Source organism: Neomonachus schauinslandi, chromosome 6, assembly GCF_002201575.2.
Source record: "Neomonachus schauinslandi chromosome 6, ASM220157v2, whole genome shotgun sequence".
NCBI lineage: Eukaryota > Metazoa > Chordata > Mammalia > Carnivora > Phocidae > Neomonachus > Neomonachus schauinslandi.
In genome coordinates, this window is record NC_058408.1 from 90,076,361 (window position 1) to 90,148,449 (window position 72,089).

The window sequence follows — 72,089 nt, forward strand, 5'->3', positions numbered from 1 at the left end:
CAGTGGGGTATCTGCTTCTCCCTCTCCCTCTGCCTGCCACTCTGCCTACTTGTGCTCTCTCTCTCTCTGGCAAATAAATAAATAAAATCTTTAAAAAAATGTTTAAAAGAAAATAGATGAGAAAGGAATCCATATATTATTAAAGAGACTTAATGAAATCACACAATTTACGAATATTATTTGAATCCAGATTCAAGACAAAAACTATAAAAGAAAAAGCAATCATGAAGCAATCGACAATCTGAACACTAGTTGACATCTGAAGATATTAATTACTGTTATTTTTAAATGTGGTAACAGTATTGGGGCACCTGGGTGGCTCAGTCATTAAGCGTCTGCCTTCGGCTCAGGTCATGATCCCAGGTCCTGGGATCGAGCCCCACATCGGGCTCCCTGCTCAGCGGGAAGCCTGCTTCTCCCTCTCCCACTCCCCCTGCTTGTGTTCCCTCTCTTGCTATCTCTCTCTCTCTGTCAAATAAATAAATAAAAATCTTAAAAAAAAAAAGAGTATACAAGCAAAGCTCTGTACAATAAGGAAGGACTTAAACATTCAAAATCTCTGTGGAATATTAACAAACATTTCTGTGTTCACTCATATTTTTTTATTAAATAATATACTTTTACCTTTACTTGTGAATGTTCATCCTAATTTCAACACAATATATAGATACTTGTAAGAGCCTGTAACTTTGATTTTCAAAATTTATTTTCAATTATGTGACTCTATCACAGCTGACATTTGTAATATTAAGAAGCAATATAGTCTATTTATTGTACAATGGAGTTATTGGCATGTGGCCTGTAAATCAAATCACATGTTGAATAATGTACATGAACTCACTGTGTGAATGAATATTTGTGGGCTAAAACAAGAACAAAATAAAGCCGAAAGAAATCTGTAATGTGATTCACCTTCCATCTTGTGTTTTATTTTATTTTATTTTATTTTTAGATTTTTTATTTATTTATTTGCGAGAGAGAATGAGAGACAGAGAGCACGAGAGGGAGGAGGGTCAGAGGGAGAAGCAGACTCCCCGCTGAGCAGGGAGCCCGATGCGGGACTCGATCCCGGGACTCCAGGATCATGACCTGAGCCGAAGGCAGTCGCTTAACCGACTGAGCCACCCAGGCGCCCTATTTTATTTTAAAAATGTAATCCGGTGTAACATTAACTACTAGTTCAGAAAACAGTCTTTTGTAGGTAGGAAGCCTTAAATTCTTCAGCAGGGCCAATTTATGTACCAGAATGTTCAGTCCAAATGGACTTTCTAACAGTATATGGCTTCCCTGCACTGCCACCTCGTGGAAGATTCAGAGAAGACACTCAGACAAAAAAAAAAAAAAGCATAACTTGATAGGAACGCCAGCACCACCCGCCCCAGAATACTCGATTTTGCATTATTTAGTACAGTGCATGCATTTTCAGAAGCTCAAATCAATGGTTTCATAATGTACGTATCTGCAATGACTTTGCACTTTGGAATTTTTCACTGAACACTCTCTGAATAAGGGAAAACTGATGTTCCATTTTTGATTGATGTAAAAAAAAATTCAGCTTCATGTGAACTTGGGTTCCTTTGCAACATGTGCACTGTTTTTCCAAATCAGAATTTATGTAAGCTCTGTACAGATGTAAGAAGTAGCTGAGGGAGTGCAGGAGGCAATGAACTAGTGTTACACTGTATCTGAAAGGAGGCTGAGGTCAGAGGTCACCCGAACACTCACCTATTCCCATGGTCCAACCTCAATCCTGAGAACTATGATTATTTTTATACAAGTGATAACTGAAATAGCACAAGAAACAAGGGGCTTTTCACAAAAGATCATAATACTTTGCTCAAGGTTTTTAAAAATATATAGTGTTTTCTGGTGTTACAAGACATTAGAGGATTATGGGTTGAATTTTTTTGTGCTGGTTGTTGGAATGTTTACCTTTAAGAGTTTGTAAATAAATTTTATTTTCCTGCTGGTTTGATATAAATGATGTTTTACATCGGAAATAATGATCCATCTATAAAAAATACATAATTGGTGCTTTGAGAAATAAGTGTAGTTGTGTCTCCCTATTCATTGCTCTTATTTCAAGTACATCTCCTTTCCTTGTAAGATCTTTTCTCTAGATGAGCTCTAATCACCAAAACTCTTTGCCTTTCTCAAAAATCTTCCTCAGTTAAAAATTCTAAAATATGTGGAAAAAATCCTTACAATTCAATAATAAAAAGAAAAAAAACCCAATTAAAAAAGAGCAAAGGATCTAAATAGCTCTCCAAAGAATGTATCAAATAGCCAACAAACACGTGAAAGAGGGTCCACATCATTAGCTATGAAGGAAAATAATCAAAGCCACAATGAGATACCACTTCGCACCCACTGGGCTAGCTATAATCAAACAGATATACAACAAAACAAGCATTGGGAAGGATACGGAGAAACTGGAGCCCCCACACATTGCACACATGGTGGAAATGTAAAATGGTACAGCCATTCTGGAAAGCAGTTTTGCAGTTCCTCAAAAACTGGGACAGTTAGCATTTGACCCAGCAATGCCATGCCTACATATATTCCCAAGAGAATTAAAAACCTATTTCCACATGAAAAGTTGTCCACAAATGTTTACAGCAGCATTAGTCATGAAAGCCAAAAAGTAGGAACAATCCATCAACTGATAAGCGGAGAACCAGAACGTAGTTTGTCCATATAATGGAATATTATTCAGCCCTCGAAAGGAACAGAATGCTGAGACATGCTACAGCGTGGATGTACCTCGGAACACTATGCTCAGCGAAAGAAGCCAGACACAGAAGGACAAATATTACCGGTTCCCTTTACAGCAAATGTCCAGGATAGGTCAATCCTGAGACAGAAAGTAGATTAGTGATTGACAAGGGCTGGTAGGGGGAGAAATGGGAGCAACTGCTGCCAGGAGGCACGGCACGTTTCTTTGGAGTGACGGAGTGTTCTGGAACTGGATGATGGTGGTGACTGCACAGCTTTGTAAATATATCCGATTGGCTCTTTGTCAACTGATTTGCAAACCTGTTTCTCCCTCTGTGGACTGTATTTTCACGTTCTTGATGGTGTCTCTTGAGGCACAAAGTTATTTTGATAAGTCCAATCTATCTAGTTTTACTTTGGTTACTTATGTTTTTGGTGTCATATCAATATAACCCATCTTGGTTCACAAATATTGTCTTGGACTTAGAACAACAATAGACATAAGCACAGTATTGCAGAGAATCTGTATCACGGTATCGAGTCTGTATTCAGTCAGACGTAGACTGGGGTCAGAGCGCACCAGTCCTCATCACAACCGTATTCTCAGAGGCTCCTTCCTTAGCACATGCTGTTCCTTCCCTGCACCTGGAACACTGTTCCTTCTAACAGAGTGACCGTCTGTTTCCCAGAGCTACAACTGACTCCCCAGCGCATTGAGACATTTGTTTAGGCATCAACAATTCACAATTACCACCTAAAAGCAGCTGAAAGCAAATGCAGTCTTCAAATGCATCATGCCCGGCAGATAGTCCTAATCAGCGGAAGTAAAAGCCTTACTTGCATGAGCCAAACAGCAGGTGGGGTAGGATTCCTGGGTGCCATATTTTAAGGAAAATAAAAAATGGAAATGTAACCAGGTGCTGGGTAGATAGGACAGTGAGGAGGCTAGAGACCACAGAAGACATTTCTTAGAAGAAAAGAGGCACGGAAGACATAAGGATTGTCCTTACCCAGCCAAAGGGCTTGCATGTGGGAAACTGGCATTATCGCCGGGATGAGAAGAGGGGGTCCCAGTGCAGAATTTATAGGGATATTGACTCTGAATTTGATATAAAGAGCAGTGCCCAGCTCAAGGAGGGGCTCAACAACTATGACTGAATACAAGAATGAATGAACACACGCAAGCTCCCAAAACAGTAAATGCTGTCCAAAGAATTAATGAGTTCCTTGTTTCTGGAAATAAGCAGAACATGGTGGAAAGAATTCCTAGAGAAGGCATAATAAAGGCAGGAGGGCAGAAATGTGAATGTATTTATCTCTTGACCCAGAACAAGTACTCACAACAAGCTTACTCATTAGATGTCTTCATCCTGACTGCTCTGTCAGATGAAGAAACAGACTTAAAAGGATTGTGTATCTTATCTGGGACTACACAGCAAGTCAGATTTGATTTGAAGTTTGCCCCCAGAATGCATATCTTTCCATTTCATCACACTGTCGCGAGTTAGCTCTGAAGGTCTTACGAACTCCAAGATTCTGTACTTCTATAACATTTCTGACAATTATTAAATAACAAAGCACTATTTCCTACTTTTTCTAGATGGAAAACCTGAGTTGTCTACCAAAGCTGAAAGGAGACAGAAACATCTTCTCCAGAAATTCACAATGAACCCTATGTGTGGTTACTGCATGGACTTCTCCACTCGATTTCCCATATTAACTAGTGCTTTATCATTGTATCTAATGAAAAATAACTTTTGAAATACCAGGTTTTTCTCCTCCAAAGTTACATACATGCACCTGTGAGCTGAGAGGGTGAGGCAGGGTGAGGCTGGGATGGGCAGACATGGAGAAAAAAAAAAAACCCCGAACTCTACTCTCTGAAAAAATGGGGTCCCAACTCTGCCATCCATGACAAGATATGAGGCTCCTACTGCAATTTATTCTCCCAACTTCCTCCTCCTCAACTGTATCCCTTTAAGGACCTACCCTAGTTCCTGACGTTCCAGCATCTGGTGCTCTATTTCTTCCGTTAAAGCAATAAAAAGCCTAGTCTAAAATGCAAGGTAGGGGGAGGAAGATGGCAAACGTGAATGCAGGAGCCATCTGCAGCCATTAATGACCTCACAGTGATCGGTGGGGGGGGGGGGGGGGGGGGGGGGGCAGGGGGAGTACATTTTAAGAGAAGAAGACCAAATAAGTCCCTAGAACCACACCTCCACAGTCTTGAGCAGCCAGCAGTAACCTACTCAGGGAAGGAACTGGTAAAGAATAACCATGTGCTCTCCATAATTCACCATGAGGAAAACTGTAGCAGAGCTGTGGGATCTTTCCCTGATAACACTTCGCTTGTCATTCCCCTCAAGAGCAAACGACTTGGTCTCTTGCTGCTGGGCGTGAGTGAGAGAGACACAAGTATAAAAGCGAGGAAAATTCCTTTGGCCATGCCACAGAATGAGCATGTTTCCCAAGTCCCCCCAAATCAAGTGAGCAGAGTCTATCATGCCCTCAGAAAGCCTCAGGATCTTGAGGATGTGGGAACCCCTGTGATTCTAGGGTTAGAAATAGTATTTTATTTCTTTTTAAAGATTTTATTTATTTATTCATGAGAGACAGAGAGAAAGAGAGAGAGGCAGAGGGAGAAGCAGGCTCCCAAGGAGCAGGGAACCCGATGCGGAACTCGATCCCAGGACCCTGGGATCATGACCTGAGCTGAAGGCAGACGCTTAACCATCTGAGCCACCCAGGCGCCCAGAAATAGTATTTTATTTCTTATAACATCATTCTCAAACACAAATCAACTAATTCCATGGAAGAAACAAAGATCTATTCCAAAGCTGGAGGGGAAATCGGTATTGTTGAAACTGAGAGATGATACGTTACCTAAGCGCTTTTCAAGGTTCATTTTGATATGCCTTGACTTTTGGATCTTAGCCACTGAGTGGGATGTGATGTTCTAGTAAATAGGATTCAATGTGCTACAAGTTGTTGTTCCAAATTCCCCTTAAAAAACACACACACACACATAATAGAGCTGGTCTGAGAACTTAGAGTTGGAGTTGTGAAACCCTGAAACCAGGTACCCTGGGGGTTAAATGTTAACCCCTATAAGCCTCGGGGGGCCATCTAATCTGGGATAAGAACACACGCTAGACAGAGGTGGTACTCTGGAGTGAAGATTTCAGTTCTAGATCTGACTCTGACCATAACTTGCTGAGTGGCTTGGACTGGATACTACAGTCTCTGGGCTTTAGTTCCCTTTTCCATGAAATAAGAACATTGGTTCCAATGATCTCTGAAGTTCTCACAGCTCTGACACTTCATGATTATACTTCAATTTTGTCCTAAATTCCCACCTTAGCTGGACATCCCTCCTTCCAGGAGCTGAATAAACTGTGTGAAAACCTAATCAAATTGTAGCAAATTTCACCTCACTGAAAAAAATTCAGTTAATTAACACATTCCACACACGGAGTTTTTCAATCTGTACACACATTTCCGTATGCCCTTCCCTGCTGAGCGCCCCCAGGAACCTTCCACGATTCAAAGACGACTCAACCTGCCAGCAGGTGGGTATTCACAAGCTTGGGGGCTCCAACAATGTATGCCAGAAAACAAAATAGAAACAAAACAAATTTCAGGGTAAGTGGGAGGAAGACAAAGAGAGTAACAATTTCATCAACATTCACCTGCTTGTCCTTGACTTTGTGTGGAGTTTCACCAACTTGGAGCTCAGGACCAGCTGTACCAAATTACTTGTGGTGGCGGTGGGCTGGAACCAATGCAGATTCCCAAGCTGCTCACCCAAATATCCACTGACTCCGGCTTTCCAAAAGCAGAGAACAGAAATTTGCATTTCATCTTGCTCCCTGGGGATTTGATCGGAGAGGTCCCAGTGCTTGAGAGACTATGTGGCAAAAAGGAACCTGAATTTATTCCAGTAGCCTCAATGAATGTAGGACATACATTGTAGGAGTCTGGCAGATTGCCTCAACAATTGGAACTAATATTAGAGACTGTGTACATGAAAAAATTAAAAAGAAGTCGTTCTCTATAAACTGGTTTTAAAATAGTATTGAGTTTGAGGAGCGCGTGGGACATTCGCGTGGCACTCAGGAGACATATTTGAGCTGGTAATGTGGATTTAGGGTTTATTGCTTGTAGGCAGGAGGGTGGGGAAGAGGGATGGGGAAGCAGCAGAAGACAGGAAAAAATTTAGAAAGATATTCACCAAAACATTCATAGTAGTCATGTCTGGGTAGCAAAAGGGATTGTGGACAATTTCTACTCTCTTTATAATATGATTCCTCTTACGTTGTTTGAAATTGCTTTTCAATAACCATTACTATTTTTATAATCGTTAATCAAAATATTATCCCATGCCTGATATTACAGAGATCAGAAAAATTGCTACAAATAGCTGAAAACAAATAACTTCTTGAGAACTTAAAATCCAGGATTGTAATCCGAATATACTTAAAAAAATCTTTCTAAGTCAAAGCATGAGTTTTATTAAGGTATCATGAATTAATACACAGTGAAATCTCCAATTCATGTTACCAAAAGATTTTTTTTCCTCTGTATCTTTTGCTAATAAGTGATGTTTCTACAGCTGAATCTCTACTTCCTAAATTTAGCATTTTTCTTTCAGAAATGCTATATGTAGGTCCCTTACACATATGACAGCAATTACGTGAGCAGAATTCCTATAAAAATCTGTTTAGTACTTAAACAACTTACTCAGGTTTAGAAAATGATTATATCTAACATAAGGAAATAAAATATTTTTTAAGTACAATAAAATCTCCATTATACATTCCTTTCTGTGTTCTTTTGCTATTCGCAACACTCCCCCCTAGTGTGGTACAGGAGGAAAGGCATAGAGGTGGGGAAACAAAGGAGGCAGGTTAGACTCAAGCATTTTTCATGTGCGTGTGCGCGTTGGACTAGGGGAGGAAGCAGGGTGAGGATGGATCCTTGCTGTCTGATGGCCTAGATGAAATGCTTAGCTTTTTTCTGCCCTGCCTCTGATTCCTCACTAGGACCCTGAGACAATGATGAAAGTGAAAAAAGAGATTGTGCACAAGCCTTTCAAAAATAACAAACCACAAATTTCCAAAATTGCCCAATCACATCGTTCAATGCCCACTTCCAAGCTAAACTCCTTCATTTCAGCATCCCCAACGTTAAAAATATAAGCCTTTGAAATTTCAAGGAGAGTGCCCCAGTGTGATCCCGACAGACATTGGGGGATTGGAAAAGAGATGTCCATCTTGGGTTAATATATCACAAAAGCTCTAATCTACAAAATTCTGATTTAATAGTGAGTCTACCTCCTTCATTCAGCAAACAGTTACTAACTCCCTGATGGGTGTCCTGCAAGGTGGCAGATATTGTTTACCTGGGGCCCACATTCATCTCAGCTGCACATACATCAGAATAAGCTCAACCCAACATTTTACCAACACATCTTAAGCCCTTGAACTCACCTTCAGTCCACCGGGGAGCCACCCCAATGCTGCTGCTGAGCTGACATTTGGCATGAGAATGGCAGTAGTTTTCATTAAAAAAATGATAAAAGATACATCTCTATGTCAAATATTAACACTAATACTTCTGAGTAGTGGGATTATAAGTGTTCATTTTCTTTTGGTAGTATTTTTTTTCTACTTTTACCTTATATCCATTTACTGTGCACCCCTAGTACTGAAATTCTAGCCAGTGATTACAGTACCAGAACTAAAATACGTAATCCTAACTAAAGAGCAAAGTGGAGTATTACTGAAGTTGAAAATGGTGAAATAACTCCAAAATCAATCTGCAAGCTTGTACATTTGAACCCCTTCACATGATCTAATACTTCTCAAAAAACCCAAAAAACAAAAAAGAAGGTATAAACTAAATAAAAGGAGAGACGGACTGGACTATTAACACTTAAAAACACAAAGTGTGTCCTACTTACCCTTTTTTTTTTTAAGTTTTTTTTTTTTTTTAATTTATTTATTTGACACACAGAGAGAGAGAGAGAGAGGGAGAGAGCAAGCACAAGCAGGGGGAATAGCAGGCAGGGGAGAAGCAGGCTCCCCGCCCAGCAAGGAGCCCGATGCGGGGCTCCATCCCATCCAACTGACTGAGCCACCCAGGTTTACCCCTCACGCTCTTTTTTTTTTTTTTCACATTTCAATCTACTGATTTTAGTCCTAACTCAGGTTTCTGCTGAAACACAGGGCTTTCCTCCCAAGGGGTTTGGAATATTAACCAAATGGCATTTGATTGCTAATTTATGATTTGTCACTAGAGGGCGCAGTGGTTCTTTTTTCATTTTAAATAAGTTTTTAAGTTGCTAAGAAAAACATTATTTTTTCTTTAATGTGTTTAACATATTTAAGTTTTGAAATGTGAATCTGTCATAAAGGTCATGTGGTATCTGGAGGACCTTCTAATTTTCTGTGTTGATTTGGTTGCAATTTTGTAGTTACATCAACTGAACCCAACAGTGTTGATAAATTAAATCTCATCATATATAAGGTCTCCTAGCATGTACACTGTTTTGAAAATGAATCCCTCCTGTGAGCATCACAATGATATAGCTTGAAAGTGAGAGTAAAGTAAGAGAAAATCTGTTTTGAGAGCTAGTTTTACTCTTTAATAAACTTGATCTTAAAGTAATTTTGAAATAAAATACAATGGTCCAGATTATAAGAAAAAATTCATTTGAAGTTCTGTGTTTAGGAAAAAGATAACATTTGGTGCTTGGCACAAACTAGGATTACAATAACTAAATTAATAATTCAGCTGAAATCACAGATTTAAAGAAAATTCAGCAGTCTGTCCCCTCCACCTTATTGCAAAATGAGAATTGAAATTCAGATGTAACCACCATTCCTGCTTTTACAAGTCTCACTATCAAATAGCAGGTTTCACACATCATCAAACACAATTTCATAAGTTACTGCAATAAGAGCCTCAAACAAGAATTTCTGGGTAACGTCCAATCAGAACAGTAACCTAAATAATGCACCATAGTTCTCAAGCCTTGTGGCCCACCAGGTTATCAGGGAAATTTCTAAGGGGCTGATTCAAGGTTAGTTACATCTTGTTTACCAGTCTTGTCAGCAGTAGATTCATCAGTGACAAAAATACAGACACTGGAAGTGGGGGGAACACAAATCCAGAAAGCTAATGTGTTTTCTAACTGCCCGAGGCAAACGTGGACATTTATCATCAACATTTTTATCTATTAGTGCTGCTCTTGAAATTACAACCTGTTTGTTCAGAGGAACGAGGAGGAAGGGAAGGCGGGGGCAATGAGGACCTGCTATAAATACCCAACTTGACAGCACAGCAAGACCGGTGCCTGGATGCTTTCATGTCTTGGTACTTTTGACAACAGCTAGCCATTTGGAATTTTAAACCATGGAGGGTTTTGTATTTCTCAACCATGAAGAGGTATATTTTAAGGAGCAATTTTTCTTGCCTGCAGTGAAGGAAAACACTCCCAGGAAGCAAATATCTCAACCATCAGAATGGAATGCATCCACCCAGGGCCAACTGAATTTGAGAAAATTGCATCTCACAGTGTACTCCATTATGCCCCCAGGAACTCCTTCATCTCCAAAGCTTAAGCAGCTTGAGCTGGAATCAATTAGTATTAATTCTGGGTAGCACCTGATATGCTCCGTGCGCTCCTCTATCCTCTCCATCTCTTCACTCCTACGATTAGCATAAATTAATAGGAGTTCCCGGTTTGTAGATGAATTCAAGGTTTAGAGAATTTGGGGGGACTTCTTTGGGTTTGGAATGACATTTAGTGACAGCTTTATCAAAACAAAATATTTTATTCTCCTTTATCTCTCTCATTTGTTCTTTGGAGCTTTTCTATCCAGCCAAGGTAACATGTGCAGGCTATCAAGTTTGATACTGCTTTTTCAAATAGCAATGGCAAGGTTGTTTTAAAAGCATCTTCAACTTCAAAGGGTAATTTGGGGGCTTGTCTATGGGAACGAGACTAGGCTACAGTAAGGTACTTTTATTTTAATTAAGACAGATGAAGCCTTGCTCAAAACTACCCTAACTAATGACAACGCCTCTGAAAAAAGTCATAAGATGGAACCCAAGAGGTGTCTGGAGGTAAAGTGCCACTTAAGATGAACGTACTTAGCCATTTAGTCATTCTGTTTGATCCTCGGGTTACTGTGGATCTTGTATGTGAGAAGTGCTGCGGAAGCAGGAAGTCTGCTTAAAATACAAACCCACACGGGTTAGCAAAGGTGACAGGCAACAAATTCCACAAGTACAGGAAATGCCAGGGGAGTGTGAGCCCGGGCACTGTCCCAGGGCCCACCGCGCTGCCAAAATGCCATCCAGCTGCATCATGCATCACGGGTGGCCGTGAGCCCTGTTTCCTCCTAGAGGGAAAAGGGAGAGGTGTGTGTTCAAAGCCTAGAGGGCTTCCCCCAGGTAGAAGAGACCAGGAAGAAAATGAGGTGTTTTACTTTAAAGCATTCTAAAAACATCCCCACCTGTGACCCAGGGGGGATCAGGACAGAGGGAGAGCAGAGATGAAGTCCCAGCATGAGGGTGGGGGAAGGGGACGGTGCCAGTGCAGGAAAGGCAAAAATAGAAGCGTTCCTACCGCTGCTGGAGAAGCTAATTCTCCCTGAGGAAACTTCATACTTTTTTGAAGGATACTCAAGTTCCCTTTTTTTTTTTTTCCTGTTTAACAAACAGGAGAAGAGCCTGCGCCGTGCTCCAGGAGGAGCAGGAGCTCAGTTCCCGTCATCTGCACGAATAGAAACAAATGAGCTCTGCCCAGGAAACCCAGGAAACCGACGCAGCTGGAAATTCCAAAATCACGGTGAGACAAGATGCTCCCAGGGCCAAAGACATCATGCACGCATTTTTGCATCTTATGCCAAAAAGGGGCAATCACTTATTTCTGACCTTGATTTAAAAGTAGGATCCCGCCATCCTAGTTTATTCCTGTGGCTGCAATGAGGACGTGCTGGCACGGTGGGGAGGGGGCTAGGCTAGCGGCACCAAGACCTATGGACATGACCCTGCTTGAGGACTTAACCGCGCTGGCTCATTCACTTTAAAAATTAGGGAGCGACGAGATGACTTTAAAAATCTTTACCATCTCTGAAGCTGTTACGGTTTTGTTCTCCTTAGAGGAATGGTATTAACCGATACGGAGACCGTGACCCCTGAAATTCACACGGGGCTCCATGAATGAAGGAGCAGGTGGGTCCTCGCCCTGCCAGGGGAGACCCTCCCTGCCACCCTCCACAAAGCCCCGCGCATTCCCAGCAGAGGAGTGTAGACAGGACCCGTTCCGTGCACCGGGGGAATCTGGAGAAGACAGGAGGGAAGGGCCTCCTGCAGCATTCTGCAACCGCTCGTCAGAGACCGCATCAAGCTCGCCGCAGCTCAGGCACAAATAGCCAGGCTCCGTGCCTGCAACATCAGTGAGATTCACAACGCTTCCAGGGCTTCACAGAGAAGCTTAGACCACCACAGAAAATCCAAAATAATTACATGAAACTACAGCACTCTGGAGAAACATAACATGTCATCATAACATTTTCGGAATTTATTTCTTCGTTAGAAAGGCAGGAAAATTAGGGCTCCAACATCTTCTCTTTCCTCTGACTCAGAGCGTGTGAGAACTCCCCTGGCAGAGAAACAGAAACGCGAGGAGGCCTGTGGATTCCTTTGACTGACACCTACTGGTGTTTCATTTTCTCTTTTCCAAAGGATTTGACCTATTTACACAAATCATACAACTTCCTTCCTTACTATTTGCCTCCTGCGATAACCTGGTGGGGAAAGAACAGCTAAGTCCTAGCTACCTGCTTTGTCTCTCTTCTCTGCTCCTCTGTTTGGAAGTGACTGCCCATCCCCATGACCTCAACCTGCTAGTTGGGGAGAGCTGTGGGATTCTAGCATGGCTGATTCTGTGTTTACTGGAAGCAGTTTCCTGCCCTTTAAAGGAAGAGAGGAATCGATTACTAATTCCTTTGAAATATCTTCTTTTGAGCTGAGGTTTCCCTCCAACTGAGCAGACATAAGATTTATTGTAACCGATATTCACAGATTATTTGGAGATAATACTTTGGCCAACGGCTCCAACCTTGTTCCCTGACTCCCTGGATGCCAGTGTGAGTAAGGCATTGGCCTCTATCCCTTGATCCCTGGCAAATGCTCGTCTCAGAGGGTCAGGGCAATGACCGAAAGCAAATTCCGGAGGAAGTTAAGGGCATGTGGAATAGTGTCTGAATGATCAGGTCTGGCCCTACACAGACAGAGATCTCTGGGTATACAAACGCTGTATAGCAACTCAGCAGCTACTGTTCCCAGATCCCGGGAAACAGTTGTGTCTATTTCTACAGAAATATAATGACGCCACATGTGTTGTTAAAATTTCCTAGCAGCCATATTAAAGAGGTAAAAATTATTTGACTTGACCCCATATACCTTACTCTGAAATATTACTATTTTAAACATTTCAGTAGTTGACATTCACTTTTTCCATACTAAGTCTTTGAAACCTGGTGTTTGTACTTCAAAATTCAGACCAGCCACATTCTCAACTGTTCAATAGCCACACACAGCTAGTGGCTACCCTCTGGATGGTATAGGTCTGGGATAGGAAATTCATCTGATTCAAGAAAACATGTAGGGGCGCCTGGGTGGCTCAGTCGGTTAAGCGTCTGCCTTCGGCTCAGGTCATGATCCCGGGGTCCTGGCATCGGGCTCCCTGCTCGGCGGGAAGCCCGCTTCTCCCTCTCCCACTCCCCCTGCTTATGCTTCCTCTCTCGCTGTGTCTCTCTCTGTCAAATAAATAAATAAAATCTTAAAAAAAAAATGTAATATAGTGTTTAAGAATTAGGCTATATAATCAGATTTTGGGCAAACTACTCACTTTTCTAAGCCTCAGTTACCATCTATAAAATGGGTCTAATAATAGTACTTGCTTTACAGAGTTCCTGGCACGGAGGGAGGGCTCAATAAACATTGGTTGTCCTTACTCTTTTTGTTCCTTTATCTGACTCAATTTAACAAATGTTTGCTGAGCATCACCTATGTACTAGGCGCTGTATTAGTCTGCTCATCTGCTTTAACAACATCCCACAGACTGAGTGGCTCAAATGACAGACTTCTATTTCTCAAAGTTCTGAAGGCAGAAAAGTCCGAGATCAAGGTGTCAGCCAACTAGGTTTCTGGTGAGAGCTCTCTCCCTGGCTTGTGGATGGCTGCCTTCTCACTGTGTGCTCGTAGAACAGAGAGAAAGAACAAACTCACTTTCTAGTGTCTCTTCTCATAAGGACACTAATATTGTTGGATCAGGACCCCACCCTTAGGATGATATTGAACCTTAACGACCTCGTTATAGGCCCTGTCTCCTCCAGATATAGTCACATTGGGGGTTAAGGCTTCAACACGTTCACCCTGGGAAACACCAGTCCATAGCACGTGTGCTGTGAGATATAAGACAACTCTACAGAATACAGCCTATTTCTTTGGTGTCAAAGAACTCAAAATCTACCAAGCTCATGGCTATTTCAATAATTAAGAACAGATAGATAATGTTTATGATGCTAAAAGAGAGGCAAAAACAATGTGCTACAGAGGTGCAGAGAAAGGGAAGACGCAGTGGTGTGCTAGGAAAAAGAAAGAAAATGCTCTCCTTTGAGGCACTTGCCAATTTCCATGATGGAAACACTCCCACGGTGGCTAAATTCAAGCTGCCAGAGCATTACTGAATATTTAACCCTCAGCATTCGGCTCTCTTGGCAGTGTGAGCTAGCTTCAGTACATTCCTGGAGGAATTTCAACTTAGGGGAAGAACAGTTAGCCAAGGAAGTGGGCTATCAGCCCAGTCGTGGAAGATAAGTAGGAGAGAAAAGTGAGTGCAAAGTGAGGGGGCAGGAAAAGCGGGGGAAATTAAGAGGGTGTGGTGCATGAGGATTCAAAAAATAAGTAATCTTCTGGGGCCAGAGTGTAAGATGCTGTAGGGAATGTGATAGGAAACAAATCTCTAGATACAGCTCAGGATCAGATCATAATGGAAACAGCATACAAAAAGAGGAGAGCGGCTTCCACAAATGGGGGGGGGTGTTCACAAAGGCCTCTGAGCTGGACGGTGACAAGAATAAAACACAGCCCTTGCCCTCTCACAAAACACATGTGGGTTATCTCACGGCTCCCTAACACACACCTGTGCAGCAGGGAAAGCAGATACTGCCACCCCGGTAGTGGGTTGAATACAAAACAAGATATGTCCACTCGGACCTTTGGAATGGGACCTTCCCAGGAATAAGGGTCTTTGCAAATGTAATTAAGGTAAGGATCCTGAGATGAGACCGCCCTGGATTAGGGTGGGCTCTGCATCCAGTGAATAGCATCCTTCTAAGGGACAGAAAAGGAGACATACGGAGACACACAGAGGGAAAGACCACATAAAGACGGGCACAGAGATCGGAATGATGGGACAACCATCCAAGGCAGGCCGAGGATCGCCAACAACCACCTAGGAGCCGGCACAAGGAGCCAACCTTGCCAACGCCATGATTTCCAACGTCGTGCCTCCAGAACTGAGAGAGAATAAATTTGTGTTGTTTAAGCCACCCACTCTGTGGTAATTTGTTACGGCAGCCCTCGGAAACTCCTAAAACCTCTAAAAGGAGATGAGTGTTAAATTAAGGCTGCAGAGAGGTGAGGTTATGTGTTCAAAACCACTGGTCGAGAACTTGGTGAGGCTGGAACTGCGACCTAAGTATCTCGGCCGCTGGTCTAGTGCTCCATCTGTTATTTCACAAGGCCTCACCTTGTAAAGAACACATGGGGGTCCAGGAAAAGTACAAAAGCTGCACGAGGGGAGAGGGAGAAGCAAGAGGTAAACTTCACCTTCTGCCCAGAATACGGAATCATGCTCTTGTTCCTTTCTTTTCCTTCCGGCCCCGATTGCCTGCATCCACGACTGTTTCCAAGCACCCAGACCTGGGCCATCTAGCTGGCCTTACGGTATCCTCGGGCCGTGTGGCAGCGCCGAGGGCAGCTGGCTCTGTGCTGTTTGCTCTCGTGACTCACGCTCCGCTGCTGTGTGGAGCCTCGCCTGAGAGACAGAAGTCACTTAAGGAACGGAGTGATTTCTGCCACCACTGAAGGATTTGACAAGTCTATCCCAAGGGTTTCTACCATCTTCTAGGACACTGAACACACACTGGAGGCCCAGTGGCAAGGTCACATGGAAAAACACAGGTGTCAGGCACCCTCTCTGTCTCGGTCCATAAACTCTGCTCAAGTACGTTGTCTTCTAGGTAGGAAAACAAAAACAGCATAACACGTCCCGCAAATTCACTGAACGTGTTATCTTTAAACCTGAAATCTTGCGAAGTGTGGGGTAAGAAAGGTGACATCCATCCCCTAGGAGAGCACAGCACGAACCCACAGAGTGGATGGATCAATCTCTGGAACACTTTTAGTCACCTTTTTCCAGGGACAAACTTCAAGGAACTGTTTCCCTGCCAATCACGTTGCCAGAAATGTGCCCTTATCGATCTCTGTGTAACCACCACGGCTGCAGCCCCACCGGCTCTCCGATGTGGTTTCTTCACGGCAACCAGTGGTGTTCCTTTGGGATGAAGGTCTGGCAGCATACAAGAATGGCTGCTCACCTCAAGAGCCACGGTGAGGGGCGCCTGGGTGGCTCAGTTGGTTAAGCATCTGCCTTCATCTCAGGTCATGATCCCAGGGCCCTGGAATCGAGTCCTGCATTGGGCTCCCTGCTCCGTGGGGGTCTGCGTCTCCCTCTCCCCCCTCCTTCACCCCCGCCTCCCCAGCTTGTGCACGCTCTCAAATAAATAAAATCTTTAAAAAAAAAAAAAAAGGAAAGAAAAGAGCCACGGTGATCTTGTTCTTCCAACGAGGTCTCTGGTGTACATCGAAAATAACATCAGGCAGCCCAGAATTTCCTCTCATTGTGGACAAGACTCTCCTATAGACATGGACATTTTGATAGAAGTGCTAGCAAGAAGGGCAACCTAACGCTTGCAGACAGGAATGCAGGAATGGCAAAGCCACTCCAAAAGAATAAAGCAATGGCAAAAGAAACAAAAGCAGGGGTGCCTGGGTGGCTCAGTCATTAAGTATCTGCCTTCGGTTCAGGTCATGATCCCAGGGTCCTGGGATCGAGCCCCGCATCGGGCTCCCTGCTCCGCGGGGAGCCTGCTTCTCCCTCTCCCACTCCCCCTGCTTGTGTTCCCTCTCTCACTGTGCTTCCCTCTGTCAAATAAATACATAAAATCTTAAAAAAAAAAAAAAAAGAAAAGAAACAAAAGCAGCAAAAACAACCATCACTAGAAAAATCACCCATTATACTCTTTTAGTGTTCTTGATACTCTATAGCCAGAGAAATGAAGTGGGACCTTCGGGAGTATTCATTCTGCCTGCCATGTCTTGAAAGTCTTAAAAGGACGGAGAGCCCTTGTAATGAGTCTGCCTAAGACCACCCAAGAGTGATAAATGCCAAATATAATTCACAAAGTGTATTTTCTGATCGTAAGTTCTTTTTTGAATTTTATGAAGATACCTAGAAATTCAAACTCCATTTAATTATACAAGGTTTTATTTTTTTAAGTGAAGTTCTCAAAGATCATACTTTTGATCTAAATTATATATAGGTTGCCCACAGAATTTGGATACCTCTTTTCATTTAACTTGTCCTTTTACAGGTTTTGTTGGGAAAGGATGTTTCTTATAGGGCTACTGGAAAGCTTAACATAGCTGAATGAATTCAAGAAATTCACATGTTCACAGCCTTGGGGAAAGGATGCCATCACATATCCCCGGACACAAACCATCCTGGACACATTCCGTGGCGCCTGGGGATGTGCAGACGACGTCAATGAGAGCTCTGTTCTGTGGCACACAGCAGCAGGGGACAGAAGAAACTCGGCAAGTCAATTTTGTCGTTGGCCTCAAAGAAAACGAAACTTATGAATATGATCTTTAGGGGAAGAGGCACCGTGGAGCACTTTTAGAACCTCAAGGATCTGAATTTCAATCTTGGCTCCAGCATTTGCTAGCTGTGAAAACCTGGGTAAAGTGCTCAACCTCGGGGTGTGTCTACTCCTACATCAAGTTCATTAGCAACATGGAAGCTACGCAGCGGTGGTGGAGCTTGAACATACATATGCCTGGCAGGATGCTGACACGTGACAGGTTCTCCTGTCCCGCCCCCACCCCCACCCCAGCACATTGCAGAAACTTTCTGGAGAATAAAATCCTCTGACCCACTTCCATAATCCATTCCAGCTCCTTCAAGTTAAGAGTTCCCTCTTTAACTTGAATACATTTTCCAGCCATTTAAATTGTTCTCATGATGTTCTGTTCTCAAAGGAAATTAAAATCTATCTCCAGTTCTCTCTCTCTCTGAGTGCTGCTACCAAATTCCCCGTGTCTTAGAGACCGTAAAGACGAAGAGTAAAAGGCCTTGGGATTTGGATAGGATCTAGAAGACATCGAGAACAAACGGCAAATAAATGTCTGAGAAAGTTGAACTCCCCCTTCTCATTTTCCCTTGTTTTCCCCTTTATTCTGACGGAGGATGGACCTTTTACTCCACTAGACCCAACCAAAAGGAAACAGAAAATGAAAATATAGTTAAACGGGAATTTCCCAGATTGTTCTTGTTTCTGAAGTAGTTATAATTTCTGAAATTTTATGCCTAAATATTAGCAGTTACCTGGGATAGTCCCATTAGCAGGGATTTATAAGAATCTGGTTATCTGGTTACTACTGGTAACCAGACACTGAAAACAAATGAAATATAAATTTATAGCCAGACTGAACATGACCGGTTTATGGGTTTCTAACTATTTACATCTAACAATGAACCAAACAGCTGTGGCATGTTTTCTTTCTAATATGCAAACTCGGTCTTTTTAAAGCCATTTTTCTCCTCCACCACTCTCTTCCCTTCTATTTTGAAAGTGTGGATTTAAATTCACAAGAAACTGGATGCTTCTTTTGTATTTTTGTTCCATCTACAAAATCATAATAGCAGTTGGAATTCTAACTACTGAACTGTCATGTTGATTCAGAGTAGAAATCTCTCAAGGGCTGTATCTCTTGATAACCTCATTCTCGGTCCTCTCTGACACTAAAATGTTCTGTTTTCTATATGCTGCAAAATGAGAGGGGGAGAAAAAGCACAATCCATGGAAAGCCAGTAGAAGCACAATTTAGAATGACACTTTTTTCCTTCTCTTTTCCTACCCATAGAATGCCCTCAGGCTCTTTCCTTCAGTTCCTATTAATGCCAAACCAGCCTCTTAGGATCTCTCATGTGTCTCCTGGCTTCAGAGCCCCCCTTGAAATTGTAACCCCAACACTGATAAGGACAGGAAGAGTACTTCCTTTATAACAGGGAAGAAGGCCAAGGAGGATGGTTTACAGGATGGCCCCGGTCAAAGAGAAGCCCCATTCAAAGCACTTGGGATGAAAATAGGCCACCCTCTGGCTGTGCCTAAAGTAGGACATCCTGGAGTGATGTTTTCATTGAATGCACACAAGGGATCCTCTGTTCCGTTTGCCTCTACCTGAAAATCACAGATAAAGTAATCTCCCTCCATACTTGAACTTGTCGGATTCACGAATATGCTTGCCAGGCCTGACACACTAATGAAAGACGTTTTTACTAAGAAAGTTGAGCCACAAAAGAATCTAATGTCAAGACAGTAAAACTTCATACATGTTCACAAATAATTTTTTAATCACTCAAAATATATTGAATACGAAGAAGGCCACGTTCTTAAATTTGGAAAAGTTGTAAATAATTGTGAAAACTACATTTCTGTATCATAATAAGCAGCATTAAGTAGCGTTCTTTGGTGTGTGTGTGTCTAAACATTTGTTGTGAAAATGTTTTTAAAGCAGAGTAACCATTTTCAAACAAAATCTTAAGAAGCCCTCAATGCAGAGGACAAGAGGTTTTTAAATATTAAAATTATTTTATTAAATCTAATTTTTCTATCAAATTTGCTCACTCTAAAGTTGATTAATGAGAATAATGAGGTTACTAGACTTATCCCCAAATTTCAAACTGAGCATTATAGATCATATCTGTTTCAGCATTCAAATTAGGTCTGTAGTTTCTTTTGGGGTGCACAGTACTGAAAAATGCCAATTAATACAAATAGTTTCAAACAATACTGTTTAATTTTTTACTTTGGGTCAAGATATTCTTCAATTAAACATAGATGATGATATAAGCTTTATTCAATGTATGTACAAAATAATTCAACTGGGCAACAAAAGTTAATGCACTGAGAAGCTTCAGTGTGCTAACATTCTGTAATTCCTTATAGATTAAGTAGTTTATAGTTGGTTACTTTAAAACTCTTATGTCTGTTGTTTAAACACAGTTTAAAATTTATTCCCTTTACTTTGCCTATAAATGTAAACCATTTGTCTACATCACACTCCAAAATTACTTTGACTTTAATAAAATAGTTAACTAATTTTAGTTCCATGCCTGTCTCATTATATGTCCTCCTAATTCCATACATTTGAGGCACTGTGACTCCATCAACAGGTTGACCCTGTTGCAGGTTCATTCTTGGCCCTCATCAGGCAATGTCTGAACTCAGTCTTGGCTGCTGGTTTAAGAACGAATCCTTCTTAGGTCTTAATGGTGTCCATCCTCTTTCCACTCTAACTTTAAGAGTCACCCCTCTTGGGAGACATGATGATGATATATGGAGAGAGCATGTGCAAAAAGATTTTTTAAATAGTTCCCTCCTCAGGGCGCCCAGCTGGCTCAGCTGGAAGAACATGCAACTCTTGATCTCGGGATTGTGAGTTCGAGCCCCATGTTGGGTGTAGAGATTACTAAAAAACAAATAAAACTTTAAAAAATAAATAAAATAAACAGTTCCCTCCTCAATCTATCTAACCAAGTCCTTTTTGGTTAAAGGTGCATCTGTCTTAGAGTCTTCTAGGCATGGAAGGCCAGGTCTTCACAGCTGGTTTGGCTCAGCATGTCATCTTTTTAAAATGTCATGCATGCAACATAATTTGGAGATCCATCTATATTCAAAGACTGAATCACTAATCCAATTAGTGGAGGACACCTGCCAGGGGTTCAGTCTGAGAGCAAACCCTCCTTTCCTGCATCTAACCAAGGAAGTAAATGCCTGTCAGGAGTTGACAAAAAAAATTCCAGTTAAGAGCCAAGCCACCAGTGCCCACTTTGAATAAACAAAATTAGCTCACCTTCCCCAGGAGATTCTGATTCACTTCCTTGGAGTGAATCACTGTATTCCCTACCACTAGCCAAAAAGAACCCGTGGAGCTTTAGTTTCCATACTCTATATTATAAAAACAAGAGGGTTGTTTTCCCCCCTGGGTAAAAAAGTTAAAACACTGATCAGTATTTTTTTCAAATATCTACCCGCTAGCCTGATCACACAGAGAGAGGAAACACACCCTTCCCGGGACAACCCCCATCTCCCTACCGCCTCCCACCATGACTGACCTAACTGAAGTACCAGTGATCAAACTATAACATGATAAGGAGCAGGACCGAAACTGACCGTTGTGATCCTGACTACATGTCTGCCTCCATACCATGTGTCCTGTCCTTCTGATTCCTTACATTCGAGGCACTGTGATCATCAACAGATGATCCAGCAGCAGCCTCTGGCACCACCCTTGGCCCTCATCAGCCAACATCAACTCAATCTAGCTGCAGCCCTAGCTTTAATCTGCTACCCAAGTTCCTCCAAAACTCAAGTCTTGCCTTGTGAGAGTTAACTTGGGGATTGCTGTCTGACTCCTGAAGCCCCATCTCTTAGTCTAGGTCTCTGCTTCCTGCAGTCAAGTTCCTGATGCTAACCAACCTTAGCCTATTGCCGATTGCTCTCTGCCACTAAATAGGATTCAGGGACTCACTATGCTAATATATACTGGATAATGGATATTGAAGGAAATGGGCAGAAAGTTAAGTCAGGTAAAACAGAAGCCTGGAATTTACAGACTGGATTGCTAATAAGTTTTAAAATTGTGTTTTTATCAGTTTTGTTCTCCCGTGGCATCTAGCAAGTTCCAGTGGGCTCTGCTATGTTAATGGAACCAAAGGAGGGCATCATCTGACATCACCCCTTAAGCCGTAGGATAAAAAGATCATCAGTGTCTCCCTGAGGCAGGAAGGTGGCTGAGAAACAGGAAGGGAAGGAGCCTCATGGGGAAGGTGAAATTGGGAGGAAAAGAGTGAGGGCCTCAGGGTGTCCTTCAAGATAATCTCCTTGAAGGTTCTAGTTTCTGTCTTATTATTTTAAAAAGCAGCTTTCCCTTCACATCCGCCTAATCTCTGGGTCCTCACTCTTCCTAGCCTGGTGAATCCTGCTGAGTCTGAGAGAGGGAGAATCAGTGGTGGGGTATGGTGCAAGGCAGTGTCATATAGATGGGAGGATGTGATCGGAATCAGAAACAGGCTCAATCATGGGTCTGTTGTGCTATTTCTAACATGGTCTTAGGTAATAACCTCTCTCTATATTCTCACATACACAGGAATATACAATCTTTTTCATAGAGTTATTGTAAGGATTAAAAGAGGTAATGGATAGAAAGTACCTTTGAAAATATCTAGTACATGGCATGAACAAAAATCACTGGTTGCTATTATTTCCTATATGCAAAAATTTTTCAGGCAAGTTGTGCTATTCTGTGCAAAAATCATCTTCACTGAATTGGCACCCTATTGGTAAGGAAGGAAATTTCTCGGAAATGGAAATATACTCTTTTCTGTCATGTTCCTCCACTTCAAACTAGCTTCTTCCAATGATCTCATATTGCTGTCAAAGTAACTTGAGAAAATGAAATTTGCTAGCAGCACATGCTTTCCGTATTCCATAATTATGTCCCATAACTCCCCTCAAAGGAAGATACAATTCAATATTTCTAGGGTCCTACCATGTGTTTGGTACAGCTTAGGCCACTGTGAGGAATAATAAGATATTCACCCCCTCAAAAAAGGAGTTCATAGTCTAGAGAAAGAAAAAGACAAATGCCAGCTGATTATGACATCACATACAACAGTTGTAGGTGACAACAGCTATACTAAGAAAATTCAACAAGAACCTGCTGGAGAAGGAGATTGGTTCTATCCTTTGGGAGCAGAGGAGATTAAAGCAAAAGGTTACTTTTCCTTATGAACTTGTAATATTATTTTGGATGGGTAAATGAAAGGGAAACAGAGAAAAATAAGCTTACGTAAAAATATCTGCCACATAGCAATGGGCAGTGTAAGGGATAGCAGCAGAAGAAAACTATTAACTTCAGCCAGAGTTACATGAAACTCCCAATTATTTCAGGGAATTTTGCCTGCATGAAGAAGGGAAACTGGTCTCATAGTTTAGGGTCTATGAATAATGTAGTTAAAGTAAGAAGGACAGGTAGGTTATTCATATCCCCCAAAACAGAGACTGTGGATATGCATCTCCTTTATCAAAGGGGATTGGATTGGTCTTAATGCTACTGGCAAAAAAAAAAAAAAAAAGGTAGATGACATATTTATTCTACTTAAAATATGGGTGAGATTTTTTTTTATATGAAATAAAAGGCACACTAAAAAGTACCACAAAATACAGTGCATCAAAATGAGTGATGGCACCTATATCAAAAAGAACCTAAGCTTGAAAAATCCTCAACATTACCTTGGGACAACTGGTTTACAAGAAACAAGCCTATTCATTTTTTAAAGGACAGACGTGCTATATAAACAGTATGAGATTCTGTCCCTGTGACATTTAATAGACTTTTAAATCACTTGGTGTGAGAGCCGAAAGCTTTTGCCAATATTTGCAGTGTTTCCTTTACCTAAAAGCTGTCCACATCTGCCTATCTCTTGCCATATACCTTACTTTCAGAGCCTATAAGGCCTGGCAGGTTGGAGAAACAGCACTGGATCGTGTACTAACCAGAAGCTTCTACCCAACAATCACAACCCTGGATGAGATGAATGAAGTACTATGGACTCTTCCAGACCCTGCAGCTGTAGCTGTTTTTACACTTGCCTGGGACCCTTCTCTGCCTTATTATAACCTGCTTTCAATGTTGAAGCACTGTTCTAGGCCTTTTTCTGACTGATTGCCACTTTTGTCAACTCTAATTAATGATGCATAATGGTGTTTCAAACTGTTTCCAAAGAGCTTTCCCAGTCTTCATTGCCCAGGAAGTAACATACAGCCACTTTATGGAATATGACCTTAATTAACCCAAGTGATCTCAGATCCATCACCCTGATTTTCTTCAGACTGTCCAGGTGAGGACATCTCCAGTAATTTACTTCTTTTGGAAACCTACACACTCTCTTAGACATGTTTCTAGTTGGTCTTTATAAAACCCCCTGCACCTGTGTCTCTGAAATATATAATACACCTGGTGGCAGGAGCTTCAAAAGTAGTCAAGAGTATGAGACAGAAGCCTGGTACAACAAGAAACCCCTCAGCTCAAAAGGGCAGGTGGCAGAATGGTTTTATCACCAATACCCTCTGACATCTGAAACAAGGTCTAAAGAGAAAAGCCAGAGAAGAACATGTTACCAATTCCTTTGGGCCCATCCACCATGAAATCTGCTATTCCTGAGCTTAGCTGCACACTTGCTCTGCAACAACTGTGATTTATCAAGAAAGAAGCCAAGAGCAGAAACACCTAAGCTGCTAATATGTAGGCAATCACTTCTCATCGGGGGTGAATCCTTTGGGAAATAACTACATGTCTCCCAGAGGCACAGGCAATGATTCAGCAAACTAAAGAAACCAGAAAAGCAATATTAAGAAAGCAAAAAATCATTAGAACCCAGGGAGAAAATATAACTTTGCATGGTACTTACCTAAGCGATTTAAAGGCACAAAAAGATAATTACCATAAAGTACTGTGTTAGAACAAAGAAACAAGCACATCCAATCCAGAAAACATACGGTTTTTGAAAATTAAAACAATAGCAATAACCACCACCACCACCACCACCAAAACAAACAAACAGACAAAAGCATATCTAGGTCATTTTGTCAATTGTCCTAGCTGGCTATGACCAATGCAAACTCTCAATTTTCACAGAATTAAAATTGGCATCCACCCGGAGCGTAGGGGCCCATTGTTCAAAATGCAATAGGAATCATGCAGTTTCAACAGATACATCATCTCATTTTTCCTATATGCTTGAATATTTCTTTAAGAAAGTGACGAGTTGTCTCCTTGGGCATTTACGTTAGACTGACTAGTGTTTTCAGGGCTTTCTGAAGGGCACTGCTCAGATTTTATCCCATTGAGTTATCTATTTGTATTATTTGATACCTGTATGTTGAATTTATATTCTCACTAATATTTTGAAGTGTCTAAGTAGTTAAAGTGGCAGTGAGAGGGCAAATGTTATAGTTCTCTTGATTTTGAAAGTATTACAACTCCCAAAAAAAAATACCTGAGAGTCCATATTGCCCAAAATCCTAAGAATTTATTTTATTTTCCATGTAAAGATGCCAACAAGACAATGCAAGAACAGCAAGTTTATATAGATGAACAAATTACTTCTAAGTCTTATTAAAATATAACTATGGCATAATACTATTAATTAATGGGATATGGCTTTATAATGATAATACCATAGAGGTTTTTGAGTGACAAGAGATTGCAGAATTATTCTGGTCAAATATTCTCATTTTACAAAGACACAAGTGTTCAGAAAAGTTGTGGCTTCTAGTCAATGACCCATCAGAAGCAGGGACATGATCTGAGCATGGGTCACACAACTCTCAATGCATGTCCATTTTTAACTGTGCACAAATCTACCCTGAATGCTCTCATTGGTTTTTCATGTGTGGCCCCTCCCTAGCATCACCTCCTATCACAGCCTGCTAACATCTCATTAAAATGAAGGCCCTGATTTCTGGCCCATTCCCTCATAGAGCAAGCATTCCTTCTCTGATACTAAACCTGAAGAAACTCTTTTCTCAAACCTGAACAATCATCAATGAATGCTACTTCTTTACCCTGACAAACAATAATGAAAATAACACATGTTAATAATGCTTTACAGTTATTAAAATAGTCACCATAAAAATAACTGGATCAAAATGATAATTTCAGTGCACAGATTCATTGCTAATGGATAGGAATGTCTAAACAACTGTTACAGAGAATTTCACCTGCTGATGTTGTAGACACGTTGACAAAGCAGGCACAATAAAGACTGTCGGCCCAGATGGGTCCAATAACACATTTCTTTCAGGTACATTCTGTGTATGTAAGACAGACTCGGGTAGGCTGCTTAGTCTAGGTATATGCTTGGACTCCAACGCCCCATCAAAAATCACAGCAAAAATGTCCTCAGGAAAAGGCTATCAGTGACTTGAGGACAAGTTAATAACAGGGCAAACATAACTGTCATTGAAGTGGCTCAATATCCACACAAGTGTTTGAAAGGACTCCCTTGCAAGCTCAGATTGGGCAAGGTCGAGAATCATGCAATCAAATATCAATTCACACATTTCAATGCCGACAGAGTAAAGAGATTGAAGTGAAAATAACCTCTTCTCACATTCTTCCCCCTTCTGTCCTCACCAAGCCAGTCCCAGCTGCCCACCTCAAGATGGAAGAGGAAGGGGAGGTTCTTTAGAACACTGCTCAGTTGTGAAAGAAGCGCTCAGTGGTTTGGGTGCCCGAGGGAACTAAAGAAAGAACAGTGGAAGTGCAGGTGTAGAAATATGCAATTTGATTGTGCTTCGAGAAAGGAACTAGAAGAAACAAGAAATTTACAATGTTCTTTAACAAGGAGGGGCAAAATGGGAAGATTTGGTCAAGGGCTGGCAGAAATCAGTGGTTTCTCAACTAGTCTGTTGACGAACAACAACAAAAAAACACCACAAGCGTTAATACACATGCATATACCCCGACTGTCAAAAGAAGACTCAGTTTAAGGAAACCCTTATTTCTTGCAAGAAAGCCTCATAATATGCAGACTCTCTATACGCAATCTAGCCTAAGGTTTTTTTGTAACATCCCCAGAATAGTAACCCAGAGGACTCTTCCTTGATACGCCGGAGTATAAAGGTACACAGGCAGAAATCTCTTCCTTAAAAATGCTTACTGCCTATTGATGTTAACCATCTAAGCATTTCCAACTGCTTAAAGAGTTCTCAGAGAAGACCTGCATCGTTCCACCATTTTAATCTTGTTCTTCCCTTTTTTCCATAATACTCTGTGGTTTTACCAAGCAAGAAAAATTTAGCTTTTTAAAAAAGGTGGATGGTCATATCTGTTACTTCCTAACTGGCTTTATAATGTGCCTACATAATAAGTTCAGTCGTTCTCCACCTTGGATGCACAATAAAATCACCAGGGGAGGTTTTTAAACACACCAATACATGCACTTCAGAGATTCTGCTTTAATTGGCTGGAGTGATGCCCAAGTATTGGCATTTTTTTTAATGCTTCCCAGATACCCACCATGTGATTCGAATGTGTAACCAAAGCTGAAAATTTCTGCCCTACATTTTTCCTTGAGGTTCCACAGCTAAGAAATTTCTCTTTTCTTTTGGACTTGTTCCATAGATTTTCTTGAATCTTACATTTTTCCCTATTAAGATTCATCTCTTTGATCCACTTTTCCAGATCTTGTTACAATATTTTTTGTCAAGAAGATTCTGTCTACATTTTATCCTAGCCACTGACAAAAATGGTTGGGTCAAGGCCCAAGACAGAATCCTGTGGCATATTTTTATAAAACTCCCTGTTATCTTTAGGTAGGATCATTCAACTATTTGCCATTCTTTGTCTTCCTAAAATTTCTCCATCTTTCCCATAAGAATATCAAGGGTGATCTTATCAAACATAGACTGAAATTTCCTGATCTACCAGGCTAGCAACCTGTCAAAGGAGAAGCTAAGGAAATTCTGGCATGCCAGAACTATTCTATTTCACTCTCAGCTGTAATGGTTTTATTACCTTGCTTTAAAAAACTCCAAATACCCAAGAACATCCCAGATTTGAGAGAGCTGATTGGAAAGTATTTGCAAAGAAAGTCTTTTTCTTTTTCTGAACCTAAATTTAATGAACATAATAAAATAGACTCAATTCTTCCTCCTCCAGAAAGATTTTGTATTTGTTTGGAGGAGAGTTCTCCATGTATCTAGTGCTCCCTGGGGAGCGATGGCTTCATTCCATCAAGAAGACATTTTAATTCTCTGCTGGGGAACAAAATATTCCTTCTTCTTTGCCAAGAAATGCACTCCACTATAACTTTAAAATGGTCCAGAAACACAGAGAAGATTGGCATTGCTTAACATGGAGAATTTATCTCCAGGCTGTGTTAAACTTTGCACCTCCCATGTGGAGACTTTAGGTACTCACATTAAGGACGAAACAGCTAAAAGTCTACTGGGAAATGATGATGCTAGAGGTTGAGTGTGCTAATTGGTGCTTTTGTCACCATACGTTAGAACAACCTGCATGACGGAACTACTCAAGGGGTGTGCACAATCCAAAAGACTTATTTGGGAAAGAAAAATTCTATATATGAAGTTACTGAGGGTTTTTTCCTTCAGTTTTTGCATTTTTAACTAAAAATACTTTTGTTCAGTTCTTGCTTTAAAATGTGGTACTTCAAAACAACAGTTTTTCCTTAAATAATTTTTCATTATTTATTTCCAGATATTTTTTCATTATACTATATTTCCAGATTATTTCATTATATTATTTCCAGATAATAGTGGACAATGACATAACCTCTAATGATTCCAAGATTTCTGCCATAATTTGTCAGATTCGTAAAGTTTTTTTTATGAGGGCAGGGAGATAGGCAGTCTTCTCTAAAATTTCTTAAACATTATCTGACTAAAAGTGATCCCCTCACAGAATGTACTGAGAACTACTGTTTGCCAGTGTCTTTGTTTCTTTCCTTTAGCATATGAAGATGGGACATTTTTGCTCTATTTCTTATCTTCAAAAACTAAGTAAATTATGCTTATGCTCTCCTTGCTATTCCCCAGTGTCAATTGCCTCATGGCAAATAGTCAAAGTTGTAATACAAATGTCACTTATAATTTGGTTGCAATGTGTAGAACTAATTTTATACCCACAATATTTAAAAATGCAAAATCTGGGGCGCCTGGGTGGCTCAGATAGTTGAACGTCTGCTTTCAGCTCGGGTCATGATCCCAGGGTCCTGGAATCAAGCCCCTCATGGGGCTCCCTGCTCAGCGGGGAGCCTGCTTCTCCCTCTCCCTCTGCCTGCTGCTCCCCCTGCTCGTGCTCTCTCTCTCTGTCAAATAAATAATAAAAAACCTTTAAAAAAACAAAAAATGCAAAATCTCCACCCTAAAACATTAAAAAAATATAATGCTTATAAGAACATTTCCTTCACCTGCTGCAGTTTATTCTCTATCTAGAAATCAATGAGCCACACACTACATCTCTGGGGCTCTTCAAAGCAAATGGTAAAGAGTTCTATTTTCTTACCATGTTTCTATGGTAAACCAGATTATCATGAGAAGTTTTTTTTTTTTTTAAAGATTTTATTTATTTGAGAGAGAGAATGAGAGAGAGAGAGAGCAGGAGAGGGGGGAGGGTCAGAGGGAGAAGCAGACTCCCTGCAGAGCTGGGAGCCCGATGCGGGACTCGATCCAGGGACTCCGGGATCATGACCTGAGCCGACGGCAGTCGCTTAACCAACTGAGCCACCCAGGTGCCCATCATGAGAAGTTCTTAATTTACTACTGAGACCAGTACAGGAGTTTCACTAGTGAGTTACAAAATTCCAGGAAGCATTTGAAGGAGTGTTGCCCTTGAGTCTAATAGGAAGACATTCAGAATTTCTGGAGTCTATGTAGACCATGAAAATTCCTATATACCTGCACAAAATTGCAGGGCAATTTTTATGGGTTCTGAGTTACTTGGGATAACATATATATCTACATCTACCTATTCAATGTCCAGTGAAATATATTCCTGACTAGTCATCAGTCACTGTGTCCATAGGGCAGGAAACTGTTGAGTGCAGAGGAAAAGACATTGCTCTAGAAGAATTTTGGGGTATAATTAAACCAAACTCAAATGAGAAAAGGAGTGAGATCAGAGGGAGAGAAAGAAACTCGGCTGCTTCTGCCCCTAGGCTAAATTTTCCAGGATTCCTCTATTAGAACACAGAACCATCTCTTCTCAAATGAACTCTGGAATTCTAGAATTTAATAGCAAAACTTGACAAAATGCTCTACAACAATGGAAAGGTATTTCATTTGGAAGAGTCCAAACATGTAGATTTAAGCTATTTTTTTGTGACTATATTAAAATCCAAATGTCAGGGGCGCCTGGGTGGCTCAGTCATTAAGCGTCTGCCTTCAGCTCAGGTCATGATCCCAGTGTCCTGGGATCGAGCCCCACATCGGGCTCCCTGCTCAGCGGGAAGCCTGTTTCTCCCTCTCCCACTCCCCCTGCGTGTGTTCCTGCTCTTGCTATCTCTCTCTCTCTCTCTGTTAAATGAATAAATAAAATCTTTAAAAAAAAAATCCAAATGTCAAGTAGAGCTGAAAGTGATCCTTGAGACCATCTCATCTGAGTCCTTGTTTTACAGAGACGCTGAGTAACAATTCAAGAACTGATGGTGGCAGAGACAGAGAAGTCGGTTCTCGCCAAGAGCTCTCACCCTTTCATCACACTGAGGGTCAGGTCATTCACTCTTCGGTCCTTTTGAATGCTTCTGTAATTATATAAGAATATATGTGCCCATTTATGTACACGGTAAAGCTAACAGAGGAAGACTGAATTTGTTCAAGTAAGGTCTTTGGTCATCATAACTGTCTTCCAGTATCCCAAGGGCTACTTTTAGTGGAGGCAGTAGATTCACTGTTTCTCTTCAGTTAAATTCTTCTGGCTCAAGATAAGAGAGGTCTTTCTAATGATGACAAGCCAAAGAAGGACACATTTATTGAGCCCTCACACTGTGTGCTAAACCACCATATGTTACCTTATTTAATCTTCATGACATTTGTGGAATAGGCTCTATTATTCCATTGTAAAGAATCCTCATCCACTGTTGATAGGAATATAAAATGGTGCATTTGCTTTAGAAAAGCCTGGGAGTTCCTCAAAAGGTTCAATATAGAGTTATCACATGACCTAGCAATTCTACCCCTTGGTATATACCCAAAATAACTGAAAACTTGTCCATACAACATTTGTGCATGAAAGTTCACGGCAGTATTATTTCCAAGAAGTAGAAACATTAGTGGAAACATCAAATGTCCATCAATTGGTGAATGGATAAACAAAAGGTAGTATGGCCCTACAGTGAAATATTATTTGGCCATTTAAAGAATGAAGCACCAATACATGCTGTAACATGGATGAAACTGGAAAGCATTATGCTAGGTAAAAGAAACCAGTCACAAAAGGCCACAGAATGTATGATTCCAATTAGGTGAAATGTCCAAAACAGAAAAATCTTCAGAGTCAGAAATTAGATCAGTGGTTGCCTAGGGGAATCACCATGAGATATATAGAAAAGTATGGCTCTATTCCTTAAAGATTTCAAAAGTAACTGCCCATCAAGTTTGTGTTGGTCACATTTAAATATCAATTATCAATGAATGTATATTTAGCCACAGCTTGGGATTATTAATCTTTCATGAGAATTTTTCACCTAAATATTTATAAGAAACATTTAAAACACATATATTCAATTTTTACATAATTTGAGCAAAAATGGTTTAATTATTTTATATTATTTTTCAACCAAAAGTATTTCCCAGTAAATGTAACATAGCTACTCATATTGTTTTCTCATAGCAGAGAACAGGTAAAGGAAAAGGAAACCAGTTTAGAAACAAAAATCAAACAGTAATTTTATTCCTTGAAATTTTTATAGGCTATTTATTAATAAGTTGGGGGAATCTACAGAGTTGCAAATCAATGAGATAAACTGAATTCACATATTACATGACAATGAAATTAGTAACACAAAATTAAATTATAGATAAAATGGGAAATATATATAACATTTTTGTATATATGTAGTCCAACACCATATGTACTTAAAATGGATAATGCCCATAAGTTTGTAGAGAAACTCATTAGTGAATTACACAAAACAGATTTTTATATACCCTACTTCTGAAAGAAAAGGAAACTGCAACAGTTTGGCTGTACTCATTTAAGTATGGGTATCTGATATTCCACAAATGTACATTTCAAGTAAAACAGCAAAACGTCATCATAAAGGTCAGACTGTCTCTCTTCCTATTCGATTCCCAGGGGTCCCCTAAGCAATTTCTTGCTTGCTATGCTTATCAATTCATCCACAAGGATATTCTAGCCTTGTTCAAATCCTAGCTCCGTCACTGACCAGCTGGGTGAACTTTGGCAGATTTCTTTACCTTTTAAAATGGAGCTAATGATACAGCCTATGTGAAGGTGAGAATAAATGGGATATCACAATTCAACTAAAGCACTCCAATGTGGCACCGTGACTCAGTAAATACTGGTTAGTATTATTTATTATATACCATGCAATCATTAAAGATAATGCTACAATGAAATCCTAAGACAGTCTTGCCTTGATCAGTATTGTTTTTAATATTTCTTTGAAGTCATCATCCCATATACTACTATGAACTCACATTGAATGTGAACCAATCATAGTATTTCTTTTACAACTGTGTACTTTTATTACATTTAAAACTGGCTATGGTGAGTGCTGTGAATTGTGTAAGACTGTTGAATCACAGACCTGTACCTCTGAAACAAATCATACATTATATGTTAAAAAAAGAAGAAGATCACAGGAAGGGAAAAATGAAGTGGGGGAAATCGGAGGGGGAGATGAACCACTAGAGACTATGGACCCCGAGAAACAAACTGAGGGTTCTAGAGGGGAGGGGGGTGGGGGGATGGGTTAGCCTGGTGATGGGTATTAAAGAGGTCACGTACTGAATGGAGCACTGGGTGTTATACACAAACAATGAATCATGGAACAGTACATCAAAAACTAATGATGTAATGTATGGTGATTAACATAATAAAAAACATTAAAAAATAAAATAAAATAAAACTGGCTATATTTAAAAACTGGCTATAAACCCATTATCAATGAGTCACATCCTTTCATTTACCAGACTGGAAAAAAAATCTGTGCCAATGTAACCAATTCTCTCACCTAACCAAAGGTCACACCTATACGGAACTGGGACATGCTAGGCAATGAGCTTTACAAGCTAGATTGAATAGTCACAGACAAATTCTATGATAATCTATTTATTCATGTGGATTTCCTTCCCTAAGCTCTTAACTTTAGACTTAGTGACACAGAAAAGCCAACGGGGACCAAAATCAGAGTTGAATACTGTTTTCCTTGTGTAGATAAGGATATATTTATAATAATCCCCCATATTAGTATGCAAAGTACTTTGGATTTTCTTTGGTTTACCAGTCAAGTCAAAAAAAAAAAATCAAAGAAATGGTGGGATATTAAGCATTTGAGCATCGAGAAATGTACGATAACACAGCGCAAGTGTGCATTTTATAGCTCGGTGTTGTTCAATTGGATAGGAATTAGTCATTTTGGGTAACTGTAGGCCTCAGCTGTTCATTTATACACTTGCACAGTAAGAGAGCTATGTTTGGTAAGTTACATAATCATGACAATAAATAAACAATGATTTCTTGCAAATCAATTATTTTCTTCTACCATGCACTATTTCACATTTTCCAAAATACCAATGAAGTATCATGATTATGCAATTTCACAGCCATTAAAAAAAAAAAAATCCAGCAATTCACTGTCTCCTAATATAAAGCTAGCCAACGTCAAAATTTGTTGATTTAATAAGGACAAGCACAGGGGCGCCTGGGTGGCACGGTCCATTAAGTGCCCAACTCTTGGTTCCAGCTCAGGTTGTGATCTCAGGGTTGTGAGACCAAGCCTCCCATAGGGCTCTGCACTCAGCACAGAGTCTGCTTAAGTTTCCCTCTCCCTCCACCTCTACCACTCGCTCTTGCTCTCTCTCTCTCTCAATCTTTTTTAAAAATTACAAAAATAAGGACAAGTACACATTTTAGGAAGTTTGAAAGTCAGGCAGCTGGAGGGCATCAACCATGTGGCCAGCCAGTGGCAAGCGCTTGACGGCAGCTGATGCCTACCTGCTGTCAACACCCCAATCCCTGCTCGTCCCTGCGGTCTGAAGCTGAAGTGAGCACAGCCAAGAGCCACATGGACCAATGACCGAAAGTGGGAGAAATTTTATCAGCACAGAATAGACGAAATCCAGTAATAAAGAAACCAAAAAATAAGGCAGAAACACAACTACAAACACAGAAGACTTGCAGAGAGAATAAAACTTAAAAGTGAAGAAACTGTAGTTGGTAAAGTTTTTTTTTTTTTTCTTTTAAAAAGAAAGCCACCTTTCCCTGCACTTCCCAAATAAATCTTTCTTCTCAAATCTTCTCCCTGATTTCCATTCCTGATTTTCCATGGCATATTCTCTCTCATCTCCTGTGCCCCTTATTATTTTTGAATAATACTGATTTTTAAAAATTGGATTGAAATCATCAATGTAATACTGCTCTAGGCTTATTTACGTGTGTTATCTCATTTAATACTTACCAAAAAAGACCCCAAATCACACCATACAGACAACTCCCATGGACAAAACAAAACTAAAAAGTAATAAATGCGGTGAGTTCAGAATTTCAAATACAAAAAAATATGTAAAAAGCAAAACACAAAACACCTAGTCCTTATCCCCAAAAGAAACATAGCCAACAGTTCCTGTGTATAGTTCTTTAAAAATACAAAACAAAACAGAAAACCTATACACACACATGCATGGATGTGTTGTGTATATATATATGTGTATGTATGTATAACTTTTTTGTGTTATTACTTTTAACTAAAAGGCATCACTCTGTATAAGCCATTTGGCATCTTGCTTTTTATGCACTTAGTATTATTTGCTAGAAATTTCCCCAGGCAGATATATTTATACTTCTTAATGGCTGCCTGGTATTCAGTTGCATGGATGTAATTATGACATTTTTTTTATTTATTGACATTTAATACCTTACAGGAAGACAGAGCTGAAATGTACTATCCTTGTACATTATCTAGGGGTTTCTAACAGTTTAACTGTTCAATCAAAAACTCTATACATTTTACTGCCACCCAAGGATATTAGAATAACTTAAAACTCCTATCAGCAGTATAATAAACTACCAATTTCCTTATACTTCATTTCAGATACATCAAAATGCATTTTTTACTTATGGCCTGACAACAGGTTACATTTTTGAAATACTGCACAAGAAAAACATATCTGAATAAGTCAGCTGAGAAGGAAATTTGGCTTATAAATACCTGTCAATGTTGCTTTCACTGCATGGTGCCATCCCTGGGTAATAGATGCCTGCACCACTGTTAAAGGCTCTCGAGAGAAGAGTTACAAAAAGAAGCCAAAAGCAGATTAATAACAATATTAATATTTGATAAGAAGCCATTATCAGTGAAAGCCCTTGTACTCTCAGAATTTATTTCAGAGATACTTAATAGAAAAAGTTTTAGAGAAGGAGATTTTATCAGATCAAGTGGTTTCCAATTCAGCATTTCAAGTCATGCTATGACAGATATCAAATAAACTTAGAGATCTTCAGAGGTTCGAGGCAGAAACTAATTGAACTATCCTTAAGCAGACACACGTAGGTAAGCACTACAGCAGTCTTCTGTAATTATCAAGCAGTGCTAAAATCTCAGGATAGCACTTTGGTATTGATGGTCTTTATGCTATTATTTGAGACTAACTCCAGACAAGGAAAAATGTCCATCAGTAATTTATACCACCACACTGATTTTTTCCTATAACAACTCAACCTCCAATCCAGACCTAAAACAAATAAATGATTTCATAAATAAATAGAAAAATTGCAAAAAATATTGTGGCACTAAGTAATTTACCATACTCATTAGGAGAATTTAAGAGAACCCTAGAGTGATGGGATAAAGATTTCTGTGGGTAGATTTGTTGACTAAATGCTTGATTTAATGAAGTTAAATATTGGGTGTTTTCCCCCTGCAAGACATGCTTAAAGACTTCATAAGCTCTGTGAGCATGCAAGAGTGAGATATAGTTGGAGCATTTTGCAATCTTATCAGACCAATGAATTTTCTCCCCTTAAAATACTCATGCACTATTACTTTCAACAGTGATTGAGCAGGCAACTGCAAACTTCTTGAGGACGGGACTGTCTCTACTGCTCACACGTTCCCTGGCACGTGGTAGAAGCTCAAGAAATAATCTGGTGAATAATAACTTCTCATTATAAAGTAAACTGAAGTTTTAAATTTACCCCACATTTGTAAAATCGTAACATTCATTGCTGGTGAGGGCATTCTCTCTTCCACAGTGTGCGCACAAAACTTCCGGAAAGCAACTTAAAAATGTTGGAAATGGGAGCAACAGCCATTTACCAAGCCTACCAAACACCTTCAATGAGAGTGTCCCACCCTGTCCCCACACACAGCTGTGAGATAGGTATTCTTTAATGTTTAAGTAATAGGGTACACAATTGAGAATATTTTCAGCACAACTGAGGAATATTTAATGATACCAATGAATGCTCACAATATAGCAAATAAAAAGCAGAATACAAAACTGAACATAAAACATGATTACCATTTTGCAATACTCACAAACATGTCTATACATACCCACAGACATTCACACTCATATCTGAATGGAAAAAATTTCTGGAAGGAGATGCTAAAAAAAGTGATTTTTTTTGGGGGGGGGGTCTCAGTGATGGGATTGACACTGATTTTCTCTTTATAATTCTATTTTCTACATTTTTACAAATAATTACATTAAAAGCCTCTATTTATCCATTTATAAAGAAAAACTAGGATACAAATCTACTTGCCAATGCTCCAAAATTTCCAGATGCCTAAGTATTCTTTGTCTACATATTAATTCCATATTCAAATACAAAAATGTAACTTCGGGGTTTTGTATTTACTAACATGGCTCAAAAAAATATTGAGGCAATAATACTCTCGTCTCAAATGTGACCCTACCTTCAGAATAACAAAAAGGGTATGAGCATGAAGGTCCTCTTAAGAAAGGGCATCACTTTTTCCTACTGTGTTCACATAGGAACACCAGGTGCTGGACTTAAATGAATGAATGCCTCTCGTGGCTTCTCAACCTCAAGTACACATGCTGGAGGTGAGGAGAGTGGAGTACAAAAACCCAGAGATACATGTGGACATTTTCCTGGAGTGCGTGTTTAATTGAGGGAGGAGTGGGTGGTGACGGCTCAGCATATTCTCTTTCTATCAAAGCAAATGCTGACAAGCTGACAAACTTCTAACATAAAAGAAAAATTTCCAAAACTTCCCAAGAATTTCAAGCTTGCTGCAGTTTGGGACAGATAAGAATTCAGTGCCCTCTAACGATTTTTCAAAAAGTCTGGGGAGCGCGGGAAGGGGAAATGAATACAAACCCAGAAAGGATGCCAAGAAACTAACATCTGTATGGAGACCGTTCTCCCCATCCCCCATGCACAGGCAGCATGAGAGATCTTTCAGGCATTCTAGTGCCAGTGAGGAGAGCCAAAATCTCTCGAGATTGCTTATGTCACTCTGAAGAGAAGGCAGCCAGGGAGAGTGGCTCAAGATGGCTTTGCTTTTCTCCACGAGCCGCAGGGTCATCAAATGAAACATCATTTCCCAGCTTTACGTAAAAACCTCAGGGATGTGCAACAGAACAGGAAGACTGGATGATTTCAGGATCTGGGAGTTCACACTTTGGCCTCCAGCAATCACGACCTTGCAAAGGACTCAGACTTGAATTTTTCTTTTGGTTAAAAAAGAATATGACTTCATAGGGATGTAAAGTACAGCATAGGGAATCCAGTCAATAATATTGTAATAACTATGTGGTGACAGATGGGAACTATACTTATTGTGGTGAGCATATCATAATCTACATAATTGTCAAATCGCTATGTTGTACACCTGAAAATAATATGGGTCATGAATGAATGAATAAGACTTAATGAGAAGCTCTGTGGGATTTAGGGGATTTTCCAGCATAAATCTAAAATCTAATCATTATGTAGGCAATTACACTGTTTTTCAAATAGTCCATGCTTATTTTGAAAGAAATACATGCCATGTCTGTGTGTGTGTATACCTCTTGAGCACATCTACTACTTTGTGACTAGTAGTTATTTCAAAATGGGGGGTTCAGAAGATTTTTATTTTCTTTATATTTTCCTACATTTAAATTTTTTTTCTCTAAGGTTTTTATATCTAAAACATGAAAAAGCGAATTTGGCTATTATATGTATATATGTACCCATGATCTAAATGTTCTTTTGTTAAATAACCCCAAACTGAATTCAAGAGCTACCATACAAATCTAGTCAGAAATTAAAAGATTCATAAAACTTGTGGGCAGCAGTGACTCATCTGGAAGCACTGAGGCATGTATACCACCATGTGGTACAGTGCTGCTTGAATGAAAATGAAACCTTGAACACAAATCTTAACCTCTTCTTCATAAAAGCAAATGGACGCCATTGATAACCATACCTACTGACCATAATCCTTATCGGAAAAACACCCATGGGATAAATCATGACAAGACAAGCATACTGCACCTAGGGTTACCAACTGTAGATAAGAGTTGCACTTCCTGGTTACTGGTGTTAGCTGTGGCCATAAATTTTGGCTTCAGTTTGTCACATCAACTGTACAGACATGGTTTAATCCTATCTCAGAATTAACAACAGAACTCATCTTACTTATTTAAGAGAGCAAGTGTACACATTTCTCCTGGTCTAAATGTATCTGGAAACTGTTTTCAAAAAGGAGGCCATATCGTTTAATTCTGAAACAGTCTATCAGCTCTGTACGCAAAAACCGTTTATAAAGTTCAGAATGATCTTTTCCTCCTCAAAAAAAGATAAAAATCCTAGCAAGTGATCATCACTCCCAATTACACAGATGCATTTTCACAAGTCAGAGAGCCTGTCTCCAAGACCGGCCACGTCCCCGCCAGTGCATCTGTCCATCTTGCCACCACATTGACTCTGGTCTCATGACATGCAATTGCTTTTTTAAAAACTCTGGTTCTATAGTAGCCAAGAAGCACTGAAGACTCACACAGCATGCCAACAGATATTCCAACTCAACCTAAAAGCAGGAGCTTTAAAAGTAAGCATTTATAACCCCAAACATCTCATCTCTGACCAATATGCGGAGAAGAAACAGGTGAAAGAAAATTTTCCATTAATTCAAAACAACAGGACTGAACAGAGATCACATCTTCATGGTTTGTTGTTGTGTTAATATTCTATCTTCAGCTATGAGGCCAAAGGTTGAGAAATAACATGATACCTAGAGGTTTGTCATAAATTTGGATCTCACAATGAAAGATAAATAAAACATCTTAAAAGGGGACTTGAAGAAGAACAAGAGAACAGTGGAGTTCTAAATGCGCTCTCCAGAATAGTTTTCCCAATGAAGACGGAGGGAGGGAGTAGAGTTGAGGGAACAAAAGGAATAAACTTAAAAGCCATCAACATTCAAAATACAGGACAGCCCACATGTGATCGAATGATGAGAACGGTATTTTTAGGGAATAAACAGTACTGTAATTTCTCCAGGCACTGATGATTATGACCTCCCTCTTTAAATGATGTAACTTGTTCGGGAAACGATGAAAAGGACGCAGAAAACAGTTTTGTTCAAACCAACAAGGACTTCATGTAAAACTATAAGCTCATAGGGTAGTTACTCTGCTATTTTAAACTATCTTATGCAATGCCAAAAATTATATAGACTCACCATATGCTAAGTTTAAAAGGGCAATTTTCAAAATTGTAACTCTTCTCCAGTGGTGAGAATAGATTTATACTCAGAAGTCTAGATTTGAATCCTGGCTCTGTTATTTATAGGCTACATCAGCCTGAATCAGTCAATGAACTTCTGGGGATTCAGTTCTTTAATCTAGAAAATAAGGTCCTCACTTAAAAGTTAAATTAGATTATAGATGCAAAATGGAAAACAATAATCATCCAACTTTAGCTGGAAACTTAAGATTACCATGAATGGGACATTTGTTTTTCCTCCTAAGTTAATATGAAAGGTTGTTTGTGAGCATTTTCAGCTTCACGATTGCTAATGGCAGCACACTCTAGGACACTGGGCCCGCAATATTCTTTCAGAACATTCGCCAAGAAAGGTCACTTCTAGCCTTCAAGTGAATCCCCTTTATAAAACCTATGCAATTCCACAATTTCGCATGCCTCAGAAAATTGCTACTTAAAATACACATTTTAATTGAAAGAATGGGGGGGTGCAGGTGGGGGAAGTGGATAACAGACGGCCTTTGATATTCCTATCTTTGAAAATAAACTTTTCCCTCTGGAGACTTCATAATTATGGGATTTAATGTGCAGCAAATAAATATGGCAACAAATGAAAAGCATATGGAAATTACATGAAAGAATTACAGACGCCTTTCTCCTGTGCCACTGGAATCGGAATGATGCTCTAACTTCTAAAGAAAAAACAGGTCTTGGGGACACAAAGTACAGGTGAATGCAAAGCAACAAGTACATGCATGCACACACACACCCCAGGCAGTAGGAAGAATAGCAGAAAATACGAAGTGTTACAGGACTTCTACACCTACAAGAACAGTAAGATACTGAACGCTGGTTCCAGGACGGTTACTTCAAGCTCGAAGATAGAAATGCATAAATAGAAATATCTTAGAAGTCCGTTAAACTCTCACATAAAAATTATCAAAATGACTGAGAAAACAGATAAGCAAAAAAAGGTGGATTCTGAAAACCATTTAGAGAAGTGTATGCCCCCATTCTTTCCATAGTACAAGGACAAGATTAAGAAAGAGGTTGAAAATGGACAATTTGAATGGACATTTACATGCAATCTATAATTATCCCATAGAAAGGACATCCCAGAATAATACGAAGGCAAGTTATAAAGTTCAAAATTCATACCTGATAATTCTGTAAGATTTTCATTTACTGAGAAAAGAAATACCAGTCTTTTTACTGAGAAAAGAAATACGTGGGGAAAGAGATTGGGGATGAATAATGAATTTGTTCTCCCCTCTGTCCCCAAGAGAGGAGTATGACATAACATTTAGGGCAGGAAATTTTCCAAACAATCCATCTGTAGAACAACCAACACTCAACAATTTTAGCAAATGAACCTGGGTAGGTCATTAGCCTGAGCCAATGGGGTCCTTTTCATGGTCCTATTAAAAATTCAAATTCAAAACTTTAGAAAATGGCCATTTTCTCATATTTTCTGATTCTGTTGATAAGAATTACGCATTTTCAGCAATGCTAAAAAAATTCTATAGCTATATTAGCAGGTTATATGGCAGAGGATTTTATACAGTGGTAAAATAAAAATCAAATGGGATGAAGAGTGACTAATAGCACTTCATGAAATTACCATTATAGCTCCACGTTTCTAATCTGACATCAGCATTTAAAATAATTGATGATGGAATAAAAGGTATTTTTTTCAAGTATATACAGATCATTTTTAATATGAGCAAATTCTGAGAACAAAGAAAAACTGTACAAGAAGGATATAAGTTTCTGATAATTTAACCCACCTTGATAGTAATTGTTAGTTACAATAAGCATAAGGAAGGTAAGAGAATATTATATTTTAAAGCTAATCATTGTCATTGATGGAATCACTCTTACTAAAAGAAGCAAAACCTAATAGATACACTTCATTAACACAAATCATGGAAAACCAAATAGCACATTAGTGGTTAAGAACACAAACATTAGGGTCAAAAGACCTGGATCACAACTGATCTGAAACTTAATTTTCTCATTTATAAAATAAGGATTATAAAACCTACCTCACAGGTTGTTATGAAGTCTCAGTAGGGTAGCACATGAAAAATACATAATACTATTCTTGGCACATGAAAATAGTTTTTACTGTTATCAATATTGTTGATTTTTTAAGAAAATACAGCTGTTCCTAAACCAGTCTCTTACCTATATTAATCAAGTATCTCTAGGTATATGCTACTAAGGCCACTTCCAAGATTTACACTATTTTGTTCATCAATTTTTAACAAGTTGAACTAAAATTGTGACTGGTTGTACTAGGAATTGGTTAAAATCCAAGTCATAACAGATCATGGCAACTGAATGATTTTTCCTCTTAAGAAACAAAAGTGTACATACAAAGGATATGTTGACTACTTCATTTCTGAGTTTTGATGGTTTTAGAAAACATAGAATCAAATTACAGAACTACATATCAGCTAAATATTTTTCAAAGTCATCAAGTAAAATATGTCCTTACTACTAGGCAAAAATTCGTTAACTGTTTAGTACACTTGGAGGTTAGTCAGAAATACAGAAAGGTGGTAGGCACAACCTGGGTAAAATAACACTATTGTTTAGGAAATGTGGCCACTTTTGAACACTGACACACCAGGATTAATTAGATGTATAGACAGAGAGAGATTAAGAATTACTGCTGGGTTCCAACATGAGCACCTGAGTCATTACTAAAGAAGGAGAATTTTAGAGAAGGGCATATTTGGGTGACTATCATGTGTTCGGTGTGGTCATGTTCAGTTTGAAATGGCCACGAGAGCTCAAGACCTATTAGAAGTAGAAATCATCAGCATTTTAAAGGTATTTAAAAGGGAAGACTGGGTGGCTGGTCCTGGGATCAAGTCCCGCATCGGGCTCCCTACTCAGTGGGGAGCCTGCTTCTACCTCTGCTTGCCTCTCCCCATGCTTGTGTGCTCGCTCTCTCTCTCTTTCTCTCTCTGACAGATAAATAAATAAATCTTTTAAAAAAATAAAGGTATTAAAAAGCCATGGGAACAGAAGTATTTATGTAGAGAGAATGTGTAGAAGAAAGAGAATGAAACTTGAAATAATTCACACCTAATGGACAAGATAACAAAGTAACCCAATTTGTGGCCCAGAAACGTGGGAACATTCAATTCCAATCAGAAGAGGCAAAAGAAAAAGTGATGTGAAAGCTAAAATAAAACAGATTATTATTCAATTTCAACAAAATTCAAATCAATATATTTGAGCACCTACCAATCCATTCAATAATTCAGCAAATATATGATAAGCACTTTACTAGAAATGGAAATACAATGATAAGACAGAATTCATATATGATGATGAACATAGAAATAAGGCAGGGAAAAATGACCACAGGCAGCTCCCTGGTCAGTCAGCTTGGATACCCAGTGCTTTGGGTAGATCTGTCCCTGAACTACAGATAATCACAACTTAATGATACTGGCCAAGGAAGTCATTCAACTATTTCTCCAAACTCTGTGCAAACTCTGATAATAATGGCCTTTCCAGGTAAATTTTCATTTGGACAGAAAAGAGTTGACAAAACTTTTGAATCTATTCATAGGTTTCATTGTAAATCATCATGTTGGTTTATACATCAGCATCTTGTAGATTTTCGTCTGTTAGGAGCAGTTTCCCTGAATTACACTGTCACCGAATCCACTGGCACATGATGCTTCTGGAATCCCAGACTAAACTCCTGATTTTAGAAGCTAATGACCTCATTAAGATACTGTTGTTTCGTGAAGCTCTGCCAAAGTTCTCATCTCTAACTATGAAACCTTTAAAGTTTGCTCAAAGTGACCTAAAATGGCTGAACAACAGAGATTATTTACAAAGAGTAGCAAGGAATATTTTACTGCTAAATACTGATCTTCCTACCTGCCTATATCCAATCCCAGATTGTCACAATGAGAATTTTTGGAAATTCTACAAAAGATTGGCATCAGGCAACATAAGCAACATGTTTTTAAAGTGATCTTGTCATATCCGCCAGCATGACTGATATCAAGGCCTCTAGCGAAAGCCATGTCTTACATTCTGCTGCCTGGTTACCGAGTGCAATCCCACGGCTCCTACTGGCTATCAACACAAGCCACACATTTGAAGCTCTGATTTAACCTGAGAGTGAAAGCCATCACACTATACTTCTGTGTACATCCCGGCACGGACACCAAAACCCACTACCTTTGTCTCCAATGAGCTGTAAAGACCCGGGGTTTCCCCAGAACTTGGGTTTATAGTCTACATACTGAATATTGCATTAAAAAACAAAAACAAAAAACACAAAAACATGTACCAGAAATAATAGTGGACACGGCTAGAAATTCCTGGCACTGCTCTCTTTTTCTGTTCTTTAATTCTCTTATTTCCTCCCACTCTCCATATTGCTCCCTTCATTCTGAAAAGTAATGCCTTCTGTCATCTCCTGGTGTTCTTTCATTCCCAATTCCCACCCATAAGCCTTGCTCCTGGGTTGCTCTTTCTGGTTCAAATGATGAAGCTCTACCTTCCCAGTGATAATCACAGGATGTTGAAACTGAAAGCATCCGTAACCATCACCTATTCCAAACCCCTCCTTCCTAACAGAGGACAGTGGTATCCATAGAGATGAAGTAAATTGCCTGAAATCACCAACTAGTTCCTGGCAGAACCCTATCTTCCAATTCCCAAACCAAAGGTATTCCCAGTCTTTCCTTCATCTAATCCCCGACCATTGTAAAATAAAATCTCCTTCATCCAGTTTGCAAGTGTTCTCAGAAACCCAATCAAAACAATCACAACCACACTCTACCAATACCTAGAAGGTCTCATTTATCGAAGTAAAATAAAAATAAAAATAATTTACCCAAGATAAGTGACTCTGGTCGCAAGGAAAACAACAACAAAAAACATAGTACAACCGATTATGTAACAGAACCATGCTTATTGAGAAAAGTTAAAGAATGAATCACAGGATTATCCTAAGTTTTGATTATCCAGGAAGGACACGTGATAGCCATGTCTTTTTGTTGCTTCACATGGATGTGTCAGCACTAGTCTCTATTAGGTAAATCTTTTGTTTAATTCTTACAATTTACAGTAAGTATTTTCTCTATACTTTGTACATGAATAAACTGAAACTTGGCAAAGTTGTCTATTTTATCAGTCCTGAGAAATGTTTAAAATCCCAGCTCTAACACTTGCTAACAAGGTCTGTTGGACTCCAGGACCCAATCTTTCAGTCACTCTAAAATGTCATTTGTCCTGGAAAAGAATATGGAAAATCGGGGTGCCTGGGTGGCTCAGTCGGTTAAGCGTCTGCCTTCGGCTCAGTCAAGATCCAAGCACCCTGGGATCGAGCCCCGCATCAGGCTCTGTGCTCAGCAGGAAGGCTGCTTCCCCCTCTCCCTCTGCCTGCCTGCCTGTCTGTCTGTCTGCCTACTTGTGATCTCCCTCAAATAAATAAATAAAATCTTAAAAAAAAAAGAACATGGAAAATCATGATTCACGGTAAGCAAAATGACTTCTGCCTATAAAACTGTATCACAAAACATTAATTCTGAAAATTAAAATAAATGACATTTCCAAAATATTTTTACATGCAGTATTCCTAGAATCTTCAAATTTGTAGATATGACATCCCAAGTTTGTAAACAATAGTATGTTTCCCCACACTTTTTGGGGAAAACCTTCTTCATGCTCGTTTTCCTTCAAAGATAATTTTCAGCATGGTGAGAAATAGAATGAAACACGACTTTGATTTAATGGGTTCCATTCAGCTCTTTTTTTATGCTTTCAAAAGGTAAGTGGCATCTTTTTCTTCCTTTTTCTTTGCTTTTATATCAATATGCCATAGCAATTTGAATATAACAGAATACATTTTGTTATGCCTCTGATTTTAATGATGTAAGAGTTTTTTAAGTCTAAATGCTTCTCTGCTGATTTCTCCCTTTAGCCCCCAGAAACGATTATGGATGGATACCCTGTAACCATGGACCCAGTCAAATGCACACTCTGCATTGTCCATACCCCTGACAAAGAACTTAGAAGACAAAGAGAGAATTTTTCATTATTCATGCCGAAACTTAGGTGCAAAATGGCTTGTATACATTTGCGAAAGACACATATAATAGGACAAGAACAATGGCCAATGACTGTTCACATTTCACAGCTAGAGACTCAGAGTGACTTAGAGACTTGCCCAGGTTACCACTATTAGAGTAAAGCTAAGCTGAAGACCCTGGACTTTTACCTTCTGACACTACATACATACTCTTAGAGATATCTTTTTTTCCTTATTAAACTGACATCGTAAATAAGCAATAAAGTATAACTAACACTCACCATCAATGGTAGTCAATAGGAAGGTATTAAAAATGTATATGATATTCAATATATATGTAAGAAGGGCAAATTGAGAGAGAGCGAGCGATGACAAGGAAAGTCAGTGAGGAGAAGACAGAATGAGAAATACTGCAGGTGATGTCTGTGACAGGCAGGCTTAGGATGAAATGAGAGTGAGGCTTTATCAAGCTAATCAATAAAAGCAGGAAGCCAGCTGAAGTGATTCACTATTTAAATCTTCAAATCCAATCTTAGAAATTTGAGTAGATGGATATTAGAGGATATCAAAGCATTATTTTTTATACAAAATAATGGTTTTTAAAAAAATACTTTAAGTCCTTATCTATTATGTATGTCCTATTTACAGATAAAATAATATTATGTTTGGGGGTTGTTTTAAAGGACTTGATCAATATATGTGTGATGAGAGAAACAAATGAACTAAGAATGGCAATAAATTGACAACTGATAAGCTGGATGAAGGGAAAGAGGGAAGTTCATAGCAACACAGGCCTACCTCAAGAAACAAGAGAAACCTCAATTTAAGTTTATACTTAAAGGAACTAGAAGAATAAACAGAACCTGAAGTAAGTAGAAGGATGGAAATAATAAAGATCAGAGTGGAAATGAAATAGAGATGAAAAAGTCAATAGAAAAGATGAAATCAAGAACTAGGTTTTTTCTAAACAAAATTAACAAACCTTTAGCCAGACTCATCTAGAAAAAAAAAGGGAGAACCCAAATAAAATCAGAAATGAAACAGGACAAGTTGCAGCTGACACCACAGAAACACAAACCATAAGAAACTATGAACAACTGTGCACCAACAAATTGCACAGCCTAGAAAAAATAAAGTCCAAGAAACATAATCTTCCAGGCTGACTCATGAATAAATAAAAAATCTGAATAGACTGATAACTAGGAAGGGAGATAGAATCAGTAATCAAAAACCTCCTAACAAACAAAAGTCCAGACTTGTATCAGACAGCTTCACTGGTGAATTGTACCAAACATTCAAAGGTTTAATATTTATCCTTCTCAAACTCTTCCAAAAAATTTAAGAGAAGGAAACACTTCCAAACTCATTTTATAAGGCCAGCATTACTCTGATACCAAAGACGGGAACACCACACACACACACACACACACACACACACACACACACACACATATACATATTACAGGACATTACTGCTGATGAACATAAATGCAAAAATCCTCTCAACAAAATATCAGCAAACTGAATTCAACAACACATTAAAAGATCATACATACCCCATGATCAAGTGAGATTTATTCCAGGGATGCAAGGATGCATTCAAAAAAAAAATCAATCAAAGTAATAAATTACATCAACAAAATGAAAGATAAAAATCATATATTCATCTCAATATATACAGAAAAGGCATTTAACAAAATTTATTATCCATTTATGATAAAAACTCAACAAAGTGGGTATAAAGAGAATGTACCTAAACATAACTAAGGCCATATGTGACAAGCCCACAACTAGTATTATACTCAATGGTGAAAAGCCAAAACTTTTTCCTTTGAAACCAAGAACAAGATAAGGATGCCCCTCTTGTCACTTTTATTCAACATAGTATTGGATCCTAGCCAGAGCAATTAGAAAAGAAAAAGAAATAAAAGGCATCCAATTTGGAAAGAAAGAAGTAAAACTGTCACTATTTGCAGATGACATGATTCTATATATATAGAAAACCTTAAAGACTACCAAAAAACTGTTGACAAATACATGAATTCAGTAAAGTTGCAGGATACAAAATTAATATACAAAAATTTGTTATATCACTATACACTAATAATAAACTATCAGGAAGACAAATCAAGAAAACAACCTTTTACAATCACATCAAAAGGAGTAAAATACCTAGAAATAAATATATCTAAGGAGGTAAAAGACCCATACACTGAAAATCCTAAAACATTGATTTAAAAAAATGGAACACACAAATAAATGAAAAGATAACCTCTGTGCTCATGGATTGGAAGAACTAATATTGTTAGAATGTCCATACTACCCAAGTCAATATACAGAATCCCTAGCAAAATTCAATAGCATTTTTCACTGAACCAGAAGATATAATGCTAAACTTTGTATGGAAACACAAAAGACCAAGTAGTCAAAGCAATCTTGAGAAAGAAGAACAATGCTGGAGATATCCTGCACCCTGATTTCAAACTATACTACAAAGGTACCACAATCAAAACAGTATGGTATTGGTATAAAAAAGACACCTAAATCAATAGAACAGAATAGAGAGCCCAGAAGTAAACCCATGCATATATGGTTAAAGGTGGCAAGAATGTACAATGGGGGAAGGACAGTCTCTTCAATAAGTGCTGTGGGGAAAACTGAACAGCTACATGCAAAAGAATAAAACTAAACCACTACCTCACACTATACACAAAAATTAACTCAAAATGGATTAGACTTGAATGTACTATCTGAAACCATGAAACTCCTGGAAGAAAACTGACAGTAAGCTTCTTAACATTGGTCTTAGCAATGTTTTTCTGGATCAGACTCCAAAGGCAAGGGCAACAAAAGCAAAACTCAATAAATGGGACTAGATCACACTAAAAAGCTTCTACACAGCAAAGGAAACCATCAACAAAATTAAAGGGCAACCCACTGAACAAGACAGGATATTTGCAAATTATATATCTGATAAGGGGTTGATATATGAAGAACTCCTGTAACTCAACATCAAAAAAAAAAAAATCTGATTTTTTAAATGGGCAGAGGATCTGAGCAGATATTTTTTTCAAAGCCAGAGGGCTAAAGGAACATGAAAAGATACATAACATCACTCATCATCAGGAAATGCAAATCAAAACCACAATGAGCTATCACCTTATACCCATTAGGATGGCTGCTATCAAAAAAGTAGAAAATTACAAATGGGGTGAGAATGTGGAGGAATCAGATGCTTGTGATGGTTGGTGGGAATGTAAAATGGGACAGCCACTACAGAAAAGAGTATGGAGGTTCCTAAAAAAAAAATTAAAAATAGGCGCACCTGGGTGGCTCAGTCGTTTGAGCATCCAACTCTTGATTTCATCTCAGATCATGATATTGGGGTAATAAGATCAAGCCCCATGATGGGCTCTGTGCTGGGCATGGAGCATGCTTGAGATTCTCTCTCTCCCTCTACCCCTCCCCACACCCTGCTTGTGCTCGCTCACTCTCTCAAAAAAAAAAAAAAATTAAAAAATAGGACTATCATATGATCCAGAAATTTCAGTACTGGGTACCCATTTGAAGAAAATGAAGACATAATTTGAAAAGATATGTGCACCCCTATGTTCCTTGCAGCATTATTTACTGAGTGTCCATCAGTGGACAACTAGATAAAGAGGACATGGTATATATGCACAACGGAATACTATCCAACCATAAAAAAAGAATGAAAGCTTGCCATCTGCATAGACATGGATGAACCTTGAGGGTATTGTGCTAAGTGAAATTAGACAAAGAAATAAATACTGCCTGATTGCACTTATAAGTAGAAGCTAAAACAAAACAAACAAAACAAAACCCAGACTTATAGATACAAAGAACAAACTGGTGGTTTCCAGAAGGAAAGAGAGTAGGGTGGGGGACAAAAGGAGTACAGGGGATCAAGAGGTACAAACTTATTGTTATAAAATAAATAAGTCATGGGGATATAATGTAAAGCATCGGGAATACAATCAGTAATAGGGCATTAACACTGAATGGTGACAAGTGGTAATTTGACTTGGGTAGGGATCATTTCACAATGTATACAAAGGTCAAATCACTATGTTGTACACCTGAATCTAATATAATATTGTAGGTCAATTATACCTCAATAAAAAAATTGAGAATTTTCCATTTCTTTCTTTTTTTTTTTTAAAGATTTTATTTATTTATTTCAGAGAGAGAGAATGAGAGAGAGCACATGAGAGGAGGGAGGGGAGAGGGAGAAGCAGACTCCCTGCCGAGCAGGGAGCCCGATGCGGGACTCGATCCTGGGACTCCAGGATCATGACCTGAGCCGAAGGCAGTCGCTTAACCAACTGAGCCACCCAGGCGCCCGAGAATTTTCCATTTCTGAGTTAAACTTTTTAGGAAAAAAATACTAATTCAAAGGGATACATGCACCCCGATGCTTACAGCAGCATTATCTATAATAGCCAAATTACAGAAATAGCCCAACTGTCCATCAACTGACGAATGGATAAAAAAGAGGTAGTATGTATACAATGGGATATTACTCAGCCATAAAAGAAGAATGAAGTCTTGCCATTTGCAATGACATGGATGGAGCTAGAGAGAATTATGCTAAGTGAAATCAGTCAGTCAGAGAAAGACAAAAACCATATAATTTCACCCACTTGTGGAATTTAAGAAACAAAGCAAATGAGCAAAGAGAAAGAGAGAGAGAGAGAGGCAAACCAAGAAAAAGACTCAACTACAGAGAACAAACTGATGATAACTAAAGGGGAGATGTGCAGGGGGGATGGGTGAAATAGGTGATGGGGATCAATGAGGACACTTGTGATGAGCACTGGGTGTTGTATGTAAGTGTTGAATCATGATATTGTACACCTGAAACTAGTATTACACTGCATGTTAACTAACTGGAATTTAAACACTTAAAAATATATAAAAGAAATTATTACATGGTTACATCTAACAATTAAGATGACCCCAATGTTACTTTCCCCTTTATAGCAAGTAAAATAATGATTTTTGAAACTATACATATACATATGTGTATTTTACATTTATAAAAATGGCATTTAACTATATAACACCGATATAGTTAAATCTGGGGATATAATCCATGAGGCTCACCAAAGAAAAATAATAAAAGGCCACTAATTTCAGAAAAGCAGTATGGTCAGAAAAAAGAGCACTGGAGGAAACAAAGAATTAAGAGACAGGGGCACCTGGGTGGCTCAGGCGTTAAGCGTTTGCCTTCGGCTCAGGTCATGATCCCAGGTCCTGGGATCGAGCCCCATATCGGGCTCCCTGCTCTGCGGGAAGCCTGCTTCTCCCTCTCCCACTCCCCCTGCTTGTGTTCCCTCTCTCGCTGTGTCTCTCTCTGTCAAATAAATCAATAAAAAAATCTTAAAAAAAAAAAAAAGAATTAAGAGACATAGGAGCTATGCTGAAAGTAACTCTTGGCATGTAAATCCAGGCAAGTCACTCAGCTTATGAGTCCCAGCTTCATCATCTGCACTATGACTGGGTTCTATTACATGCCATCCAAGGTTCCCTAGGTTCTAACAACCTACAGGCTGCAATCTGTTTCTCCCTATGTCTACACCTGTTCAGGAACCCAGTACTCACCACAGATTATGACACCTCCAATTTTAGGAAGGCTCGAGGTCTCAACAAGTCTGACTGATGGAACACAAAGAGAAGTCTATTTCTGATCTTTCTCATCGGATGTGAATGAAGCCATGCAAACAGGCAGGGAATCTTAGAGTCCCAGTCACATGGAAGGGATTATCCTTATAATTTGCTCAGTTCTGTGACAGAGATTTGTCTAAAGGGGTTATAGGAAGACTAACAAGGGACCCACGACTTCTGAGGGAGATAGAGGGAAGCAGGCAGGTGGGGAAGGTGATAAAGCTCTCCCAGGGTGGGTTAGGTGTCCCCCACCTATGTCCCCATAGTTCCGTGAACAAATCTAAACATTTGTCACACTGATTTATAATTAGCTCCATGAGCTGTTGGGGCAGAGCCTGTGGCTTTCTGATTCACAGTGTATCTCCAGCATTCAGAAATTTCTGGCATTCTTCACTTGTGTTTGCAGGGAGAGTAAGGATAACCTGAGATGGCATGGGAAATATGAACACCACAGTCATGTTGAGAACATTCTATCTAAAGTAGCTGTAAATTTTAAGTAGTACACCTAAAAATGGGCTTTTGGATACTAAAAAGGGAGGGGATCGGGAAAGGTATAACTTAAGAGAAAATAGAAGAATGAGTTGGCAAAACGAAGGAGGGGAAAAAAGGAACCAATGAAGCAGGAAGGAGGTTCTTGAAAAGGAAAACTTAACTCAAACAGGACTGAGTCTATCCCATAGGTGGACGCGCCAGGTGTCAGTCACGCACATCGACACGCTAACAGCAAGTCCTCAGACAGGAATTCCTGGCAGTGTTATAAATACATGTGATGGGAAGAATTTATTAATTAGAATATAAGTGAGAATTAAGTAAAAGAATAGCAAGAGTTGTTTATCAGTTTTAATGAAAATATTAAACCTCCATTAAAATGTATGGTGATTAGTAAAAAAAAGTATGACCAAGTTATATAAGCGTACTTGAATTTCAAGTTTGATTTTATTTTGTAACCTATTTGCAGTCGATATTTTTAAAATACTCCAAGCCATGGAAAGTTAAGGAAAAAATTATTTAACAATATATATTAAAGTAAATTAATAACTTCTATTATTGATCTATTCCCGCAAACGTAAAGAAATGGGTCTCTCCAACTTTCAGTAGCATATGTAGGAATATGACTTTTAAAAGATGCTTTTCAGAATAGACTAACTCCTAAAAGTTATGTGGCAAATGTTAGTCTGTATTCTAGTCTTATAAATAAAATTCAGTATTTTTTATTAAATTTCCATGTTATTTATGTTTAAAGCTAAATGTTTAAGCTGAGGAGCCACATATATTTTCCAAATTTAATAATGCAAATATATTAGTTCTAAAAGTTATAGCTATGAGCAGTTATGTGGCAGGGTGGAATGATTTATTAAAAAAAAAAGATCGAATTTTTTTTAGAGGGGAAATAAAACTCAATCATGTAGTGAGAAATCTATACCGTTAGTCTCTGAAGACACCAACTAAATTTTATTCATCCTGGAATACTCAGAATACCCAGTATTTAGCACATATCATCTACAATCACCCAATACATTGTATGAGAGTAAAGAAACACGGAGAGGTATAAAGGAATTAAAGGGGAAAAAGTGGAAGCCGTCTTCAAGAGAAAATCAAATGTATCTCAGATAAGCATTTGGCCCAACTCTTCATTAAGGAAAGACTAAAGCAAAGGAGTATCCTAATACCTGGAAAAACTAAACCAAGTGAGAAAGAAAAGACATGAACAATACTTGGGCATGATCGATGGACAGGATTTTTAATAAATTAGCAGTGATTTTCAATTTTAGTGCACATAAGGATTATTGGGGGGGGCAGAGGGAGGACTATGTGGTAAAATGCATATTTCCAGGTACCAGCTGGTCAATTCTGATTTGGTAAGTGTATTTGGTGACTCCCCTCCCCCAAGAATCTCTGGAAACTTGACTAAGGATCTCCATTTTTAAATTCCCCAGATAATTTCGATGCTCCTGGTTTTGGGGTTACCTTTTGAAACCCTGGGCATCTGATCAAAATTTATTATAAGAAAAAAAACATACCTACAAATAGATTTCAGTTTGAGGGTTTTTTCTATTACACCAAAGAAATTAAAGTACAGAGAAAAAATGATGTGTGGGAGAGAGGAGAGAATTTGAAACAAGTTTTAAAGTGTTTAATTACAGGCGATAGATACCATCTGGATTTTCTCTGCTTATCAGCTAATTAAAATGTTTGCCAAAAGTAACTCAGTTTAAGAAACTCCCTTAGGCCAAGTTCTCTTTCACTTCTCTTTATACTTCAAAGTATAAATGCTCAGATAGTTTACACATGCCATAGAAGGAGTGGGAAGGTGAGCGGGAAGGGATGCTTGAGTCAAAGTCTTTGGCAGTGCCATAAATCGGTCATCCAAGAAAGATAAAGATGCACCACACTTTAAATGAGGAGTTCTTAAAGACTTGAGAAATGTTTAACAATTTCTGTGACAGTTTTTATTGAAATATAATTCACATACCATACAATTCACCCATTTGAAATGTACAATTCAATCGTTTTAGCGTATTCAGAGCTGTGCAATTTAGGATTTATCACCCCAAAAAGAAACCTCCACCCATTAGTAAACACCCCCAGTTATCCCCCTCCACTCCCAACCCTAGGGAACCATGAATCTACTTTGTCTTGATTGATTTCCCTATTCTGGATATTTCATATAAATGGAATAATCTGTTAGGTTTTTGTGTTTGGTTTCTTTCAAGGTTCATCCACATTGTAGAATGTAGCATGCGCTTCATTCCTTTTGACTGCCAAAAAAAATGCATTTTTAAACCAAGTGTTTACAAAAGAAGAACCCTTATAAGAGCCCTTACTTATTCATGCATCAGACTAATATACCATAATGCCAGTGGCTAACTTGTTTAAATCAAAGAGTTGATCCTATTTGATATAATCTGACATTACCAAGCATATTCTTGGCATTCTTTTGCTCATATTTATGAATAGACTCCCACCAGAAATGGATGCTATATATTTTTATACTAAAAAAATGCATTTAATAATTTATTCTGGGCAAAATTACAGCCCTTTCATTCTTATCATGGTTGCCTTTGAAACAAATTATAACTTCTCCAGTGGCTGTAGCCCATAATCCCCCAAAATTTATAATCCATAGGGGGCAAACAAACGTGAATAACAGTACTTCAAACGAAAATATTAATGTGCAGCTAGCTTATGCTGAAATATCCACCAGGAACAAGAGCTTCACTGAGATGCAGGGAGTTTAATCGTTAATGTCTGAACATAGAAGCTCTGAAAGGACAGGGACATCTTACTTGTTCATAGGTAATATCCCAAGAACCCAAGCATCCCAAGCCAGTGCACTGAAAAAAATATTAATTCGTTTTTGTTTAGTTATTATGTTACATGTTATAGGTTATTGTATTAGTTATTATAAATAGTTTTTAAAATAAGTTTCTTATGAAAATAACGTATACTCATTTTAAAGATCTGAGAAAACATGGAAAGACTAAATCATCATCTGTGGTCACACTACTTAGAGAAAAGCCACAGCCAGCCTTTTCTCTATATAAACAGGTATATTAATTATTGTAAATATAGTTTGAGTCACAGTTCACTATTGCTATTCAATAGAACTTCAGCATGTATGTCCATAAAATTTAAAAGGCCTTTAAATATTTCATGGGTATTTTCACAATCATAGTCACATGATCTTACTTATGACATATATGATATATATAATATATACCAAAGAAAGCATGTGTTAACAAATGAAGTACCAGCCTTTTTAAGAAAATGTAATATTATTTCCATCAATAAACTTTCTAAAATTTTCCTTATAGGTAGAAAGGAAAACAAAGCGCTCCTAAGATCTGAAGTTATGCTCATGTATACTGAACAGGACAAACCCATTTTTTTTGCCCACATTTATTCAAGGCACAGTAAACCAAGGTGACCTCAGCAAGATCTGCTTTGGTAATCCCAGCTACTCCCTTCCCCACCCGTCTCTCCCAGTACCTACCCCTCCTTCACCTGGGGCACCCACTGCTTTCCACCTCTCTCCTTTCTAAAACCAGACAGGGTGGTACTCAGATGATCCTGAGCTGGAGGCCATGGCCTGGCCTACTTATTCGTCACAGTTCTAGCACCAGGGATGAACTGGTTTATACCTGAAAGCAGGACTGTCTCAACAATGAAAGTGAGAACTCTATGCCAGTGGTTCTCAAGACCACAGTCTTGTTGAGGTCCCTCTAAAAACTTGTTGGCCCATTTGCGGAGCATTCCCCAGCCCTGTTGAACCAGAAACTCCGGGGCAGGGGCCAGCAAATTTGTTTTAACATGCATCACGCTTCTGATGACACTGCTCTATACTCCTCTAACTTCCTGCATCTCCTCCACTACCCTCACTATGAACTGCTGTCCTGGCTTCCTACTTCCGAGAAAAATCACGCAAAGATTCATGTCGACTCAGAACAACACAACCAAGCACCCCCCACAATTTATAGCTACAGACTGCAGTTCACGTGTGGCCTTTCTAAAGCTAGTCCCTCACCTGTGCTCGCATCCCACCTTTGGTCCTATTCAAGTACATCACTTCACTGAGTATTCAGCAGTATTTTTCCCTTCAACTTTATATTTGCATATAAACTTGCTGATATTTCCACCCCCCAAAAAATCCTTTTGATCTCCATTTCCCTTGCTAGCTACTTACACCATCTTTTTAAAATTTTTATTTTATTTTATTTTATTTATTTGAGAGAGGGCATGAGAGAGAGCATGAGCTGGGGATGGGGGCAAGTAGAGGGAGAGGAAGAAACAGACTCCCTACTGAGCAGAGAGCCCAATGCAGGGTTTGATTACGGGAGAGTCCTGGGACCATGACCTGAGCCAAAGGCAGATGCCCAACCAACAGAGCCACCTGGGCGCCCCTACTTCCACCGTCTTTTTAAACTGAAGTATGATTAACATACAATAAAATGCAGTATGATTAACATACAATAAACTGAAGTATGATTAACATACAATAAAATAAGGGTTTGGGTTTTTAAGTTTTGATAACTGTCTAAACCCACGTAAACACCACCCAAAACAAATTGTAAAGCATCTTCATCACCCAAGAAAGTTCCTTCCTGCCCTTTTCGATCAATTCCACTTCACCCACTCAGGCCACCACTCACCCAGTTTATAGAACTAGGAGTAATTTTGCCTCCTCTGTAGCTTCATAGAAATGGAATCATACAGTATGTACTGTTGTATCTGGCTTCTCTTGCTCAATATATTTGATATCCATCCATGTTGTTGCATAACATCAGTTGTTCATGCTTTTTTATTCTTTATTGTCAAGTAATATTTCATTATGTAAATATACTATATTCTGTTTATTCATTCACCTGTTGGTAGATATACAGATTGGCTTCAGTTTATATTATGAGCAGGACTCAGTGAATACTCATGTGTAAGTCTTTTTTGAAACTGATTTGTGTTTGATAAACATACATACTGAGGGAATCTGGGTTATGTGTCCTGAATTTAAGTTTCAGAGTCAGCAAAAATGCAGGAATACCTTTGCCCTAAAGACATTAAACTATTCAATCAAAAGCCCTGCCACTACAAATAGAAAGCTGTTCACAGTTCTCAAGTGTTTGGGAGAAATGCAGAACTCCTTTCTTGATCCATAAATATTATACCAAGCAAACATTCTTGCCATTCTTTCCTATCCTCACCCTAATAACACCTTGTGCCTACTGTGTTTGGGACTGGGTGTGAATAAGAATTGCTCAGGGAACTTCTAGCATAGAAGTGGAAATTGGACAGGAAGGACAGTGCAGTGCAATATTTTTAGTGCAAGAATAAAAATATGTCCCAAGTAAAATGCTGCCCAAGAAAAAGCTGATCAAATGACAGACACAGGAAGGTATAGTGACTAAGAACACAGACCCAAGGGCCACACAAAGGTCACATCCCAATGTCATTGGTTACAGCCCTTGGGCAGGTGACTTCATTTCTGTGGTTCAGTCTCCGCTAGGAAATAGAGATAGGAGTGTCTACTCATAGTGTTTTTGTATGGCTTCATATGTATAAAGCATTCAGAACAGTGTTTATACAACTTACATGCATACTTTATACTATATTTCTATATGCTGAGATATTAGTTGTCATTGTTAATTCTCATTACCAACACCACCATTGCCTCCTTCTCCATTCTCCTGGGAATATAAAGGGAGTAGAAGAATTCTGAAGTCTTTAAAACGGGGATCATGATTGAGTGGAGACACAGAAGTAAAGGAAATAGGAACACGGGCACTATGAAGAAGAGCAAGCACTGCATGTTTGGGGTCAAAGTAAGAAAAGCTAACTGAAATACAAGGCACGAGATAAGGCTAGGATACAGAAAATGCTGATAGGTCATGGAAAGGAATTTCACTTGACAAAGGCGAGCAGCCGATTTCAAGTCAGAAATTATGAGATGTATTTCTGGGCAGCTGACTGAGTAGAGGTGAAGAAATGGCAAGGGGCTGTAGCTTGGATGGAGACAGAAGAGTTAATGACCAGCAATGATAAGAGCTCAAAGGGGGCAGCAGAAACTGGGAAAGAAGGAGATCAGACCAAGAGAAGAGAATGAAGAATCAACAGATTTTGGCTACTGATTAACTGAGTGGTCAAACAGGACTCCTGGGGTTTTAGGTTAAATGACTTGCCACATCAAGAGTAGAGATGTTGGAATTTTTAAGTAAAGACCATCAGTTCAATCTTGGACTATAATGGATTTGAGACTTTGTTGGCAGTTTCAAGTTGAGCTTTCCAGGAAGAAACTAGATGTATAGATATGAAAATCTAAAACTATTTTGGGTTGAGTGTATAGATGTGGGAACTATTTTCACACACCAAGGTGGTAGTCAAGCCATGGGGGTGGATAAAATTACACACACTAGATTGAGACTAGATTCTCAAACACAAAGCTGGGGAATATAACATTTTAAAGTTGGCAGAGAAAAAGGATAGTGGACCCTGATCGCCTGCCATCCATTCTGTTACTATAAATGATCAGCTCATGTCAGTCATAATTCTTGTCCTCTGCTAGTAAACTGGGTATTCACGGACCCAACTAAGGCCAAAGAGAAGTATGGAAAAAGACTTATGGGAAATTTTTCCTTGTTTGAGGAGAAGAACGAACCTGACCTTTAATGAAATTGCTTAACTAATATATCAACCTGATCTGAGGAGTGTGCAGCTTCTAGACCTCAAGCTATGTGAGAAAATAGTGGTCTTTAATGTGTGAGTCAGACTGAGTCAGGGTTTCTGTTACTTGAAGTAGAAAACACTCAGACTGGGGCACCTGGGTGGCTCAGTTGTTGGGCGTCTGCCTTCAGCTCAGGTCATGATCCCGGGGTCCTGGGATCAAGCCCCGCATCAGGTTCCCTGCTCGGTGGGAAGCCTGCTTCTCCTTCTCCCACTCCCCCTGCTTGTGTTCCCTCTCTCCCTGTCTCTGTCTCTGTCAGATGGATGGATAAAAATCTTAAAAAAAAAACAAAAACAGAAACAAAAAACAGACAGATATAAGGTTTCACTGGAGATAGAAGGAAATCATTAGAGTGGAAATAGGAAGTGCTGTTATTGAAACAAAGAGGGAAAAAAGCTTCAATATGGAAAGATAAGCACAAGAAATATCTGATCTATGAATCATTTGTACATATATATGATTTTATTGATATATATTTCTGTATACATCAACATAAGCACTCTTCCTCTTTTGATTATTGTATTTTATCAAAACATCACTAAGAATAAAAATACCAAATATTTACTCATTCTCTCCCTAAAGTCTAGCCTGATGCCTGTCATTATGTAAGTCTGCAGTAGGGTAAATAAAAACCAGTTCCAATAAAGTAATTTTAGGCTTCGTTTTAAAAATTTGATCAGTTTTATTTTTCATTTATTTATTTTTTTAATTTATTTATTTGACAGAGAGAGACACAGAGAGAGCAGGAACACAAGCATGGGGAGAGGGAGAGGGAGAAGCAGGCTTCCCACGGAGCAGGGAGCCCGATGCGGGGCTCGATCCCAGGACCCTGGGATCGTGACCTGAGCCGAAGGCAGACGCTTAATGACTGAGCCACCCAGGTGCCCTCGGTTTTATTTTTAATTAGTTACTATGGGAGATGGTCTCTCGATTACCTCCAATAAAGACACACTTTAAAATATAGGAATCTGGGCGCCTGGGTGGCTCAGTTGGTTAAGCGACTGCCTTCGGCTCAGGTCATGATCCTGGAGTCCCTGGATCGAGTCCCGCATCGGGCTCCCTGCTTGGCGGGGAGTCTGCTTCTCCCTCTGACCCTCCCAACCCTCCCCCCTCTCATGTGCTCTCTCTCTCAGTCTCTCTCTCTCAAATAAATAAATAAAATCTTTAAAAAAAAATAAAAAATAAAATAAAATAAAATGTAGGAATCTTGGGGCACCTGGGTGGCTCAGCTGGTTAAGCATCTGACTCTTGGTTTTGGCTCAGGTCATGATCTCAGGGTCATAAGATCGAGCCCCACGTCAGGCTCCGCGCTCAGTGCAGAGTCCACTTGAGACTTTGAGACTCTCTTGTCCTTTCCCTCTGCAACCCCATGCTCTTTCTCTAATACATCTTTAAAAAAATAATAAAATGGAATGTAGGAATCTTGACAGTTGTGTTATGATTTCATATTTTTAAGTACTCCTACTTAAAGTTAATATTACGTGTAACATAGATTTGACATCATAAATACATAGATAGGTACAACCTAATGCAAACAGTAACCTTACCATTCTAAAACATCACCACAGAATAAGATTAATTCTACAGGGATTAGCAAAGATATTTATAAGCCTAGATTCGTGTAGCTTTAAAAGAACTGTGAAATCTTGGGGCACCTGAGTGGCTCAGTTGTTAAGCGTCTGCCTTCGGCTCAGGTCATGGTCCCAGGGTGGTGGGATCAAGCCCCACATCGGGCTCCCTGCTCCGCGGGAAGCCTGCTTCTCCCTCTCCCACTCCCACTGCTTGTGTTCCCTCTCTCGCTGTGTCAAATACATAAAATCTTTAAAATAAATAAATAAATAAAAGAACTGAGAAATATTAGCAATGCTTTCTCCAAAGAATTAGAAACAGCAGAAAGCAGAAAGAAACCTGTTCCTCATTCTTTGGTAAGAGAGAGAGACCACTATTTCCTATAAGAAATATCCACAAAATGGCCAAAAGTCCGTATCAGCAGCAAATTGCAATGGTCTTTCAGTACAGACTGACGGGGCAATTTTAAGAATTTCTATCTAAAGCTTTACAAACCAAAACTAACATTTCAGTGTCAATTCCTATAAAACCATACTAAAACCCCTAAGGTTAAGATTTATGCCATGGTTGTAGAACCTTACTATTCAAAGTGTGGTCCATGGACCAGCACCAGTGACATTGCTCGGAGTGTGTTGAAAAGCGTATTTGTGGGCTCCACCCAGACCTACTGAATCGGAATCTGCACACTGACGAGATCCTTAAACACTTGGTAGACACATGACAGTTTGAGAAGCAAAATTCTGGAATATTCTCCATTCAACCTCTTGCTTAAGTTCTCATTGAAATAATACAGAGCCCATGACTCTTGATAGCTCCTCTAAAATTCTACTGCAGTGCTCAATTGTTCACTGTGTGTGTGGGGTTCCAGCAAAAAGCAAAAAAGTCCAACAGTGATTCAAAATCAAACAATAACATGACAGCTAACTTCTTATGAAGTACTGTGAAAAACACTGGGTGTGATTTTTAATACTTAGATTAAAAAGAAAATTCTATAATCTTACTGCAAATTCCAATATGGTAGAGGGAGGAGAAGGAAAAGTAAGTTTGCAATTATATAAGTATAACATGGAGTGGGTCAGAGACTGTTAAAAGACATGGAGACTCAAGCAGAGAAGAAACCATTATTTATGATTCTTTAGAAGACTCCAGAGGCTTGTCTTTAATAATTAACTTATCTTTGCAAATCCCTGTTCCAAAAGGCATGTAATAGGTATTCTTATAGCTGATGTAATCTAAATTAAGGACAGATCCCCCAGTGTATCCATGTTTCATTTTCTTCTTCCTTTCTTCGCCACCTCCCAGCCCAGAGATTTCAATAGCAAAACTGCCTGCTCTTATTTAAAAAAAAAAAAAAAAAATTAAGTAAACTCTACCCCCAACTCAAAACAAATCATTGTTAAAAACAAGCAAGGCAAAATTAAATGTATTCTACTCCCTATTTCTTCATAACTATGATTTCTTCATAATTAGAAACCTGGATTGTATTCCATCTCTGGGGAAATCTAATTTGCTCACTTTTCTCCAAAATGACTTTAAGAAGAAAATCTTCTATATGAATATTAGCTTTCCTTTCTATTGTAGCTCAATTTATTCAATTTTAATTACTCTAAAGGCAAGACAACTTTCCTTCCAAATAAGAGACATGTTCCACTCCTATTTGGTATCCCTTGTACAATATCTTGAGACAAAAAAAAAAAAAAGATCATCCTAATTTACAAGGGAGAAAAACGCAAGGCAAGGCAAGGTTGAACAGTCTGGCTAGTAGTTAGCTCAGAGGTAGACAGCGGAATAGGGTATGGGTCTCCAATTTCTCATGCATTTGTACCACATCTTTCCTCATCATTTACAAACATTTACATAGACTACCACCATGTTCTCTTCTGAGAAAGGACTTCACACAGGAAGAATGTTTTTCTCTTTGAATAGAACACAGGCTTTGGGGAAAAAAAAGAAAAAAAAATAGTCCAAGTGATTTGAAATAAATGTGCATCTGATATCAATTCTCTCGATGGCATACTCAGAGTGATTGGTGGTTGCCCTGGTATTTACTTGCATTTAAAAATGTTCAATCCCAAAGGCCAACAATAGATAACACACAAAATTAAGTCCTAGGAAGCCACATGGACAGATTTTGCTCTTCTGAGTTTGTGATAGAAACGAACATAACCATGCATAAAGCAAAATCCTAGAGGGGAACTCAACACATGCATGATCAATCTTTTAAACTTTGGGTTGTTGTTTTGTTTTGTTTTAATTTTGCTTTGGTATTCCTACACACAGCTCTTGAGGTTCTTCTAAAGAACAATGAGAAGGCTCCTTTGCTTGGGATTTTGTGTCATAATATTCACCTACTAAAAATGTTCAGTTAATTAGCATAGTAGCCTTTGAATTTAAGTCAGAAGTTCAGGCTCCCTTCACAGCTTGAACAAACTACCCAGGTGATTCTGATGGCCAGCCCTAAATCACAATACAGGGATTAAGATGTACCAGGCAAAGCACAACAAACTCAGCAAGACAAAATATGGTTGCCATAAATCAGCAGTAAGATTTCACCCCTGTAGCTCAGACAATAGAACCTTTGGCATCTCTCGGTAAAACAAAATATTTTTTAGAGGTTTTATCAGCGGTTGTGTCCCCCATGGGAGCATTCGTTATCACCGTCGGACTCCTGACAATCCACCCACAATCCCTCCCTCCAAACTGTCTCTCAACCCTTTTGCTCCTACAGTTTTTTCCTAAGCCTCTTTCCCATCTCCCCCTCTCTACCCCCAGACCCTCACCTCCTGTGTCCTTGAACTGTTGGGCATATCTAGTCTCCATGTGGGATTAGAACAGCTGCTCTTCGAACACTCCTGAGCTATTGTAGCTCAAGGAGAATTTCAAAAGAAAATGAACTCCTATTTACAAAGCACTGTTTGTGATGTGCAGCTCTTTAAATATGTTGAATCTGGGTATATTACTGCTTTGCAGAGAGGATTTGGGAATGAAACTGCAAATCTGAGGTTAGCTTATTTTTATATTTAACAATAAATTTTGCAATGCACGCATAAACTTGTTCAACGTTCTATCCCATTCCATTTTCTTTAACTGACTTGCCTGATATTGCCAGGTAGACTGCCGTTCAAAAAATTAGTTATCATTGTATGCTATTAAAAGACCAAATTTCAATGTGGTCAATAAAATATATTTATAAAAAGATCAATATAGCCATGTTAAGGATAGAGATTAGAAGCATTTCACACTAACCCAATGAGAATGATTGATTTCAATGAATATATGCCTGTCACATCAAGTGTCTTAAACAATCTAGCCACATTATCTTCTTAGTCACAGTAGAGTGGCAGTTCTTTTGACTACTGTTCATTTATTTATTGTTATAGTCAAAGTCCCTGTTATACAGTTCTCCAGGATGTTGCAAGGAAGGCAGATGAGGACACGCTCCTGCCCTCACAGGGTCCAACGGCCCAGATATGTTTATAAAAATTAATTAGTCAGTATCCTAGTTACCTGACAAAAATAGTCTCCTTCAAAAAGGTCATGAATAAAGTCATACAAATTATTTCTGAAAAGTCATGGGAATCTTATACCATGCAAAAAGAAATTTAGTTAGCTCCTATCCAGCAGCATTTGGGTACCTGTGAGTAGCATTTATCAGTCTTCTATAAAGAATATCATAGGACTTCTAGTTCTAGTTACATACAGATATTTCTATACACACGTTTTCATAAATAGAAAGGAAAAGATACTAAAAAGCTCAGCTCTTAAAAACTATACAATTCAGGGCACCTGGGTGGCTCAGTCGTTAAGCGTCTGCCTTCGGCTCAGGTCATGATCCCAGCCAGGGTCCTGGGATCGAGTCCCACATTGGGCTCCCTCCTCGGTAGGAAGCCTGCTTCTCCCTCTCCCACTCCCGCTGCTTGTGTTCCTGCTCTCGCTATCTCTGTCTCTGTCAAATAAATAAAATCTTTAAAAAAAAAAAAAAACTATACAATTCATGAGACATTAGAAATGTCCTAATCAAGGAATCAAACAAATATCCAAATAGTATCAATTTGGTTTGACCTTTTCTGTCCAGATTAAAATGTGAGAGACATGGAGGAAAAACACCAGTTTAATAAAAGCTACTTAAACAGAATGTTCCCCCAAGGCTGGTATGTCTTCCCCTCCTATGTTCAGCCTGCAGTGTGCAAGCGTGGTCTGTAGAGAAGCCAGGCTCTGAGAGCATCTGAACAGTACAGTTCTGAGGGACTAGTTCAAAGACAGTAAAACTCGGAGCTTGGCCCAGTTTAGTGGAATATTTTAAGCTCAATTTATTGTCTTATTAGTAAAAAAAAAAAAACTCAAATATACATAACATATACAGAGTTGCATAGTTAATCAGTGAAGCTAAGCAATGGGTGCACTGTGGTTATCAACATAAAAACACTTGGGGCGCCTGGGTGGCTCAGTCGTTGAGCGTCTGCCTTCGGCTCAGGTCATGATCCCAGGGTCCTGGGATCGAGCGCCGCATCGGGATCCCTGCTCGTCGGGAAGCCTGCTTCTCCCTCTCCCATTCCCCCTGCTTGTGTTCCCTCTCTCGCTGTGTGTCTGTCAAATATATAAATAAAATCTATTTAAAAATTAAAAATTAAAAAATTAAAAAAAAAAAACATAAAAACACTCGTTTTGGCCAAACTGCTCACAATCCCTCCCACACGGACACCTCCTGAATTATTTTAAAGAATTCAGAAGCATCTTTCAGAAGCATCTAGGTTAACTAAATGCCACCTGTTATAAAACAGACAACTGTATCATTTATCAAAAACAAGAGAGCTTCAGGGCGCCTGGGTGGCTCAGTCGTTAAGCGTCTGCCTTTCGCTCAGGTCATGATCCCAGGGTCCTGGGATTGAGCCCTGTATCAGGCTCTCTGCTCAGCGGGAAGCTTGCTTCTCCCTCTCCTGCTCCTCCTGCTTGTGTTCCCTCTCTCGCTGTGTCTCTCTCTGTCAAATAAAATCTTTAAAAAAAAAAAACAAAAAACAAGAGAGCTTGACTAAATTACCTGAGTTGCTGCTGCATCTCTGATGAACCAGAAAAAGCTACCATGTTGTTTGATTTACCGGCTGATAACACAGGCTCACAGAAAGGGAAGGAAGATCAAGCCTTGCATTGTGCGATTGGAGTAGTCCCCAGAAGAATGATCCCTGACCCCCATCCTCCTGCCCCAGACAGCAGCAAGCCTAAAGCAGTGATTCTCACAGATGGTAAGGGGATCCCCAGCATGGACATAACTGGGATAGTTTGCAATACAGATCCCCAGGCCCTGCCCCATTCCCACTCAGACAGAATCTCTACTGGGGAGATCGAGGTACCTCAGGTGATTCCTTCAGTGCCAAAGTTTGAAAACCACTGCTCTAGAAGGGTTTAGCACCTTTTCTTAAAGAACTAAAGGCAGTCACCTTGAAGGCTCTCTGCACACATACGTACTACGCCACTTCTCAATTAGATAATTGACTGCGGCAATTTTATCCCTTTATTAAGCAAATATTACTATTTGAAAATGCTATCTACCTTGAGAGATGCAAAAACCATATATTCTGCCTTCCAGGACTTTACATTCTCAATTTAATTACGTAATCATTTTGGGTCACCACGAAGAGGCAATGAAGAACACCATTTAAAAAAAAAAACAACAACATTCAAAATTATGCTTCACCAATACATGAATTCCCTGCAAGTCCAAATCAATACATTTCTGAGAACTCGGACTTTAAGGTAAGCCAAAGAGTTAGGGGGTGGGGAGGGCAGGGCGCTGAGAGGAGGTGGGGGGAAAGGACAGAGTTTAGATATTAGAGCTGAACACTCATTCTAATCTACATCCTAGCCAAATGCAAACTATATTACAGGGAACTCCCTTTCTCAGGGAGAGCGCGTTCTTCTTTCCACATCCTAAACCTCATGCTGTCAAAGGAGGATACATTTCTTCACCTGAGGGGCAGCCCTTCAAAATGAAGAGTAGTCCTTTAAAAGAGGACGCATTTCAGATGTTGTCCTGGATGACTAGAGAAGATCTTAATTTCAACCAAAATAATAAACAGAAAACGCTTTATCTAGAACTTCTGACTAGCTAGAAAAGACTTCACTCAAATGACAAAGCCTCAAGGCTGAGCTGTCAGTAACCAAAGTACCAGAGCTGAGTTCAGGTGATCACAGCCATCATCAAAACGCTCAGGCCACAAGACGCAAACACTTACTCTTCCTTCATTAGAACATATCACACTAGCAAAGAGAAGGCAAGAAGAACCCTCTAAATTCACAATAGGTTCTGAAAACTAGAGAGTTCATATAGAAGATAACACACAGCTCCAGAGTTACACAGATTCAAAGATTATATGAAATATCGACATAAAATATTTGGCAGAATTTTTGGCACTAAAGAAGGCTCTCTGGTTAACTAATATAACTAGAACCTTACTGGCTCATCATATATATTTATTAGAAATTACATATGCATGCTTAAGTATGTAGCCTCATATATGTAACTTTATATTTCTGAAAGTTCATATCCATTTTTACTCATGTATTAGACAATCCACAAACAGGGTGATTGAGCTTCTGTTGACATGTTGCTCTTTAAACTTATTAAATTTAGTTTTTATCATTAGAGGTCTTTGACATACAAAGAGCAAATTTTTTTAATAAATAACTATCATTAGTCAAAGAAACCTAAAAACTAAGGGAGTCCAACTGACAAATATAGATCTGACAGAATTCACTATGAAGGTCTTAAAGGGAGCAACCACTAGTTACCATCAATAGTGAAACAGCAGTGATGACATTCTTTGATTATTTCCTACATATAAGAACTATGAAAGCACTTACGTGGACTGTCTCACCAAATCCTCATAACAATTAAGGTCTATTATCACCATTTTAGAGATCAGGAAACTAGGGCTTCTCAGAAAGTCGTAAATTTTCTGAGATCACATGCAAGAACAGCAATTTGGGTCTACCCAAATGTGAACCTGAAGCCTGTGTTCTTGACCAGCAAGCTATACTGCTTAAAATACAAAACTGAAACTCATTATCTCCAAATCCACTGTTCATTCCATGAGCTATGGAGCCTGGGATAGGCACTATCAATAAAATTCAGTTTATTAGAAACCAGAGTCAGAAATCCCATTAGATTTCCCATTCTCCTTTTAAAGTCTCCCCACTTCTACTATGAGACTAGGCCATCATAAGGCCTTGTTCTCCAAATGTCCAGTGTCCCAGGCAATATTTCCAGATGAGATGCCCATCCAAGGTTAGAACATTCCTCTGATAGTACCCACTGTAGCTAACATTTGGTTGGGTGACAGTGAGTCTTATATTATCCTTCCCAGATAATGGGATACCTTAATTTCATTCTATTACGCATTTTGAAAAAGCCCATAAAGAATGATCCTGATAGTGAGAATTTCATATGTTATGACTAGAAGTGGAAGAGATGCTGAATTAAAATATCAAAATAAGGACAACACAATGGATCTACCAGAGTTTGTAAGCAAACCAAACACTTACCATGTTTTCTTGTGATCTATTTTATTCCTAAGTGATATGTATTAGCTGTTCATCCAAAACCTGAATACATGAACTCCTAATACAACAATGGTAGAAAAACCCTGATGCATCAAGATCCAAGTGGCAAGTCCATGTAACTAAAAGCTCTCTATAGTGGGAAGATACCTGCTCACAACAGGGCAGTGTGTGGGCAGGGGGTTCCATCTGGCCGGTCATTTACAGTTTATGACAAATATGGAGAATACAGCTTTCTTTATGCAGGGTGAAATTCAGAGACATTAAGGGTCCACTCTGCTTCCCATATTTCAGGCATCAATTAATTGAAGTTGACTATTCACTCTAAAGGATTTAATTACACTAAAGACTAAATGAGCAGGAAAAGGCAATTTTTTTTCTGAAAAGAAATTGCTTTTAAATATATAAATAAGTTAGAGAACAAATTGATGGTGACCAGAGGGGAGGTGGGTAGGGGATGGGTGAAATAGGGGATGGAGATTAAGGAGTGCACTGGGTAGTATATGGAATTGTTGAACCACTATATTGTGCACCAGAAATTAACACTGTATGTTATTGATGCTGGAATTAAAATAAAAACTTTAAAAAATTATAGTAAGATGTCTACTTGAAGAATGGAATGAAATGAAGTTAGTTACTAAACAAATGTGGTTGAGATACTGAGAGGATCTATCAAAGCCTCATCTATGAAGTATTCTTGCTGAAAATATTAAAACTGAATGTAGTCAATCCTTTAGATCCAACTTCTAGTTTACAGGTATGGTGGAATGGAGGAACAAATTAAAGGACACCAGCAAAAGGAAACCAGAAAAATGCAGAGTACAGAATATTCCTAGGACACTTGACCAAGTTTCGTCAACACGTCAACGGCACAAGAAAGAGGAAGGAGGAGGTGAAATTATTCTGAATTTTAAAACCCTTCAGTGATACAACCAAATGCAACAAGTGGAAACTGGTTTGGACCGGATTCAAGCAAACTAGCTGCAGAAAGTCATTTTGAGGCATATGAGAAATTTGGACATAGACTAAGGTATTAGAGTCTATGAAGGAATGATTATGAAGTTTCCAGGTGTGATAATATTTTAGTTATATAAGCAAAGGTCCCCTTTCCTTGACATGAATGTTGAAGTATTGAGGAGGAAATGATATGTCTAAGATTTGTTTTACAATAGGTCATCAAACCCCTCCAAAGACAGTACAGTAATTACAGCAAAATGCTGGCAATTGATAAATCTGTAATGATGATATTTAGATAAATCTCTTGTTTATGATGAAATTCATAGTGAGAAGTTTTACTTAAAGAGAATCTAAGAATGCTAGATTCATAAAACTATCATATACTGTTTTGAATTGACATGAATTATAAAATGCATGATTGTTGAAAATTTTAACATGCAAGATATATAAAATTATGCTTTTGAAAGAACTGATATTTTACTCAAATTCATTTATCATTTGACTGAGAGTTTGTTAAACGTTAATCACTTGTTTTGCCCACCAAGATATATTTTCCTTTAGTTTGTCTTCAACATTTTAATACATGAGGGCTAATCATTGTTCAAATTAAGTATCAGCTATTCTTCTTGGAAAATTACAAGGAAAAATGCAACTAAAGGTTATTGTCACGATTATGAATTAAACCTTGTATTTACTGACATTTCCAAACTTAATGGTAGCTATTTGCTATGCCATATATATATAGTTACTTAGGATGCAAAGTCTGTCACAGTTAGAGGCAGGGTCCAGAGGTACAGTAAATGTCCTAATTATCTCCCAACTCCAACTCACTCACAATCTTTGTTTCTTTTAGATGTCAAGATTTAGTATTTACATCAGAAAACTCCGAAATGACTTAGAGTTTTTAGAAAAAAATTCCTCCAATTTAATGAAATTTCAACTTTGTGTTTTCCAACCACAATTGAAAAATATATTCTAATTCCAAACAGATCGAGTAACCTATCTTGGCTTACAATGAAAAGGTGAAGATCACCTGGGATAGGCTCAAACTTGTCCAGTCAGCCCTCAAAAACAACCTACTTCTACAGCCACCTGGGTCCAGTTTCTTCATCCAATTAAGTAACTATTCATATTCATAGTAGACCCTGAAATCCATTCCTCAGCGGAGCACAACAGAGCATAAAAGAAACAGGGTGATTATTTCAGGTTTCCAAATGTAAACACTAAAACTGAGGAGAATGCTCACCGACATAGCAAAAATTCAAATATAATTATTTCCTTCTCATCCAGTGGCCTTATTTGAATGATAAAGGAAGTCACTGTCCTGCTATAAAGTCCACCAAAATGATTCAGCTCCTACAAGAAATGTAGCTTGGTCATCATCAGAACCATTTACAGGAGTATGCAACACACTGCAGACAAAAGTCACTCAAGGAAATTTCAGAGTGGCTCTGGAAAGCTCCCCCAATATCAACAACTTTGGCTATTCCTGAATTTCTAAGAAAGAGAAAGACACAACTGGGGCATTGCTAGGACATAAGATGACATAGTATGAACCATATACTCCAAACAAACACAATTTACCAATATTTTAAGTTATCTTCAAGCTTCTTGGAGGGTTCTAAAGAATGCTTGACTTCCCCAAAAACCAAAGGCTCTGGATTTCTGCAGCTCAGCGATACAGGCATGATTTTGCTTCTAATCAGAATTCAAAACTTTTCACCAGGAATGCCCTAGTGAAATCCATGATAGTAGGAACTGATAATATGATGTTTATTGGATCCAAGCATAATGTTGATTGAGATTGATTTCTGATAAATAAAATATTAAAATTTACAACATACAAGACGAACTAAAGGTTTCAGAGGCCTGAGGTTCATGACTAATTCTCTCAAGGCTTCATTTGTGAAAGTTTTGTTTTTATGTCCTATTTTTTTTTCAAGGGTATTTCTCATTACCAGTAAAACAAGTTACATTGTAAATGGTAAGATAATATTCTACTTATTTATAAATCAGAGGTCCCCTATTTGTGATAAGTAAAAGATAACATTTCATTGAGAATATAACCACCATTATAAAAATGAGATTTATTCACACATCCATCTAACATTTAGAAATTGACTGTATGAAGTGTCAGATGTACAAAATTTGGTGCTTTCAGAGATTTGTTTTCTACTAAAGTAACCATCCCCAAAGGTTAATGTCACAGCAGCATAACACTTAAGAATTAAAGGAATCATCTTCAAATAGCTATCATCTAAACATACCCTCCTAGGAAAAAAAGAAATTGATCAGCATTTGCAATACTTTTAACGTTGAGCCCCTGTGGAGTAAAATTTCTACAGGTAATGATAATATTTCTATTCTTTTATCCCAGATGAAGCTATAAGATGACCAATAAATTCAGGTAATTTCTAAGTAGTATCAATGTGAAAATATACTTATGCATATTTCAAAAGAAAGCCTGTATGGAATATTTGTTTTCTCATAATAAAAACAACAACAACTCATCAAGAATTTATATTTAAATAACTTTTCTGGTCTAATTTTTAGTCAGAATGAAAAATTAATAATTCTCAACAAAAAGAAATGGCCAGCTAGTGAACTGAACTCCAAATTTCAAAAAACACATAGGTGTCACTAGACTTTTAACTCTTAGAAATTAACAACGGAAATATATCAAGGATTTAGCTATAACAGTCCTATAATATTAAAAAGCTGTTGAATATTTCATAAGTATTTAATGACAGTATCTTTTCAATAGTGAATCAAATGGAAATTCACATTCCTATTTAGCTTAAAATGCCTTTAGATTCCCTTCTAAATATAGATCTAATATTTGAATGTCTACCTAGTAAATATAGTTTTTAAATATTTAAAAAGAAAACTCCAATTATACTTCTTTGATTTAGAACTCTGAATTCCAAAAAAGGAATCTAATAATACTCTAGTCCTCAGGCAACTATTAATTTAGTGTTTTACTTTGGCTGGGACTTTAGACCCTTTTCTGTCAGGCTAGTTTCTTTTTTTGAGCTACGCAGACCATCTAGTGACATTACATTACCGTAGTATCACGATATTCTAAATTTCATTCCAAACTGGCCATATATGAAATACAACGCACAGTGGTAGAGATTCATTTAAAATACCAACACCACCAAATGATTTTAAGTTTTTGTTTTTTTAGTTGTCTTCCAGAAAGCACATCCAACAGGTCTGCAACATGAATCTCAATTTTCATTCTTTTGGCTGTGCCAACTAGAGATGCTTATTAAACCAACACAGCCACTTTTGTTAGGAGGGGGAAGGGAAGTGGGTCCCCAGCTTGGCATCATGAGGTCATGTTAAAATGAACACCACACACTTACCATTTCTCTCAGAACATATACTCCAATAGTATCCACA